Raw genomic sequence first — 61,358 nt, forward strand, 5'->3', positions numbered from 1 at the left:
AAGCAATGGGTTTCAGGATACCAGCTTACCAGCCACCAAAAAAACCCACACACATCTCATCACAGCATCTGGGTTTAAGCGATTATTATCAGCAGATACAATACAATGGAGATGTTAGTAGAAAGCTTTCTCTGATACAAGCTGGCTTAAACAGCAACCTTTCATTATAATTAGGCTTTTTCCCACTTTTGACAAGTTCGCGTGTTGATTAGAACTTCCTGAGTATGTGAAGACTTTAGGTTGGGAATTCTTTTCACTGTCTTGCTCCTAAAATGGTAAAAAAGAATCCATAAAAAACTAGAGTTACGTCCAAATGAGGAAAAAAGGTAAATCTTCATAGGCTAAAATGTTACAATACAGTAAAGTGGGGCAAAAAAATAAGGAACAATTTAAGAAGGTACTATTTCTACTAATAATTTTGAATACTGTTTTGTTGAACATTTCTGTTCCCCCTGTTGCAGCCTGTCCCTACTCCTGCACTACAAAACAGAGGAGATAATAAAACTGGAAAAGAATAGGGAGAGCAACAAAGATGATAAAAGGTACAAAAGTGCTCTTGTGAAGAACAGTTCACTGGAGCAGGAATCTTCATTTTGGAAAAGACGGTTTGCTCAGGTGGCCAAAGTATTTTCATAAAATGATAAGCAGCAATTGTGCTGAATAGGGAACAATTTTTCATCTTTTCTTATAAAATACTAAAACACATGAATACTTGGAGAGCTGTATTGTCACTCACACAAGCGTAAGTGGTGGAACTCCTCGCTGCATGATTTTTGTGGATGTTAAAATTCATGGCTGTTCAAAAAGCAACTTGAATCTTACGGAAAAAAAATTCTTCCTCAGGATAGCCCCAAGATTGCAAATCAGAGTAAAAGAATTTTCTGGGAAAGTATGATTCTAGACTTCCTAAGCTTTTACAATGTTTTCCTAGGTATGTATACCCTGATGGCTATCATCACAAACAGAATGCTCACCTAGTTGAGCCTCTGCTGATCCAATACAGCTGTTCTACAAATCCATCAAGTATCTGTGATGCAAAACACTGGCTTTAAATTCCCCAGGCCTCATCATAGTTATGAGGCACAGGTGCTGCAACACTTTGCAATGTTTAACAAACACATGTCATCTTACAAGGATTTTCTGGGCACTTTTTAATTAAGCTGAATCAAGGGAACATGGCTCAAGCTCCCCCTCAAACTCCCTACTTGAAAATTTCCCCCATTGACCGTGGAAATTCCTTTCAGGACTTGACATAGCTATTTTCACAAAGTGTGTATCTGGGGCAGGGTTTTCTTTGTCCCTATAGTAAGTAAACCACTTAATTTTCATTTAGACTGAGCTCTTAAGTGTGTGCTATGGCATTGTTTTAACTATTTGCATTGGTACAGCTCCTTATTTCTTTCACAAACTTTTTCTTACAAATTCTTAATATGCAGCTACCTTTTTTTCCTCATTCCTCCCTGATCAGCCTAGGTTTTTGGGAGGAATTATGTCTTCCAGATCTTCCCCGAACACATACTGACCAATTCAGCTACATCACTTAATATTAGATTAAGGTGCGTATCCAGAGAGCTTATCTTTTGCTCAGGTGAACTAATACAAAATTTCCATAGACTACACCTTTGCCAAATGTTGCCACAAACCTAATACTCATTTCTTTAAGCATTTTTCCAATGTCTCCTATATAGGTCTAGTGCCCCTCTCTATGCATATTCCTTGATGGTGTTTCTTGTTGTTTGGGTTTTTTTCTTAATTTTGCAGGCTTCTATTTCTTATTGTCTGCAGTCATCTTCTACACCCTCCTTGCAACTATCTGCTCTATATCATTCTCCTTTAGTGTCCCATAAACTGTAGTTTATGACAGGACAAATTATTTTAGTCTCTAATATCTAAAAAAAAAGTATTCAGAAAAATCCTTTTCATGTAAACAATTTGAAGAAAAGCTCTGACCCATTTTACTTTCTCCTTGAGAATCAGAAGTTCCTCAAGACAAAACTGCCTCTAGCACATTGCCATTTTTTTTTCTTCCTCCCAATGGTACATTTTCCCAAATGGACCTTGCTTGTCCCAGTGCACTTCTTGCCCAGAATCATTCCTGTTGGGCATACTACACTAACCCTCTCGAAACTGTCTTGCTTGTAGTGGGTTCTTTTCCTTGAATTTCCTTACCAGAATAGTGTCCCTGCCTTTTTTCCTCTGCAAGTCTTTATTGCCTGGTGCCAGTGAGTGACGCCTGGTAGGTGTTTTCAGGTCTTCTAATAGAATTGTATTTTACAGTCTCTTTAAAAAAAAAAAAAGTAGTGATGAATTTTGGGTGGTCTGTTATAATTGAAACCCTTTAGCCCCTCCCCTTCAGCTGCCTGCTGAATCTGTTTCTAAACAAAAAAGTTTTTAAATCTGTGTAATGTCAGTTGGCAATTCATTCCCTTGCAATTGTGGAGCATTAGTATGCATTTTAGACTTAACTTTTAATTTCAAAACTTAAAGGGCATCCATGACCAGTTACTGGTTTCAGTCTGTGACTTCAGGTAATTCAGTTGTATGCAAAAAACTAATGCTTAATTTTCTTGGGATCTGAGTCACCAACTTGTTTTACTCTTTTATTTAAGCTTAGCTACATATTTAAAGTGAACTTTCTCTAAAGTTTTCTGCTAAATGGCTGAAGTTATCTACTAAATGGCTGAAGTTAAAGGTTAATATGAAGCCTTCAATTTAAACTTCTGTAAAGGGTCCACAAAAATGATCAGGGACTTGTGGGGAGTAATTTATAAAGGAAAATTTAATTCCTTGTTGGGTAAATATGAAGGATTACATTATGTAAGTTAGCCTGAAAAACTGCATTCTTGAGAAAGATAAGTATGTAACACTTTGAAAATGAGATACTATAGACTGACTAATTTTTTTCTGCTACTGGAGAGCAAAAGCAGACTTGCAGACTAATTTAAATGCAATCAGCTGGTGAGAATCTGTGTATTATGGTTCACCACCTGGTTTATTAAAACAAGCAATTTTTTTTAATCTAAAAAAAGCTCAAAAAAATCTCATCCTTATAACTGATATTACTCAGCCAACAAATGTAGTTTTATATTTTATGTTGAAAATCTACCCTAATGTATTTTTTGACTGCTGGAATATGCAATCTTCTCTTGCTATTTAAAATACAGAGAACTGACTCTGTAAGAAGACTTGTATGCTCAGTGAAAGATCCTTTTAAATTTTAAATATTAAAATAAAATCTAGCTTTCCAGAATAACCCAGTCCTGGCCACGTTGCTTCAGAGCCCATCTCCAGATGCACGTTTTCCTCTTCAGTTCTCCCGTTAGCCAGACAATAAGAACTTATGTGAAGAGAGAAACACTTGCTATTGCTGGGGAATGGATAAAGTTCTTACTTCTTGCATCAACAGAATTTTGAAAAGCCTGGTGTTGTCAGTATCTCACTTTTGTTCTTCCATATTTTATTTTGTTGGAAAACAAACCTCATATGGCAAGGGTTACAGAGGGTGATGTGGAAGCAGAAGTTTTGATTTCTGTCCTTACTGGTTTGCTGTGCAAGTCACTTCCTATGTTACAGATATGTGATGCTGTAATATCTTTATGAAATATTTTAATAATTACAGATTTTTTAAAAAGTTATTCCTTATTAAAAACATTGCAAAATAAATGACTAAAAATCACAAGCAGAAAAGCTGAGGATAAATAAGCAGGTAGTAAAACAATGCACCTTCTGAGGAAAATTAATTTCCTCTGAATAGACTGTATGGAGATTTGCTGTGTGTATGCACCTTGTTTGTTTTTTTTTTCCTAATAGAAAACACGTGGACTGACATGAAATAATACTGTGCTGATGCTCTTAAAGAAATTCAATCTGACCCTGGGCTTTTGCCAAGCTCTCTGAGAAAGGTCAACATACTGAAGTCAAACTGCAGCATTTCACCTGCTCTAGAGGTCAAGGGAAGTGTTACATAAAATGACAAACATCTGAGAGAAGAGTCTGAAAACTATTTTCAGCTTTTGATTTCTAGGTATCACCTTCCAAATACTGAGTTTTCCTTAAGAGCATAGTTGCAGGGTTTTCACTGAAGATTTGTAAACATTACTCTTCTGAACAGATATATTTCGTTTGCCCAAGTAAGCCTGTTTGGGGCTCGTGCAAATGAGTATCAAAATCAACAGCAACTTTGCAAAACAACTCAAAAATAAAAGCAGGCACTTCTCCTTGAGCAGGTCTTTATCATATTTGCAACTCAGAAGCCCTTTTGCTGGTAAGATTTCCCAGAAGTTGTTTAAGCACTTTTGTCCATGGAACTAATCTTCCCATAGCCAGTAGTGTCATATTAACATGACTTTGAGCTTCCCAAGACTGAGTAACTACAGAGTTGCTGAAAGCATTCAAGCAATTTGAAAGCTCGTGACTTACTCTGTTACCCAAAGGCAGTTACTAATGTGAAGTTAGCTTTAAATGTTCTCACTAGCAATAAACTACATTCCAAAATGGGTTTATTTTCAATGTCTTAACCTTGTATACTTACTGATGTTAAGGAGGGGTCTGTGACATTTCCTACCCTGTTACAATTCTTTACAAGCAATTACGAAGTTTTGAGAGACGTTTATATGGTTTTAGTGTCCCAGTCACTAAATGATGTAGTTCAGTCATTATCTAAATATAGAACATTTAATCAGATGTAGCAGTTTCTGGCTGTGCGGTGCTGGGAGCCCCTGTTGTCCAGAACCTAAGTATTTATAACTAGGTAAGCTTTCTGTCATCAGAGATCATCTATTTACAGGGCTTAGCACAGTATGTTACACAGCAGAGCTTGAAATGCCACCCAAGTGCGTCACCGGAGGCCTGCTGGGAGGATCTCTCCGGGACGCGGGTGCTCCCCCATATCCGACCAGGCTCCACCCGGCTTGGGCGCTCGGTCCTCCTCCACTCCCCCTCTCCCCTCGGAGAAGCGTGGGCCGGGGCCCTGCCACCGCTTCTCCTGGCCACCGATCGCCATGCGCCGGGACGCTGCGGTGGGGCCGGGCGGCCCGCCCCGCAGCGAGGCTAAGGCTCCCGCAGGCCTCGGGGCGCTTCAGCGAGGTTGAGGCTCGCCGCGGCCCAGGGCAGCCCACCCCCGTCCCGCTCCGGCCCGGCCCGGCCGCCTCAGCGCCGCTGCCCGCGGGCGGAGCGCCATGTCCGCCTCCCCCGAGCTGCGGCGCCGGTGTAGGGGGGAGAGGAGGGGCAGAAGCGCCCGGCCCGGCACTCGCACCGCGCTCTTGGCCCGCGGGGCCGGGGTGCCTCACCCACCGCCGCCGCCACGTCGGGCTGCCCCCCTCCAACAACATGGCCGCCGGCCCGCGTGACGCCGGGGCCGCCGTCACGTGCCGGCCGTCACGTGCCGGTAGGACCGGAAGCGGCGCGGCGCGGCCTCCCCCTGCCCCGGCTGCCGTGGCGGCCCCGCGCGGGGCAGCGGCGGCCATGGGCTGGGTGCGGGCGGCCGGGCAGCGGCTGCGGCTGCGGCAGCGGCTGCGGGGCGCCGAGGTGCTGCGGGAGACCTGCCGGCAGTACCCGCTCTTTTGCTGCCTCCTCCTGGGGCTGGGCGCCGCCACCCTCCTCCTCAACCGGTAATCGGCCCGGCCCGGCCCGGCCCGGCCGGGAGGGGAGAGGTGGGGCGGGGCAGGGCGGGGGCGCCGGGCCGGGCCCGATATGGCACTGGTACCTTGTCATGCGGTAATGTTTATTTCCTGTTTATTTGTAAGGTATCTTCACGTTTTAATGATCTTCTGGTCATTTGTGGCTGGTGTCGTCACCTTCTACTGTTCGTTGGGACCGGATTCCCTCTTGCCCAATATTCTTTTTACAATAAAATATAAACCCAAGGTAAATACATCTGGTAACGTTCTTGTGTTTTCTTTAAATTTGGTAAGAATTTATACTGTGTAGCAATTCCTGTGTAATCCTAGGTACTTTCAGAAATACTACACATCAATACAACTCATATCCACCAACTGATAGATGTTTTGTAGCAAATATACAACAATTAAGACTTTGGATTCGTGATACATTTCTGCATAGTCCCATTGAGTCTACGTATGGCTGTAAAGGCAGTTATTGGGCGTGTTCATGGGGGTTATTTTCTGCTTCACTCATTTGTCAGTTTTGGCATTTGAGTAGCAAGTGGTTAAGAAATTATGTAGTTGTATTCTCTTTCATTGAGGCTTTTTCTTTTCTAAAGATGCTCTTCCTTTGGTAAGCCAGTGCTAAGTCTTCTTTGCTGACTGTAGTCAAACTTCTTTAAGTGGTACTGCATTTCAAAGAAAAAAAACATTCCCAAAGGAAATTGCTGTTTTCTAACTTAAAATGGTTTAATGTAGAATTTCATAAAACTAAAAATATTATAGTTACAAAAGTAAGGCAAGTTTAGCAGAGAAACCAACTGGTCTGTTATTAGACCAACTGTTGTACGGGGAGATGACTGGAGATGTGTAGGGTTATCTATCTCCTCAGACTTCTCGTGGAAGCGATTTTTCTGTTTGGTTCATTTTTTTCTGGTACGATGCCTTGTTATCTTGTTTTCCTGCTGGGAGAACAACTTTGTCTTTATGCTGTTCAGTTCTGTGTAATTGTATACTCTAAAAGGAAATTCGCGAATTTATTAGTGTATTAAGAGAGTCCTCAGTTTGAAGAATGTAAACTTGTCCAAATATCTCCTCTTAGCAATTAGAATTGCCGGAGCTATTTCCCCATGGTCACAGTTGTGCTGTATGTGGCAAGGTCAAATGCAAGAGGCACAGGTAAATGAAATACGTGGCACTGGTAAGCTTAGTATTTCTTACATTTTGCACATAGCAGCAGGAAACTTTCAATTAAATATTGTTACATCAACTTTTCCATGCTCTCCTACAGACCTACTTTGCTTTTGGAAAACTATCAGCCATGGCTGGATCTGAAAGTGCCTTCCAAGGTTGATGCATCACTCTCGGAGGTAACTGCTGCATCATTTCTTTAGTACCTTGAAATTCAGCAAGTTTTTAATTATATACCTCTTAGACCTATTAATTCTGGTTCAGCAGATAGTTCAGATTAACTTCCCGTGTATGTTAACTTGTTGCTGTAAAAGTCAAATCAAAAGAATATATGCTGGGAGGAGAGAGCTGAGATGGCCTGCTTGTTAACACAGATGTGACTGTTCCTCTAGTAGTGTGCCTAGAACATTGAAGAAACATCTGTGTAAACTGGGAAGTATATAGGAAAGAACAGTTATAATTGAACATGTCCGATTCTCGAAAAGTTAAGGATTTTAGCCTGCTTAGTCTGTTGAAGTGGAGGTTAAGAGATGATTTGCTTCAGCTGCAAAATTTTTGTAATGGAGATGATAATGTGATGGTAGCTATTTAAAATCATCAGACAAAGCTGTAACAAAATCTGTCTGAAGAAGAATAGCAAAAATACCTGTCTTCTAGTAAGACTGTAAATCGGTAATTCTGTTTTGTTCTTTGCTCTTTAAAAAGAGCTATCTGAAGAGCAATTTTTCTTTCATTTTTTTTTTCTTAATTGGTAATTGATGAACTATATTGGCAGTTAAATAGATAATCTTTTGTCCTTTTTTTTAAAGCTAGGAAGATACAGAAGCATGTTTCTAGTTTACTCTCCATTTATTTAGAATTCCAACTTTGGAGTTCTGTGGTAGGAGGATGAACAATTGGCATGTCAGAAGTGAGAAGATTCTTGCGTGTCAGCTCTTGCAATTAAAACATGGTGTATGAAGTCAAAGCTGTGTGTGTTTGTGGTATAAGCTAACACTTCAATTCAGCTGTGTGTGATGGTGTCCCGGGCATGGCCCAGAGCAAGAGTAGGAAAAGAATGAAAACTTGAAGGGAGGGATAGACAGTTGAGGAAGGTTTTTAAAAAAACACAGATAACAACTTGTTGACTTCCTTTGGTTTAATGTAATGACTTCCTCTGCAATTTCAGAAACAAACACGTATTGTTTTAAAATTACTTAATTATTAATTTTTTAAAAATAAGTTTGGGCTTAAGTGTATTAAAATAACTATTGCTGAATATCATTTCAGTAGGCTTATTTTTTTAACCTCTTCTTTTAATAATAGAATGTAAAATAGATGCTTCTATGCATGTAATATTTTTAGAATTTTGGGTAGCAAATAGCTCGATAGTTTACCAAAGGATGTGGTAAATGCTGAAGAACTGGAAATTCTCCTGTTTAGCTTAAAAGGGAATTTAATGCTAAAATGTTCTGTGTAGTATGTTATTCGCAAAAGATTCAAATAGATACCATAGTTATCTTCTAAGACTGATCTTTAAACTGTGTTGCTACACACTTGCATTTTGTATTTGATTGCTCTTGCTGTAGTTCTGTTTTTACTAAAGTGTTGTGGGCTCTTCTTTGCTGTTTCTTTTTACTTCAGTGGCATGTCCCTGGCCCTGCTTTATTTAGCAGTGTAGACATGGCTTTTGTACATCTATGCCGTGTTTCTCATTCCTTTCTTTTCTTTAGGTGCTTAACTAGAGGGAAGTGCCAGATCCAAGTCCTGTTCCTTCCTGGGACAGGGAGCCAGGGTAGTCATCTTTGATGGACCCAGACAGGCAGTCTGTTTGAGCCACCATTTTCACCTGTGTAGGATACTATTCGGAATGAGAAATCTCATTGTATTGTTCCCCATTGCAACTCTTCTGTACTGGTTAAAATGGTAGCAGGGGTTCTGCCCACTCCGTATTCCTCTTGATCATCTGCTCTGGGGATGGAACATGTAATGTGTGCCTGAAATTGGATAGCCTGCTTCGAGTCGGAAGGAGAGACTGCTCTTATTTTATTTTGTGGGTTAGTCATACATTAGAGGGAATCTGATACAGTGAGAACGGAATTAAGATTAATGAGATTCCGAAGGAGTATGGAGTGCAGCCGCCTTCTGAAAAGCAGATTCTTCAAATACTTGGAATAATTATGGGATTTTAAATTCTGGTTTAGTTTTTCTAGTTCTTCCTTTTGCAGGTTGAAGAATTTTGGCAGTGTTCTCATTCACAAATGTTTCTAATTTGAATCAGGTGTATAGTCTTTAAGCTTGTGTTTTCAAGTGCTTACAGAATAATTTAATACACACTTAAATCAGAAGAAAACCATGTTTTTCTCACAAGTGTGAATTTTTCTCTCTTGGATTGCGATGACAGTTTGTCTCACCTTGCAAATTCTTAATCTTTTGCAGCCTTGTTTTGGTTATCTAGCTGCTGTACATGGTTTAGATCAATAAGAAAAACCTGTGCTTGGACTTTCCTTCCCCCTTCATTTATGTTTATTATTATAGTTGAACTCTAAACTGCCTCAACCATGCATCTATCGATATTTGATAGTTTGGGCTGTATCCTGCAAAAAAAAAAGTGCAGTGACCTAAGTACAATTTTGTTTCCAGTTTCTAATCCATTGTGCTTTATGTTAGTATCCCAAATATTTTCTTTCTTTTTGAATTAGGATGTGGTCCCTGTTGGTCAGTTTTATGTTGTATATAATTTCGGGTGTTACAGATTGCATAAAAGAATTTGATTCTAGTATTCAGTTAACGAACTCAGCTCTTTCCCTACGATCTCATTTTTGCTATGTGAGGGATGGTTGCAAGTCAAATCTGCGGAAAGCTGCTCAGCTACTCTTGATCAGCATCATGAAAGAAGTGCCTTAGTGGCTGAAGGTGCTGTCCGTTTATCTCACAATTTTTTCTCTAATTCTTAAGTTCTCAGGTTCTTGACTTGATTATGGGACCAGGATTTTATCTCTTCTTTTTTTTTTTCTTTTCTAAAAGTAGGAAATGGACCAATGCATGACAAGAAATCAGTAATTGTCTGAACGTGCTCCTTGCCAGTCCTGAACTCTTGTAGCTACAAGAGTAGCAACACAGTGGCCTGCACTGTGCGATTGGGAATCGCTTGTTCTACCCTCAGGAAGTGGTCTCACCTATCTAGTTGTACAGTCTTTTAAGGCTTTTCAAATTGTCATTGTGGTTTACTTATCAAATCCTTGCTCCTTTCTAATCTAATTCGGCCTGGTAGTTCTGACCTGCTACTGAATCATTCATCACTCAGCTCTACAGTTCCTCCTCCTGACAACTGGCATCTGTTCTATGGCAGTCCACAGAAAGCTTGTCTTGGCAGCAATAAACTGACTAGCTTGCAGTGTTGCAGTGTATGCTAGAAAATAATTTCTTGTTTTTTCTTCAGCTGCTGCTTACATTGCTACATGCTGCATTTGGTTTTACACTTGTAATATCTTTCCAATTCAAAACTGCTCACACATAGTAGAACCAGTCATTTTGCAAAATGCTTGAAAAATAGGTAGGCTTTAAATGAAATGACTCATCGTTTGTATTTAGAACTGGAGAATAATACTTGACAGAAAAGGAAATTGCTTATCATTAGCTGTCATTCTTTGAGATGTCCTATCTACTCTGTTGGCATGTGTGCGTAGTGTGAGCCATTGAGCTTGAATAATATTATTGCTGTTGCTAGAATGGAAGTGGGTACACACGTTCTGCTTTCCTAGTGCTTTACGAAAGTGCAGTGGATGATGTGACAGGTTTTTTTCTGACTTACAGAATCACACTGATACAGTCTGTAGGGCTTATAAGGTTCATGGGAAAACTGTATGGACTGTATGCTTGAACTCCAGTTACTGGCAGTCAATTGCCTATTATTCCTTGAGTGCTTGTATTTTGCAGTATGGATGATTTCGCACTGTAGCTCTCTCTTAGCTTCAGTACAGCACCTTGGCGCAATGGAGCATCATACGTAACTGCCTCTGCCATGCCATGTGTTTAGTAAATGTGCTTTCTGTGCTTTAGTAAATCTGCTTTCTGTGTGTCCAGGATCAAGGCATTTTTATTAAGGCCATATGTAGAACTTGAGTTCTAGTGGAATGTGTCTTGACCTCCGATATCGGGACCAGTGATACGTGGACTCGAAGTATACTTCGAGTTAGTTGTCTGTCTCTGTGCATACTGTCTCTAGGTCTTTGGCTAGTGGGATTATCTGCATGGCATTGTCCTGTGGAAGTATTACTATAAAGCCCTTGCAGTGTGTCTGTGGAAGTGGGAGATAACGAGAGAAACACTGGCAAGTCTGTGAAATGGTTCAAGTGAAAGTCAGGTACTAGGAACATGGGATGAATCTCAAGGAGACCTTATCCAGAGTGGGATCAGTCATCAGGTCTTGCATCTTTCCTTCTTTCCTTGCTGATTTAATAACCACAGTAAGATGATTCTCAGAACCTTGCATGTTTGGCTTAGCTAGCAGTAAGAACGAGATCTCTCACTGTTGGAAACAATTCTAGTGGGTTTAGAAGCCTCTGGACTGTAGGCAAAGAGAGTGTCACCAAGTTATGTTAGCAGCTGATGAACTGAAATTGCAGTGACACATGCCTGATGGACAGGCTTTCAGTTCCAAAGTGGTAGTCACGGATAAGAATCTCTTTCAAGAGCAGTGCATTGTACTCCCTTTGAGTACACTGTCTTGTGCTTGAAGGTTGTCCAAATGCACTTTACAGTCCAAGCGGAAGATGGTCTGCTGTTGTTGGTCTCGATGGACTTTTGCACATAGCAGAAGTGGAGGAAGAAATAAAAGGGATCCTTTAACAGATAGATGCACAGTATAGATTTTTCTGCAGGCCTTTGCTTTTGAAAGGCACTTTTTTGAAAGAGTCTGCAGTTTGATCCCTGAAAGAAGTTTATTTTGTTAGAAACTCTGCATGAGCAAAAATAATGTTGCAATACCTGCAAGACTGAGATTTCTGTGGAGTAAATTGGTGGTTTATATACTGGTAGTGCTATGGAAGGCATCAGGGAAATCCTTTTGAATAGTTTGATCTATTGCTCTTAAGGCCAATGGTCTGTTTTCTGACTGGAGCTGGATGTGATCTCCCTCCTGTTGTCTGAAGATTAACTTCCAAAGAAGATTCTCTGGGATTTCGTGATCTCTTCTGGCCTGGGAAGTAAAGCATCTGTTGTCATCTCCCCCCAGCCTTCCACCCTGCTTTTAATGGAAATATGAGATTTGGGGGCGGGGGGAAGGAGACATTTAGCTTACCCATCCATCATCAACACATGATCATATTACAATTTCAAGATCTGTTACTGCTATAGCACATAGGGGTAGGAGAAAAGACATTGATGACTTTGTATGGTCCACAACACAGACATCTAAAGTTATCCCAAACTGGAAAACATCCCTTCAGAGGGAAGGTGAAGGAAAAAAAATTCTCCTTCATGCTTAAAAATAAAGGGAGGAAAATCACTGAAATAGAACAGTTGCAAAAGGGAGAGTATCTTATAAAATTTGAGTAGGTGATATTCTTAGTAGTGAAGACAGAAAAAGAGTATTCATCAGCTGCTCAAGTTTGAAGAATTGAGAGTAATTAAAAAGATTGTGGTGTGCATTTTACTGAGCATGCTTTTACAATCATGAGTAGAGCAGAGGCATATAGTGCCCTAAAGATAATATAAATTTAGCAAGTCTTGAATTCTTGCAGTGCACGCAGTGTGAGTGCAGCAGCAAATCTTGTAAGAGGAGTAATGCTTATTCTCATAAATGACACTTGTATATTAGCTGTTACATGCAGCTTTCCTTTCGAACAAATTTTACATTTTTATTTGAACACAGTGACTTCTTTTGCAAAACCTTTCCTTCAATAGAATACGGCTCAGCAGCCTCATGTAGCAACGCATGTATTCTCTCTTACTCCCCTGATCAGCATTGATGCTGCCAAGCACAAACTGATCTCTAAAGCAGTGATTCCAACTGAGGGTGGGCTGCAACAGGAGGTTTTGTGGAATATATCTTGGGTTATAGTGAAGGAGGAGAAATCTCAAGAAAATTTCATCCTTCCTTCTCCTTCCTCATGTTGCTTTTTCTTGGCACTGTCTGACTTTTCCCCTTCCCTTCAGAAGTTTTCTTATTGCTAATCATGGTGCAAGGACTGTGACAGTTACTTGAAACTTTTGTGTAGGTGTAAGGAGAGCTGCCAGCGCTGCAGTCTGGCTAGCAGTACACCTTGTGTATATAGTGGTGGCAGCCCGTTGATTGAACACAGACTGTCACCTCCCCTGCCTCCCTTCCTGCTGTGACTTTGAAAGCCAAGCTGAACCAGGGTGTGCCTGTGGCACGGCTGCAACAGCACCGGTTCTTCCTGATTAACCCAGGTTTTCTGGCATGGAAAAGGCAACCATGGGCTTGGCCTGTGAAGAATAGGTTTGATGGAAAGGGTGGAAAAGATTGTCCTACAGAGATCCATGTAGGTGGGATATACAGGGGCTAGGAACAGGAGAGAGAAGGCCATGAGGATACATGTAGGACAAGGTCTTTGGGAAGTGCTCTGGTTGGAGCTTCAGTAGATGGCTGGACCATAAGGCAGGCTTTGTTGAAAGCTGTGGTGCAGGATGTGGAGAAAGGAGAATGGCTTTCCTAGAAGTTGCTTTTTAGGGTTCTTCTTTTGCTTTCTTTGTGACTGATGAGCATAGAGGATCAACTGGCCCACTTGGAGGCTGAAGGAGAGTTGGAAGAGGTGGAGGTTTGGATGAAAAAGTATGGAGGTGTGTGTCAGTGTAGGATGGGTAGCTGTGCCTGTGGAAGACTCCACACTACATCAGAAAAGAACAGGGACTGATCTGAAAAATTAGGGAAGGGCTGTTTGAGGTAAGATTACATTTTTCATAGCATTCGCCTAACAGAGTGGCCACGGCACTGTGCTTCACATTGTCGATAGTACTAGTGACAGCCGTTTCACGTTGATATCTGATGAAACTATCGCTTTGTTGCTACTTGCCCGAAGTACTGATTAGTATGCAAAATGATTGATCTCACAATAGGATCACAACGTACACATTTGTATGTTAAAGTTTTATGATATATGATTTATATTCTATGAATTTTGGAAGGTGTCTGTGTTTTTTAACTCTTCTAACTTGCTCTATTTAGAGCAAACTGTTTATTTTGTAATGTGGTTGTCTTTGTTCTGCACAGGTGCTTGAGTTGGTGCTGGAAAACTTCATTTATCCATGGTACAGGTACGAGCTTTGCCTAAAAGTTACTGGTTTTGAATGTCTTAAATATCTGTCAAAATGTTTAAGAAATAGTCACCTGAAAATAAACATTTCTGTTTCTTTAGTAAAGTATAAAGTATACTTTTAAGTGCTAGAGTTTCATAATTTTATTGTCTCTTAGCAGAGTAGAACAGATTTTTAAATAATTTAGACATGATAAAGGTGGTTCTGAAATTTGTGTTTCATCCTAAAAACACTTCTAGGTTATTCACTTTTATATGTTAATTTTCTAATAACTCCTACTTGGAAGTACATATGGCTTGATTAAAACATGTAAAAACTCAACGCGCCCCCCCCCCCCCCCCCCCAAATTTATTTCCAGATTAGAAGCATACTGATCTGTGATACTGCTTTAAAAAAAAAAATCACTTCACAGTTTTTTAAAAACAATAATTCCACTTCTAATTAATATAGAAAAGGTATTTTGAATACATGTTGTGGCCATCCTCTTGCAGAACATCTGGTGATTTACTGAGTTTTAAGGCTCTGAGCAGTTATGCTGAGCTGAATAGAGTAGTACTGTGTAAATAACTTCAAAATAGTGTATAAAGAAAAGACTATGGCTAATTCTTTTTTTTTTTTTGCCTTGTACCTTTATATATTAATTAGTGCTTCAGAGTACTCTGTAAGAAGACATTAAATATATTTTTAATTGATCATGCTGACATCAACGTGTCAACAACATTTTGCCTTAATTCTGAATTTGACTTTTTCATTGGATGGAAAGGTTCAGTTTTGTGCTAAAAGAAATAAATACTTTTTTCCTTTTACTCTATGCTGGTTTTTTTCTGTCTCCCTGGGATCTAAAATCTTCTGGGTGGACTTCTTTGCATGATTGGTTTTTAATTGTGGCCAATATCTGCATGTCTCACATCTATCTTTGTGTGATGAATACACTGAAGTATAAAACTTAACTGCTTATGCGAACAGCAGAGGGAGCTTTAGCACCATGTATTGTGAACGATCAAGTTGGAAAACTCAAGGGTTTTAACTTTCAAATACAGAAAACTAAAGCATGTTCTGTTGGGCTGTTTGATAAAGTAACAAATGTAAGGGAACTGTATTCTGTATTTCATAATTTGAAATTAGATAGGATTTTTTGGCTGGTGGAAGGTGTCTTCAGTGTCTTAGTTTTGGACTGACAAGGAAACTTGGATTCCACATATTACTTACATCTCTGAACTTAAGACGGTGGAAGTCTGGAATACATTGTATGGTGGGGATAGTAATATTGCATAGTTAGAAGTTCAGTGCAAAATATACTCGTTATGGAGCCACCCAGCCTATATTCTGCTGCATCTTGCCCTCTGGTGAGCTGTATAGATAGATGTTCGTGCACTGTCTTTAGTTTTACAAGGCTGCACCTCTGGATTTTGAACTAGCTCCATAAATTAACAGTGTGCTGATCAGACCTAATAAGCTTTCCGTGAACCTGAAGTACTGGGCGTTCAATGAGCTACAGTGCAGTGGTATCGGAGTAATTCTGCAGGAAACAACTTGGTCCTGAAAGGCTTACTGGTTTCAGCTTAACAGTGGTAATGTCAGATCTGGTCTCATTCCCTCTAGACATTCATGTGGTTCTATGCTTTCCTGTATTTCCAGCAACAGCTGTGCAGAGAGGCCTGAACTGTGTGTCTGCGTGCAGCCATTTGAGGTCTGTCTCATAGAGCATGTTAGCTCTGACTTTTCCTACTTAGGTGTACCTACAGTGTTTGCATAGCTCAGCTCAGCCTGGAGAAAGGACTCTTGCATTTATGAAATGTTTTTTTCTGAGCTAACAAGCTCACTGACTCTGGATAATTCTTCATAGAGCCAAATCAAAAGCCTTTGCATCCAGACTATCCTTATTTAGCAGTGTGGATAACCACCAGCAGGCAATTCAGACTTGTCAGACTAGGTTGGTAAAACAGTTTGCTGCTTTCCCTTGCAGAAAAGTCTGGGCATAATGCCTTATGCTAGCTGCCTCCCTTTCAAGTGAATGGAATTTGTGCAGAAGCTACCTTTTTTTTTTTTTGGTGTCCTGCCAGCTGATGTCTTGCAGCACCTTGCACACTCTGGACTTTAGAGAGGTAACATGACATACCTTACTCAGAAGCCTGGGAAGTGTAACGCTTACCATAAATGTGTGTTGCAAGATAGAATCATAGATTTATTGCTCAGGAAATAAAGTGCTATAAGCAGGGAAAATCTGTGCTTTATGTTTGTTTCATTAATAAACTGGGTAAGAATTTGTAATATTTTGTTAGCAGGTCAAAATTTAGAGGCAAACATCCCCAAACTTGGATCAGTTTTGGGGAATGAAGATTAGTACTAAAAATCCAGTGAACTCTACTGAAATAAGTAGTTACATCTATGTGCATTTTTTGTTTGGTATTTTTCGAAGTATTTATACTGGTTATATTTAAATATTTGTGTTTTAAGATTTTTTTTTCAACTATATGAGAAGAATAGAGCATAGCTGGAAGCAATCCAAGTTTGTAGGGCTACAAAACACTGGTCTGAATCTATTGCTTATGCTGTATGCTGTACAAGAAAACTATATAATATATTGATTATACCAACCTCATTTTAAATAGGAGAGTTTAAAATTTGAATGAGTTACTCTATGCTTACTGAATTTTTTTGGTTGCTACTGCAACTCCAGTTCTCTCAGATTAGAGTATAATCCAGTAATTACCACATTTTTGTAATACATTACTGTGGAAACATTTTTCTTTAATAGTGACTAAAGCCAGTGTTTTCACATATGGAGCTGCTTTTATTTTAAATGCAGGTAATGCAAGAAAAATACAGTATTTTTGTTGAGTTGCAAACCATAGCTTTACAGTTTTATCCGCTTGCAACTTATTTTCTTCATCTTTTTGATAGAAGTTGGCCAAATTTCATAAGAATAATTGACACACAATGGAAAAAAATCACTTTGATATCTGTATATGGGTTTCATTTATTAGTAGATCCCATAAGACTTTCCATGCAATAGCAGCTGGGTGTATCTCTTTTGAGACATTGGACTCAGTAACTGTTTACAGTTAACAGACGGAGCCTTTTTCTTTTAGCAAATCTCTCCGTTGTACTGACAGTTGTGTTTTTAAGTTTTTCCTCAAATACTGGGAAAATGCAGCCAATTTTTAAAATGTTTCCAAGTGAGTTATTTGGACTTTCCACTGTGTCACTAGAGATTTGAGATTTTACAGGTTCTTGATGGCTTTTTTTCACCAGTCTTCAGTCTGCTGTGATTAAAAGAATGTCTCTGCAAACCTATGGCACATTGTGAAAAGTATGTGGCATAAAGTCATGTCCAAGTAGAATTAGCCAAGAGAGTTTTATCCAAGTGTCAATAAAATAACAACAACTTGATCCAAATTACTTCATGTATCTTGTTGTCTGTCAAATACTAGTAATACAGTCATACAATTTGTTTGCCCTAATCCCTTGGCTTCCTTTGACAGTGTGGGTATTTGCTAACCATATTGCTTCCAAAATGTCAGCTGCTGATCTTAAAACAAACCAAGCCTTCCCCTACAGTATTCTTATCTGCGTATGATTAGCTGTTGGAGGATGATTGTATTCCTTATGCCAGGCTGCTTTCTGCTAGCTTAACTGGGGTATGTGCTTACGGTACTCTTACTCCAATCACTTCAGGCCACTGAACTAGGAAACGTTTATATATGTGAAAACTAAGTTAGATTTTACTCAATCAAAATCATGCAGACAGTATATTAGAGCAGGAATTGGTATATAATTACAATTTACTGACATATTTCTTAAGCCACTGTTGTGTGCACAAAACATAGTGGGAATGCTGTGTATTTTATTCCAATCTGCCCACACTTGGTAGCTTTCATTTCAGTTAATACCAGTTGAAGTGTGACCATTGAATGTTCTTATTCCAGCATTTAGTAGTGCCAAATGTATTGGGGTTGGATTAATATAAATGTATTTTATTCTGTTTTCTTACATAACGTGCTTTACAACACTGCAGAAATATTACTGACGATGAATCCTCAGTGGATGAACTGAGAGGCACACTGCGGTTTTTTGCATCTGTATTAGTTCGGAGAATTCACAAGGTAAGGTGACGTAAAGGTATTAATGTTGTTCTTCCATCAGAAATAACTGATATCCATCTATAGTGAGTTCCTTAATTTTTTTATATGGCAATTCCAAAGTCAGTCTTACAGAGACTATAGGCAATTTCCATCTAACTTTCTTCTTTGTGTTGTCTGTTTCCTCCTTCTGGAGCTTATCCCATTCCTGGTTATAAACAATCTTTGAAGATTCATCATTGGAAGTGTTCAACGTCAGGTTGGGCATGGCATTGAGCAACCTGATCTAGTGAAAGATGTCCCTGCCCACAGCAGGGGGGTGGACTAGATGGTCTTTGAAGGTCTCTTGCAACCCAAAGTGTTCTGTGATTCTATGGTTCTTGCAAATGGATTTATTTTTTACACCAGTGCAAGGCATTATTAAAACCTTGGTATGATCAAGTGGAAAAAATTTTGATAATTATAAAAAAGGACTATTAGAAAATGGTTAGCAGTGTACCTGCCTCACAGCTTCTGCTTGCTTGACTTCTTTAAATGCAGACAAAGTCCTCACATTGTCTATAAAGAATAGGCTGTCATTAAGTGAATAGCTTACTATAAGAATTAAAACAGGTATGGTTCTTATATTAATGTAGTTATTAAGAAACATTCTAAAGACTAAAGATTCAAATTTTTTATTCTCTGTGTTTAATATATTAGCACATATACTTTGTTTTCTGGTAAAGTGCTTCAAGCCTGTTTTACAGCAACTGCTTCTAACTTTCTGGCTATTCTAAGCAGTAAGAGTTGCTAACTCTGTTTCCAGGTTTACTCAGTGCTGGCCCCTCTGGAGCAACTACCATAAATGTGTGTCTCTTTTCCCCTCCTTAGTAACAGCAATATTTCCTAGGCTACAAGTTGTACATGTACTCTGTCATGACTGATTAACAGCCTGATTCTGTCCTTGTTACATATCAAATCCAGATGACTTTCTTGTTTACTCAAACTCAAGCATGTTGCTTTTTAAAGTGAACATGGGGGAAGATTAGGAAATGTCTGTATAGCGCAGACATTATATGGAGGTGTGAAAGTGAAGTAAATCTTTCAAAGTGAAAATCTAGAGCAAGGTCTTAAAATCTAATTTGGAGTTGTAATATATGCAGGTGTTAGTTGCGTTGTTCGTAGATCCATTGTTGATTCAGAAAATTATGATGTCTCCTCTATTGATCATGTAATAAGGTATTAATTGTGTTCTCTCAGATCAGCTCTAGCATCCTTAAGTGGAGTATTAATTTACCATATCTGCCTTTGACATTAATGAAGTAAAGGTAATATATTCAGTTCTTTATATCTGGGTAGACAACACGGGCAACAAAAAGTCAAGACGTGTACAAGTATTAAGCACTGTCAGAGGAATTACAAAATAAAGGCCGTCACAGAAACACATTTCTCGTTATAAATGTTTAGATTTATTTGTATCCATCCTATAGAATTATGTCATTTATTTTGTCTGTTTATGTGAAGTGGTACAGATATTGCAAGCAAAAAGGTACTCATAGTAACTTTGTGGTTTGGAACAAAATTGAAACTTTGCATGCTCAGCCATGCAGGGGAGCATGGTGTCTCATGCTATGCTATTTTTTTTCAGCTCATACTCTTTTTTTCTGCTGAACAAGTGTTCTTGTGTGTGCACACACCCACGTATGCATTCAGACAGCCTGAACTAATAGCTGTGGTGCATATACTACTGAGAATGTTGTGTGTAGAAATCAAGAGTAGATATGCAAGTTGCAAATAAAATACCAACAACTTCTCATTTTAGGAATCCTAGTTTAAAGCTTCAGTAGTTAGCTGAAAAGGATTATGACAGAATGGTTTATAGCCCTTCAGCTCTGATACAGTGTCCTTTATAACCTCATTTCAGGAGAAATTCGTCACTGATTGCAAAACAAAATAGTCTTATGCCTTTGCCAAACAGCTGTACTTCGATTTGGATTTATTATTAAATGCTTGAAAGCAATAGCTCTAGCTAACAGACACAATTTTTTTTAAATTCAGGAACTACTATGTGTAAGAAAAAACAGACTTTTTTTTTCCTTTTTTTAGGTTATATCTTTATACTTTTTTTGCCAAAGAATCTTCTACTTTTGAATTAAGACTTAAAATTACAAATTGCTTCAGTGAAAAGAATTTCTGTTTAAGGCTGCCTAGGTGGATTTTTTGAGGTGTAGTTGGTGAACAAAGTAACAAGCACTTCAGGCCACTCAGTTCTTAAGTATATGCTGAAATCTCCCTCTCCCTCTCCCTGAAATTTCTGTCAAAAGTCCATAGTGTTTACTACAGCATCGATAACAGTTTGCTTGCTGTGCTCTTTGGCTTACCTCTGGAGGAATAAACACTCCCCTGTCTCTATGTTCCATAGGAAACTCTTGATTTATTGAAATTACTGTTGAAATGTGAGTCCCAAAGGACAGGGTTCTCCATTCACGAGCAGAAGCTCCTACTTCATTGCTTGTAAATAGGAGTTGACCTTCATTTAGTTAGTTACTTTTAGGCAGTTCTAGTCAATTGTACTAGCTTGTCTGGGCTGGCCAGGTGAGGTTATAGCTGTGCACCTCAAATATTACAGGGGAGTGTGCAGGAATACATGATATTCTCCTTTTAAGAATGAATAAAACTTTTCTCTCAGCTCTGGCCTTTGCAATTACACTGTCTCCTTGTCTGGCAAGAGCAACTTTCATGCTTCTGCTTCATTACTTAAGGTCTTTATTTGACTTAGTATTGAGGAGTGACAAACCCCATTAGGAAAAAAAACATGTTCAGAAGTCTTAAATTTTGGATGTTTGCAACTGCATGTTTCTGCTTCTCTGGGACATCTTTTGCTTTTGTTTAAAATAAAGGGCATGCGAAGTGTAAATCAGTTTCTAGAGAAGTTTCTGTGGAAACTACTGCAGCTGCTAAAGAAGAATCCCGTAAAACTGTATGGGCTGGGGACTGACTGGCTGTGGAGAGAAGCTCTGCTGCAAAGCACCTGGCCCCCAGGTAGACAGTAAGCTGACTATGAGCCAGCAGTGTGCAGTGGCAGCAAAGAAGGCCAACGGTATCCTGGGCTGTACTAACAGGAGCAGAGGCAATCAATCAAGGAAAGTGATTATATGCCTTTACTTGATGCTCTTTAGATGGCATCAAGGATACTGCATCCACTTTTGGGCTCTCCATTACAAAAGAGACATTGATAGAGTGGAGCAAGTTCAACCAAGGGGCCACCAAGATGTTTGGGGCTGGAGCACTTGACCTGTGAGCAGAAGCATGTGATACTGTTGCTGCACTCAGTCATCTTGATTCAGTAACTCAAGTTCTCCTTTGGTTCTGCTCTCACCTGAGCTGGGACACGTTTTTCTGCATATACGTAGAGAGGAAGGTTTCGCTTTGCTTTTAGTCCTTGTAGATATGATTGTGAGGGTTAAGGTATACAAGTACTAGAAGCAGAGTGTAGTTAACTTGCTTTTGTTGGTGGTCAAATCTTCATGTAGAACTAGGTGTCATATACTGTGACTTGGAAATTAAGCTGTATTACTATAGTTACTGCAATGGAAGAATCATAATGGGAACAAGTTGATAATAAATGTGTTAGCAGTATTGTTCATGGCATTTAGTTCTACGTGGTGTTGTATGCTTTGCCCCGAAGAATGAGCATACTGTCAGTTCACCTAGAGAATTCATGGGTTGTTTCTTAAGGGTTCATTTTATGTTTAGAACGGGGACATATAAGCAAATTAATACGTTTGATAGTTGTCTAATAAAATTGGGGAAAAAAACTAGAACAATTCTGGTTTTATTTTAAAATTATTCTTTAGGTGGATATTCCAACTGTTGTAACAAAGAAGATGCTCAAGGCAGCAATGAAACACATCGAAGTGATAGCCAAGGCCAGGCAGAAAGGTAAAGACTTAATACGTTGTCACTTTCAAAGGGCAAGTATAAATGTTTCGTTTTGCATGTTTGTTAGTATATTTGCTAAATCTTTTCATCCTCACTGCCTTCTCTTAAAAAAAAAAATGATCCTTTTGTATTTTTCTTCTTGCAAAGAAGGTTGCAAAGACAAATAGAGAAAAAGTTACAGTACAAATAATCTCTCAGTTTTGATTTTCATTTCCTCACATTGAAAATACTAAATTTCTTTCTCTGTATGGTAAACAGGAATGTGTTTTTTGTTTATTCAGAGCAATCAAGATCATTTAGCAATGCTTCTTGAAGGTTTTCCTCTGTATTCCAGACAAGCAATTAGAAATTAAAGGATTTGCATGTCTGTGCACTGTACTGTAACTGTAACTCTTACAGCTAGGTTGATTTCACATCTGCACACTAACATGAGCAGTTACTGGAGTTGTTCAAAATGTTGAAGAGTTAGGTTTGTTTATAAGCCATGGAGAGACTTTGAGCAGTAGCATATTTAATTATTATCCAAAGAAGAATACCTTCACAAGCCTAATGTAAAAATTATATTAAAACTGCACATTGAAGGAATATTTGGAAAATAGAACACTTGCTGTTGGAAAATAGTTATCTTTTTTTTTTCCCCACTGGCTGTGTTCCACAATGCTGTATCTATTGAATGTGGTTTCATTCAACTTTTAAGCATAGATGTTTACTTTCACTGGAGTCGTGAACTTCCCTCCCTTCCCTCAAAACATCTGCTTAATATCCATAAGTATATGCCATTGGTCCTGTAGTGGGTAATGAATAACAATAATGAGACATAATGTGATCACATTAGATGTTTTTCATGGCACAACAATAATTTCAAGATACTAGATTATCTTGCAGTGGTGTTTATGCCTAATTTCGTATTTCCTTTGATTTCTACTAAGGAGTTGGAAACACTTTTCTTTAGCAGCAAAGATCTGTATTTTAAATGCATGGCATTGAAAATATAGCCATTTTCTTCAGTGTTTTAAAGGAAAAGACTCATTCCCTGAGGGCAGATGTGTGAAATAGAAGGTGAAAATGACTTTTAGTAGTGCTTTCTAGTAAAAGTTGCTAAACCAGCCACGGTAATATATGATTCAGAGGCAGCTTTCAGGCTTTGCTTTGGTTGCTAGTTGAGCCTAGACTTTTCTCTTTATTTTCTAAATCCTTTTTCAGATGATTGCTTTAGGGGGCATTTCCTTTTTTCCTACTCTTCTTACTCTTACGTCTCTTAGTAATTCCTCAGTATTTGCACAGACACTTCCATGATTCATTACCTGTCCTTGCCAGAGAGTGCATGCCTCCTCTCTGCTTTTAGTGACACCGAGTAGGCAGATTTATCAGACAATATACATTCCTTCATCCCCTGTATAAGCTGATACCCCTCGTGGTTCTTGGTTGTGAAGGACAAGCTAGTAGGCCTCTGTACTAAATTCAATATGCTGGAAACAAGCTTTAACCTCCTAGGTTACAGGTACGTATTAGGTACCTGACCTGTGCCTGGTGTGGTTCTTGGCATGAGGCTGTGCCAGATTGGTAGTGCAGCTGGGTATGATTTATTACAGCTCAGTTGTTGCCTTTGAAGTGATTTGAAGGAATATAACATTGTTGCATCTAATTAATATGTATAGTTTTAATCTGATAAAGCAGGTGTTCTTTCAACTTCATACAGCGGCTTATAAGAGGCAGCACTCTTGCAGGTCCCTATGCTGCATTTGGTTTGATTTACGCTGTGTTTAAAATATGTTCCTTCACATTCGTTTCTAAATGTTCTAAGCAGGAAACAGATATAACAGGATTGAATAAAAGTTTAACTTTACGTTGATTTCAAATTCTGTAGGCAAGTCGATAGGTAGAAGCCCAATAAATGGGAGACTGTGAAGGAGGTCAAGAAAAAAGCAAGTAGAGGCAGACTTTGGGCAATGCAGTTTTTTAGAAAAATCAAGATGTTAGTTCTTCAATTATTATAAATGAGAAGACATTCTGGAAACCATGCAAACTGCAATTGTTTGGTGAAGGAATTCTTGTTTCAAGGTGAGGTTTTATTTTTACGTAGCCAGGATTCAAAGTCTAAGCCAAGGTTCTTTTGTAAAGTTTCAACATTGTATCCCTTTGGCAGTTGTATATGTGCTAAAAGTATTAACTTTTTAGCTCAAATGAAAAGCTATTGCCTCTTAATTCACAATAAGAAAAAGCTGAAACAACTCATAATGCTGTTTTTTACTTGCAGTAAAAAATGCAGAATTTCTACAGCAAGCTGCTTTAGAAGAATATGGACCAGAACTCCATGTTGCTTTGAGAAGCCGAAGAGATGAACTTCACTACTTAAGAAAACTTACTGAACTTCTTTTTCCTTATATTTTGCCCCCAAAGTCAACAGAGTGCAGGTATAGAAATTATTGAGAATTGTGTTCTTTGAAGTATCTGCATACTATGTACTACAATAATTTTGGGGAATGAAAGAATGAACTCCAAAGTCATGTTCCTCATCCTTCCTTCTTATCCCTTTGTTTATGAGTTTTTTGATTGGTCTTAAACATATTCTAGTACGCTTAAGGTGTTATTAAATACTAAAATATTTCCCAGTAAAATACAATGGCATTGGAAACTTCACTTAGAAAATTATGTAATTTAGTATTAGTTCTGATTTTTTTTCTTTCTTTTTTTTTTTTCTTTTCAGATCTCTGGCTCTTCTGATAAGAGAGATTCTGCCTGGTTCCGTTTTCCTTCCCTCAATGGATTTCTTAGCTGATCCTGTAAGACTTCGGAGCACAGGAATAATCTTAATTTATTCAGTATTACTGTTTTCCTACTAAGTGTGTTGTGGTAAAGCAAATGATGCGCAACGACTGACTTACTGTGCATTATGACTGGGTAAAAGAAAAAGAAATCTTGTGGCCAGTGTTTTTGTTTGTTCATTATAACTGCTTTGAGTGCTTAACTGACTGAACTGACTAAAATACAGTATTGGCATGATCTCTTAAGAATGTATTTGTAATGAAGCACTACAATTCCTGTTAAATGGGAGACTGCTGTGTTAGTATAAGCATCTTCAAATTGCTCTATCTATGTTTAAACAAGGGCTCAGTTACTTGAACTCTAGCTGTATGTATCTTTATAGCAGTGTAAGTAAACCAGCCTTTTTTGCAGCTGTATTGAAATAAATTCTTTTGTCCTTAATTCTGCATATAAGAGGGCATTTATTTCTAAAGATGGAACACTGCCATCTTTGATTTTTATTTATGCATGTATTTTAATAGGCAAAATTGCAATACTTATGAAGGTTCATATCACCTAGCTGCAAGCAGAAAGTACTGTAGCTGTGGAAGTATTAGTAGTTCATTAGATCTGCACTAACAGTAAAAATACTTCGTAGAGCTTTCCTCCACTGGGTAGGGAATGTTTCTGTACAGGTCTCTCCAGAAATTCCCTGACTTGTAAATACTTGAAGAGACTGTTGAAGGTTAATTCTCAAATACTGTTCCCAGGCTTTGGGGTTTTTTAAGTATTAATATATTCACAGGTTTAAACTTGGGCATAACATAGCAGTGAAATGATTTTCATCTGATTTGTTGAGTTTCTTTAATAGTAATTTTGTATTGTGTTTTCCTGTAGGATACTGTCAACCATTTGCTGCTGATCTTCATTGATGATAGTCCAGTGAGTACTGACGAAGTTAAAACAGTAGTAATTTGTTCACCCATTAAGGAAGCTTTCTTACTCAATTGTCTCTTGTCATTTTTTTCTACAGCCTGAGAAAGCAACTGAACCTAGTTCTTCATTGGTTCCATTCCTTCAGAAATTTGCAGAGCCAAGAAACAAAAAACCATCTGTAAGCAACAGCAACATTTATTTCCTTCTCTGTTTTGAATAAGTGTTTTACTTTACCTGTTGTTTTTGTTCTTTACCTGTTGTTTCTGTTTGTGCATTATCTATATATTCACTGAAAGTTTGAAAATTGGCTGACTGCATTTTTAACCTACTAAGGTCCTGAAACTGGAGCTAAAGGAGATCAGAGATCAGCAAGACCTTTTATTTCGGTTTATGAACTTCCTGAAACAGGAAGGGGCAGTCCATGTGCTGCAGTTCTGCCTGACTGTAGGTAAGATTGCATATGTATGCTGAGGTATATTTGATGATCTTTAAAAGCTTTAGGTATTTGCATGTTGAAGTGGATATTCAGTCTCAGAACTAGGCAGCATTGTTAAGCAAGAGATTACTTTTCAGGATCTGTGTTCGCTTACTTTAATGTCTGATTCTTGAATGCTAATCTTGGCAATGTTAATGTCAGTGTGGACTGTAGGTCTTAATTGTATTTCTGTTTATTGATAAAGGTTGGACACTTTAAAATAGAATATTCTTGTAAGAAGAAATTTCTGGCCACTGATACAAAGTACAGCTGCCTTTTTTTAATACGTGGTTACTAAAGTATTACTAATATGAGCTGTTCATCATGAAAAGCTTCTCATGTTCTTTTAGCTTTAAAATTCTGATTTCTGTAAAGAACAGAAACATAATAGGAACATTAAAGATGTTGAAACCTTCTATTCAGTAACCTGTACCTTGGTTATGAAGCGTGCATTTGGTTTTACCATTACACAAGTATTGTTTGAAAAGCCTTTTCTTTTCCAATAAGGTTTTCTTGAAGTTTCTGTAAGTTAGAGTGGTTTCTTTCAAGTTTTTTGGTCAGCTAGTAGTTAATTACTGGCTTACCAAAATAATGGGTTTTTTTTGGTTTTAGTAAACAAGTATTTCCATGTTGCGTAGGAAATAAAGGGTGCGTCTTCATGTCCCAAGTCCATACATACATCAGGAAGATGTGAAATTAAATTAGACAGACTTTATATCATAAAATACTGCAGAATTCATTAATCATTACATAAGAGAAATATAAATAAACTATGAGCACATAAGAAGCTGCATGCACAGAATCCTTCTGAACAGGTTGTCTTTTTGTCGGAAAAACGCCTCTCCTCACCAAAAAACACCAAAGTGATTACCTTTTCAGTCCTGGTGGTACCTGCAGGGTGTTCTAGGCTGACCGTTCTAGAGCTCTCTAGAGCTGCTTCCTCTAGTGGGAAGGTTACTCAAACTGTGGCAATTGCCCATGATCAATCTTTTTTCTGGGTAAACCTCAGCATTTTCTTCCTTCTAAGCTTCTCTTGCATTCTTATAGCTGGCAAGTCTGTATATTAGCTTACAAAACAAAAAATGAGATTTAGGTCTCTCGAGTTATGCTGTCCCAAACTGTCTACTGTATGTGGTTCTGCACTTGGTAGAAATACTTTGGATAAGAAGCACTTACTTAGGAAAATAAACCCCAAAAAAACCCAGAAGGGTGTTGGTGGACTTTCTCTGAAGAAGTTTGGTTTTGTCTATTAATTGAAAAATGAATCAAAGGCTACTTTATTTTCCCTTCTGTCTGGCAAGTATCATACTATTAACAAGATGGGCCAATAAATCAAGTTGGATTGCACAATAATTGTGCTGAATAGAATTTTTATTTTGTCAGGGGAAGTTCATTCTCAAGTTAGTCTGATAATAGAGATGATATTGAAAATACTATGATGGGTTAGGTCTTAGAAATGAAACAGCAGCAGAATAGGCAGATGACTGCTGTAAAGTGCTGTTGGGGCTCTGTGTGTCTAGGATGAACTGGAAGTCATGCTAAAAGAAAACTGCAGTTTACAATTTGGTAATTTAGGAAGAAAAAATTCCTTCTTCTGATTCATTCTTCTGCCAGGAACAACTTCATGGAAGGAATAATCAGTGTTAATTGCAATATATTTTTTGTAATGATTTTATGAACAAATCTGAATTATAGTTAATAAAAAGGCAGCTACCTTATTACCTGAGATTTTGAGATGTCTTCTGTTTCTATTAATTTTAAAGTTTTACAGATTACTATATCTGCTGGAAAATGAGTTGATGTTATAGGTTGTTTCAAGATGCTGTTTGTTAGCCAAGTGGATCAACAAATGCATTTTCTTTCCTTTACTTCTCAGAGGAATTCAATGACCGAATTTTGCGACCAGAACTATCAGATGCTGAAAAGATGTCTCTTCATGAGGAAGTACAGAAAATTTACAAAACTTACTGTTTGGATGAAAGCATTGACAAAATTAGATTTGATCCTTTTATTGTGGAAGAGATTCAAAGAAGTAAGTTTGAATTTGAAAGGAGTAATTTACACTGGAATTTAAACAGCATTCTGTAATAAAGTGAAGACTAATTCATCTAAATATGATCAATCTTTACTTTTGTCATAGTTTTAAAAATTGTTACCCCCATGCTACATTGTGCTTAATCCTTGTTTTGTCAGTTTATTTCCATTTTTCGAAAGATTTACAGTAGCTTGCAAAGCAATCACAAACTCTGACCAGAAAAACCCAAACTTTATATGCCCATATATATATATATTTATATTTACAAATTTTTTTATAGTTGCTGAAGGTCCATACATGGATGTTGTGAAACTTCAAACTATGAGGTGTCTTTTTGAAGCTTATGAGCATGTACTTTCTCTACTTGAGAACGTTTTTACTCCTATGTTCTGTCACAGTGATGAGGTAAGTGTGAAAGATTTGAACAGTAGTCTTAAAGCAAGATTGTATTTTTTTAGGATACCCTATTTACAACAGTCATGTGCATATGGAACTGAAAAATATGTCCCCATTTTCCACTTTAGTTAGCATGCCAGAGCTGGGACCAATCTCAGTAAGAGAATTGAATTTATTCTAGTTCAACACAACATCAACAGAACAAAAAAACCCCTCTTCACTTTTTGATGTATCAATTTGTGCAGATCACTGCTATTACAAAATCCTCTCCACCTCTTCTTCTATGATTGCAAATTTGGTGCAAAAGTAATCTGCATGATAGACATATAACACTTTTAAGAATCTCTTTATTTACTTTTTTAAATACAATGGTACTTAAAGAAAGATACAAAAGTTGTATTTAGATACCTTCAGCGTTATGCATTCCAGCAGCTAAAAGCTGGGTGTCTGTTTTCAGAAAGGTTGTTCAAAGCAATTTTCTAGACATTTGAGATTGTTCTATGATTGGGTTCTGAACGCAAGTTTTTAAAAAAAAAAAAAAAAATAAAATCCTCACACTGGGCTGACAGCTGACTAAAGCCTTCTGATAGGAAACACTTTAAACACAGGGGTGAGTCTGAATTCTTGTCCCTTTTAGAGTTTGTGTGTGTAAATCGGGTTGCATGTTAAGCTTCTCGCATTTATTTGAGGCAGAATATATTGACTTGTCCTGGGAATGGGTACTTACCTTATTTGGTGTTATTCTTATTTAGTTTATTTCTCAAAAATGGTAGTGACAGTCATCTTTCCCATAATAGCTATAATGCTTCAAATGCTTGATTTTTAACAAGGAGGACACATGGATTTTGGTGCTTAATTTTAGTTTTATTTCTGTTTCGGTTTTCATTTTTTAATCCCAAGACTGCATAAAGTAAAATAAGTAGTCCTGGGAGCATGTATTGCAAATTTGGTCTGTCCTTTTCCAGATGAGTGGAACTGCTACATTATGGGCAGCTTGCCTTTTACTTCTGTTCTTGTTTCCTGAATCCTGCAGTGTCATTGCATAGTAGCCCTTACTTCAGTTAACCCAGTATTTTCTTTGATACCTTATTTTCTGTTGTAGTACTTCAGACACCTTTTAAGAGGAGCAGAGTCACCAACACGCAATTCAAAGTTTAACAGGTAGGTATGGCAGAATCTTTAAGTGTTGTTCTTTGTTTTTTAGTTAAAAGCATCAAAATAATAAACCACAGGAATTTTGCTACTGCCTGATACTAATTTAACTAAATTTTTAGCTCTACTTTTTTTTTTTTAAATGGACAAATTACATACTGAAGGAGCAAGCAATATTATACAAGATGTCTCTTCACTTTGAAGTGTCTTACATTAAAGAATTTAAAATGTGACGTAGACCTCAACATTTGAGAAGGGGGAAGGGAGAAGTAAATGTACAGTGAGAATAAGATAATGTGGAAATAAAGTGATGATTTAGTTGACTGTATATATGCATACCATTTTGTAGGTGCAAAGCTGGGTCGTCTTGGATTTCAGGTCTCACAGGGATAGGTACAGTGTACACTGCGTCTACCCAACCTGGTCATGCAATGGGAATCTCCTCTTGTTACAACAAGGAGGATTTGCCATTTCTCCTAGGTCAAATGTGTTTTCTGTACCCCAGCTCTCCCCATTCATTGCAGAAATGTAGCATCAGAAGCCTTGTTTCTGGGTTTGGGCTGTATACTTCCAGACCACCTTCAGGCTCCTTAGGGCCTGTGGAGAAGATGATCATCTCCTGTGATATGGATGGGTGATCTTCCACTGTGGGAATGGGTTGAGTATGCTTGAAAAGTCTCATTATTTCTTGTCTTTCATTTTATGCTGGATGGCTCAGTCATAGAGTAGCCCAACTGAATTGCTCTTACAGTCTAGCCAAAAGAAGGAAAACTTCAGTGAGACAGTCTTTAATTTGGATAGGCTTTCTTTCTTGGTATGAAATAAGATCCATGGTACTGTAGAAAATGCTAGTATTTATCATCTTAGATTACTCTTCTAGAGGAGTAACAACAATTTATTTAACTTCTGCTTTCATTAGAGATACACCTAGCAGCAGCCCTCTTGATTTGCAGCCTACTATAATGTGTATTATTGTGGGTTCCCTTTCTCCTTGCTAACGTTCTTCAAAAACTATACGATCATTCTCTTTAATAGATCTCCATTGGTGACATCTATTATGTAATCTTTATAATTCTTGTAGATCCAGAACTCAAGCTTTGGTGTAGTGCTTTCTCAGATTGGTGCTAATAAGCTTCTGTTTCTTAGCAAAGGGGCATGGAAGGCAGCTAGACGAAACTGCATTTTTCCCCTACGTGATACTTCACTAGGAATGGTAACCTTAAAACACACTCCAGCTTCAGTCAAAGATGGCTACAGGGTTTTATCCAGACCTCTAAATCTGCCTTCTGGTGTCTTTCCCAAAATTATTCATGTCAAGGGTTCAAAATGTCCTGTCATACACTTCTTAAATCTAGTTAAAGTATGAGAACATTTAGGTCACCTCCTTGGTGCTTTGCTTTCCAAAACAGAAAGGGTGAAATTACAGGCAGTCTCTACCTGGAGTTTTGAAATACATGTCTGACTACAAAATAAGCAAGTTTTTTTGGGGGACTGTTGCAACATATTCCCCTGAAGTTCAGACAGCATCCATAGCATTACTGAAAATGCCCTGAGTATATGTGCTGTTTTATGATACGAGATACTGTATGTTCCTGAAGTGGTGCCTCAGTGATTATTTCCATGAAACAGAGGCCCTATCTGAGGTCTTATCTGCAAGTGGTTTGCTTGTTGCTTTGGAGTTTCCCTCTGTAGAATCTGGTGCAGTCAGTGACTGCCAAGGAAAAAAAAATAACTCAGAAAAAAGTTACTTGAGGAATTATTCCAGATATTACCCATATGCACATACCTTATCCTGCCTTCTCTTTCCTATTATAGCATTAGTTCCAGTTGAGAGAAATTATAGGCAAAGGGATGAGTTTTGTTTTCCATATCTTTGATGCTTTGCTAGGGGTACTGTGTGTGTATTGCATAGATACTGCTGGTTAAAAAGTCAGATCAAGTAGTAGATACGAAATCCCAGTGGAATGTACATGTGGGTAATGTGTTGAAAGATTTCACTTATTGTAAGACAAGAAAATTATAGAGCAGTTTCTAGAAAATACAAGTGGGAAAGTAGGAAGAAGTGACTATCAGCATGTAACTTCTGCTTTGAATCACTTCTTTGAACAGTACAAAATAATCATAGCTCTTTGTGTATGGATAGGACAAAAAATGTGCTATGAAAACTGCTGAGGTAATAGATGAGAAGTCCCAAGTATTTCTGGAGTGTAAAGAAGTCACATTGAGGATATTCTGATAACTTGATAACTAGCTGTGGTTGTCAACAGTTTAACTCCATGATAACTGGTATTTTCCACCTCTTTAATGTGTGTGTCCTGTGAAAACTGATGTTTTAAGTTCCAATTGTGACAACTTAATTTTGGGTGTGTGGAAGAGAGGACAAGAATTCCCTCTCCCTCTCTTATTTATGTATTTATAATACATTACTACGTTACTTAAAGGTATTCTGTGTTGGACGTCTAACAAAAAAAGAAAAGCCATTATGTGATACGAACTCCCGCATTTCTGGATGGCTGTGTGTCTGCCTTGATTTTCTACGCACCATGACCACCTAAAGAAATAGACGCATCCTGATTTCTCATCATTGGGATAGCAATAAAATTAAAACATTTTTCAAGTAAAACACCAAGTAGAAAAGATATTAACAATTTTGGGGAGTGGTTAGGAGTAAAACCTCCAGAATTAAGTCTGTAAACAGTTGGGTGCAAGGTAATTGTTTGTCGCCATCAGAACCAACTTGGTAGGTTATGTTTCCAGTTTCACACTTACAATGACTAAAGACAGTGTAAGATGCCTTAGAATCAGTTCCCCTTGTAAAACAGTATCTCAACAGTGAACATTTTAATACCCTATCAGTTTGTGCAGAATTCAGTAGCTCCTGTGAATTAAAATCATGTGTGAGGTGACTGTGTTTATGGTTAATCCATTTAAACATCTCTGTTGGAATTTTCGAGTTGATGGCTGAGGCATTGGTTTCATATACCAGGTCATGTAGAATGTCAAAAATACATGACAGTTCTTAAAATCTGTGAAATAGTAATAATACAAAAAAGATATTTTAATAGCAGTTTTTACTATATCTAATAAGGGGGGGTAGAGGGTGGTGTTATTACATAAAATAAGTCCACAGCCTTTTCTTTGTGTTGCCCAAATGAACTGGATTCCTACATGACTTCTGAACGTAGGTTACAGAAAAAGTTAGCTGCCTGTTTGGCACTACAGATAACTTTAAGAATGAAAGTCGTTCTCTACAAATTGGTAGCAGCTTATGCTGAATATCAGTGAAGACCTGAAAGTTTCAATAACTGAGGCTTTAAATTCAAAGGTCAAGATTGTGGTGATGAAATGTGCAGGTACTGTTTGTGTTTCACTTTCTTAGGATTTTAGGTCAGGAACTCCTAGTTGTAGCACATTTTTTATTAATCTGTAGTGATGGTCGAAGCCTATTCAGTTTTGTTGGGATAGGTCTGTCAAATTTGGGTGGTTTTTTTTTTTTCTTAACATTATTTTCTCCTGGGCTCTGAGGTAATTTATGTGCCTGTTGTTGCAGAAGTAGCCTGAGTTTGGATGACTTCCGGTAAGTCTATCTAACACTCGATAAATGTTGTGTGTTAGTTACGCTGCATCTATCATGACTGCATCATACAGCCTTTATAACAGCAATTAACTGTCCATTTTATTTGTAAAAATGTGAATGTTTTCTCTGGACTAAACTGCATTTCTCCCCACAGTAAGCTTTACTGCTCATGTCCTCTTTACAAGTGTTTAGAAATTGCTTAATTACTAATTTCACAAGTTTGCAATATATTAATATTGCTTGCTGTTAACGATTTGTCTGTTGTTATTAGTTTTGAACTATATTTGCGTAACTTGAAGCCTTTTTTTTGGCCTGTGACTGCTAGTTGCTACAAAATTTCCTTTACTCCATGTCACATTTCCAGATCCTGTTTGAGGTTTTATCCACTTAACTGCTTGTTTTATCTTGCACAGCTGTGTCCAGCATGATCATTGCCTAATGTTGCATGCAGATACAACCATTTTATTAATATTAACAAGCAGTCAAAAACAGCAATTCCCCAAATTAGTTCTCTCTGCAGCTTTTCTTGTGACTGTTACAGGTTTGATTACAACATACGCTATTTTTTTATAATTTGCTCTAGGTACTCTGTGGTCACTCATTAATGCCTTAACAGCTGTTCAATGGTTTGTTTTCTCATTATTCGTGCCTCTTTAAATACATGCTATCCAAACTCAGAAAACAATTTTTTCTTTATGGGCTTTTCCTTAGAATTTGTCAGAGCATCAGTATTTCATATATTACTCATACCATTCTTGAGTCTTGAGGGAACGTTACCAACTTCATTTTACGGGTTAGAAAACAAGGTATATAGGCACTTTTTATCTTTTATGTGCCAGTTCAGTGTATTGAGTTATAACTTGCTAGAGTATTGAGCAATAAGAAATAATTAAGATGTAAGTGCAGTTCATTGATGTTTTTTCTTTTTTTTTTTTTTTTTTTTAAGTGCAGCTCTGTGAGCTCAGCATTTCTCCTAATTGGGTATAGGGGTTTTGTACTCTTGACTTCACATGCATGTAAATATCTAGCTTGACTGATACATACAACTTGTCTGGTACTTCTTGACCCGCAGAGGTTCACAGCAGCATTATTCAGCTGCATAACCCTGGCTGATCACTTGCGAAGATCTGTTTAGTGTACTGAATGAGGCAGGGATCCTGTGGGAAAATTATTTTGCAACCATCCACAATTAAAGAATGCCACAGTGCACGGTGGCACTAATGAAATCTTTGGTCTGCAATTCCCAGCTATAGAGAGAACAACAATTGTAATTTTATAATGTTAGGTATGTGTGACTTCTGCAGTGTTTTAAAAAAAAAAAAGTATTCCAACCTCTTGTCATCACATCATTCTTCAGGAACGTTGGAACCTGTAGACTCTCCACTCAGGGCCCCGCCAAAAAAGCAACTATAGAATGGCGGTCTAATAATGCTGTTATGTGGATTAGCACTAGAGGGAGTGGGATACTTTTCCCAATGAGTTTTGTATACATATTTGTTGACAATAGCAGAGTTGACAGGTCTTGAAAGACTTCACCTCTATTCTAAACTGGCCACCTCCTCTCCTCTTTCTTCACTCGTGCCTTGAACCTGACCATATCCTAGTCACATCTCTTTCCTTCCACCTAGCCTCAAGTTTCTTCTATTTCTGCTCAGCCAGTGAATCTATTAGATTTTCATCCTGATAACCTGGTTTCTTGTATATTTTTTTCTTGTTCAGTTTCTTCAGAATTTTTTATCATCCTGTTGTCTGTCCATCTCTGCTAACATCCCCAGATTTTTTGCATGCTTATCTAATCTGGTTTGCGCTCTGCATGCTTGCTCAAGGATTTTTGCTAAACCAGTCCTATTATGTTCTCTCCATACGTTGCCTGCCAGGTGTCTGTGTACCCCCTCTTATTCACCAGTTTGTGTTCTGAATTTGTGTCTCTTCCTGTGAAGAGAATCCCATCCGAGTTTGTTACTTTAAACCTGTTCCAGTTTAGTGACTGCTCTGTACTCATTAGGCATGATCTTTGAGCTCAGCATTAGGGCAGGAAGGGGTGGTTGCTAGGTTGAGTCCTGGCCCCACACAGCTCAGTACTGCAGTTACAGGCAAAGCTGTATTTTGCCTTCAGCTGGAGCATGATCAGTGCGGGAAAGAACTGATCTGAGCCTGGAGTGCTCTTACCAAATCTTTGAGATTGTGCAAATTAATGGTTTTGCTCAAAATCTTGAGAACTGCACAAGTTTTCACGGGAATGATGAAAACTTTTTCAAGAGGCAAGCTGGAGGTCTGAAGTATTAACCTTTTAGAAAAGCTGTCTAGTTTTGTCTGAATGAGGTTTGTATTTTGTTAGCCCAGTTTAAGTTCTTGAACAAGATTCAGGTAGGTCCCCAATGTGAAAAAGTTCAGTTCAGCACAAAAACATGTAGAAGTTGTTGTTTAAAATTGAGTAAAATTGTTCAAACATGGATTTAGACTACAAACAGCTAAGCAACCTTATCTTTGGTTAGCAGAGATAAGTAAGATAGATGGTGCCTGTCTGCTTTGGGGCTGATAGTATGAGATAGAAAAAGCAAAAGATTTGGAAAAACAGTGGATTATTTACGCAATTTTAGTCATGTACTCAGTCTGGTTAAAATTATAAACAGGAAGATGATTAGTAACATGCACATGCACGTTTTGAGTCAGCAGTTGATGTTGTCAGCATGGTTTTATGGGCGATAAAGATGCTTTACCTGCTGGTCTCTGCTGTTCTGTTGGTACTGCTGTTCAGCAGTTAATAATTTTTTGTTTTAAAGGAAAAAGAAATACCTAGGATATTTTTGGTCCTCTAAAGTACTAATTGTGCTTTTAATCCCAGTAATCTAAAAAGTTCTTTTGAATCTTTGTTTCTGCATTTCACTGTATTGATTTTTAACTCGCCTATCAACTGTATTTGTTGAATCAACATAAGTAACTTCAAGCTGCTTCCATATTCAACAGAAACGTTTTTCTTTCCAGAATTACTAGCATTTCTACATAAGAAATAATCTTTGGTGTCAGGTCTTTTGTAAGGGCATAATAATGCTATGAAATCTGTTCTCTCAGTAAGGAGTGCACTTCCTGCCCAATTACCTTTTTCCATACCTTGTTGCTTTTTGGATGCTTTGTTGTAAGTAGCAAGACTTTAAAAAGTCTTCATCTTTCAGTCAGACTGGCTCTTCAAGCCAAGATTCTTCAGTTGCATCTGTTTCAGTCTTGCTTCTTGCATATTGCCTTTGTCTGTCCCTAATGCCTAAAAGTCAAGATCTACCTTGAATCATACATGCTTGTAAAATTCTGGGATGTTTACGTAAAAAAACACATTTAACTACACTATTTACAGTACTTAGCATGAGTGGATAAATATTTAAATATGAGTACATGGAAAAGGACAGAGTTAGTGACCTTCTTAGTGTGCGTGCCTGTAGCAATATGACAGTTTCTGCTGTCAAAACAAAATTGTTTTGCATAGTTAATTGTTTATTCTATGTCCTGCATTACTTGGGATACTGTTTAAGAGTGTTAATGTTTGCTCACGGTTAAGCATATGGGAGTCCCATATCTCTTAAAAGTGTAATCAAGAAATTTTGCTGATTGATCAGATAACAAATTTGCCATAAATTAATTTCAATTTAAGTGGAATTGTAAATATATTGGCTATTTGTTTATAGAGTTGTTTCTTTTATCTGCAAATGATGTGCAAGAGCCTACTGAGCTGCTGTGTAATAATAATATGCCTTGTGTTGTGAACTCTGGCTTCTGTAATCCTAGGACCACACAGAAGAGAGGAGAATCATTTGGAATCAGCAGAATAGGCAACAAAATAAAAGGTGTATTCAAGAGTTCTGCGATGGAAGGCGCTATGTTGCCTAACTATAATTTAAATGAAGGAGAAGATGACTTTGTGAGTAAAAGCTATAAATGTGTCTTTAAGTCTTTGTTGTTGTTTTGGTTTTTTCTTTACTTATTTGAAAATGTTACGTTTCTGTCTTTTCTGCTGTCTTATTTCACTGCAGGGTCTCGGTGTGCTGGCTTCTGATTAAGTTGCCTTGTTTTCCCTGTATTCATTCACAAGACAAGGCCACATCCCCAGTTAGTGTGCCTCTGAGCTTATTGCTTTAGTACAGAGAAGTAGTAAAAGTAGTGGTAACATTTTTGTAAGCAGTGAATATTTCTCTAAAAGCTTACCATGCCATTTTATAATTCTGGATAATAGGGTATGCATAGGACTGCATGCATGGCTTTTCATCTGAAGCTTGCCACAAGACCTTAAAACCATAGATAAAGTAGTGGAGAAATTGCTGTCAGGTTGGTCTGTGATGCAGCGTTTTCTCTGAAGATCATGAGCCAATAGTCCTTTCTCATTTCTCTTGGGTGTCTCCCTCAACTAATGTTTTTCTTTCATGCTAAACAGCAATGAATAGAGCCAGTGGTAGAATTATTGCATGGGACATCGGTATCTGAAGCACAGTTGGGGGACAAATGGAAAATTTTAAAAACGGGAGGGGAGGGAATTGGTCAGAAGCTATTGGTAGTCATGGATTTTTTTACAGTGTGTCTGCCAGTTCAGCCTTTTGTACTTGTTCCTAACAAACAAAACGTTTAAGCATTTATCACCTTGATAAACTGCTAGCTTATTTTCCACAGCCCAAAGATAAAAGTGTAAATATGAGTTTATATTATTCACCTTCTTCAGAATTGCTTTCAGAAGAGGGTGGGAAGGACTCAGCATCTTAGAACTCTAGATAGGTTTGTTTTTTTCTTTAAGAGGCAAAAAAAAAGGCAATTTTCTGTATAGGCCAAATCTTCATATAAGTCATGCCTTTAAGGGGGCAGAACTGTTGCAATTAATTTCTTGGACAGTTAAGTTCCTGTTGCTGTAACTTCTCTATTTTTGAGGCAAGATTCTAATGAAAATGGGTTGATTTTGCAGCATTGCTGTTGTAGATTCTGCTAGCTAAAGGGCATGGAAGTATAATTCCCCTGTAGTAGAGAAAGTATAATTGAAGCAGTGGAGCTCAGAGAAGGAACATGTTTTTGTGCCAGAGCACAAGAAGTGACTTGTGAGAAGCTGCTGAATTCAGCGAGAGAGACAGACAATATAGCATCTAATCCTTACTAAGGAAGGTTTTCAAATGGATGGAATAGTTTTAGATTAGGCAAGAATGGAAAGTTTTAAGTGCAGCATTGTCTCAAACCCCTTCATTTAAATAAAGGGAGGATACTACATTTTTACTAAAACCACGTTTTGCAAAGTTTGGGAAATGCCTAAGTCCCTTCACTTGGTAAGTATGGATGGGAAGAAGAAATGGGAAAAGAAAACACTAAAGTGTTGTAAGGTTACTGTGTGTCCAAACAGCTGGAGAGCCGTGACTTCACTTCATGGGTGAGTACTGAATATTCAAAATTCAACACTAATAATGTCACAGTAAGTGCTGAGGTGTAGTTTCCTAGCAGGCATTACAGGGTCAGAGGAAGAGCTCTCTGGGACAAAAAAAAAAGTGATCTGGGAAATGACAGTATAATTGTATGGTGGTGGCAGTGCCGTGTACAGACTTAGCAACTTTTTGATTAAGTTACGTATGGAGGATATGGGAGTTATTTCCTCCTACACAGATCCTGGTTAGGTATTTAAGTAATTGGTGTTAATGTAAGCTTTGTGGATTCAAGGTAAATATAAGGTAAAGAATGGCAGTGAAATGGAGTTCTGTGCATTGTGACAGAAACTGAACAATGTCTTTCTTTTTTTCTTTTTTTTTTAACTTTCACAAAGTCATGTTGGTTACAGTTAAGGCCTGTAGGAAACGTCAGTGTAATCTAAGGAAATCACCCAGGGATAGAAATAGGTGTTAGTAGCTTTCTGTGGCTCTGGACAGCAGCTTTGTAAGCTACTAACATGATAATAGTAATTCCATGAAACCACACTCAGTCTTTGTCAGCTAAATTTTAAATATAGCAAAAGATATTCTGCATATTAAAGCACAGGTATTGTTCCCAAGGCAGCTGGAAGACCTGTAGACTTTAATTTGTGGCTTTGTTGGATAAAACAAATGGAAAGCGACTGAGGCAACCTGTAACTATTACGGGGTGATCTGTTTAGAAAGAGGATTAAAAGCCCCAGAAATTCATGCTTCCTGGCTTACAGTTAATGTAGGTGGTGTGGTTGTCATAGTGGAAAGGCTTGCAGATTTACATAGGATTATTACCAAAACCAGGCTAGAAGTCAGATGAGGGGTCTGGTAAAAAGAGGTTATGAGCATGTGAAACTTTGCTGATGATCCAATACGACCTCAGAAGGGCTGAGTGAAGAGGTTATGTCCCCTTCATGAACAGTTCAGGAAATGACTAACCCGTACCTGCTCTAAGCTTTGTGCTAACTCTGTGGTGTATGAAACTAAATAAATGGTAGAAGATGAGAGCTGCAAGCAGTGGTAAATTAAAAAAAGAAAGAATCAGAAAATGTAGGCAAGAGTTGAGTTTTGATCAAGTCCATGTCTATGCATTTAGTTTAGTCAAAAACTACAGAATCAAATAAGCCTGAGTGTTTCTAGAATGATCTTGCATTTTTGCAAGGAGGTTCCAGTGGGGATTGTATATTTATTGCTAATGCAAATATACATGATTAGGCAGGATAGATTATAAAGTGTTAATTTTGGCAGCTGATCACTCAGCCCTCACAGGGTAAGGGAGTGAGTGCAGATTGCATGCAGTCCATGCTGGCCCATCTGCAGAAACTCAGCAGTTGTTGACTTGGAGTTGCTATGCTGAAACATTGTTCTGCTGTTCCTATCCAGTGGTGACAACCGCATAAAGACTGAGGGAGAGGGAAATGAGGGTAAGACCTCATACAGAAGACTTTAAAGTTGTAAAGCTACCTGACAACCCTGTTGCTGTGGTTCAGAGAGCATCTGTCCTATTTATTCCATTCTTTGGTGTAAGTTCGTCCTGCAGTTTGTGAGCCCTAACTGTTCATTCCAGGCTGGGGTTATTTTTGTTTGCTTTGTGAAAGAGCACAGGCTGTGATTTAGCTCTCAAATTGTGAACCACCTTAGCTGAGCCTGGTCTCTGTGCAGTGGCAACTGAGACTGCTCTTTGCCTGTCAGAGTTTCTCTTTTCATGGTTTATTCAAACCAGGTAAATTAAAAGGTATTTTGAAGAGAAGAGATTCAGTCAGTGGATCTAGAGAGATCCCTTCTGGAATACAGTGGTCCACACTGTAAACGGTTTGAGGATCATTTCAGTACTATGCAACGGCAAAACAATCTGAACAAAGACAGCTCATGTGTGTTGAACCATTTATGTTTCAGCTGCAGTTGAGTCATGATCATGTGAATATTGTAGCATAGGCACAGCCAAAATTGTTTCAGGGATGTTTTATTGCCTTAATGTGTTAATTAGATTATCTCAATACAAGCAAAACTTGTTAAGCCACCTAGGCTTGGCCTTTGAGGGGAATTTGGCTTTAAATTATGAAGGTAAGGGAAAGCGGCATTTGTGCTTTCCAGTTTGCTGTAGTTTCACATGTTGTGAATTCATATGTTAAAATCTCCTTTTTCAACTTTAACAAGTGGCAGTACTCTCAAGTGTCTGTGTGAGACTTAGTAAAATAATGTACTTTTGAATTGTTGCTTAACTCTAACCTATCTCAACATAATTAATAGTTCTGTAAATTGTGGTGGGAAGAGCAAAGTGCTGACCACTGCTGCGGTGGGCACAGGCTGGAGGCAGGATGATGGGCTTGAGAGTTGCTCCTCATCAGGCAGCGCCTGCCTCCCTACAGAGTTGCGATGTTTTAGAAGTCCTTGCAGGCTGACAGCAGGTTAAATTTGATTCAAACAATTTCAGTTTTATAAGGAAACAGGACTACTCATTTTTCATCGGTTTGCCTGCGCTTGTGAAAATACAAGAATGTTTTTCCCCAGTGCATCTCCAGCAAGGGCTAATCTCCCCACAGGTTCTCCATTCTGCTTTGCTTTGTCACCTATTTGAGTCTAAGGCCAGCCCTACCCTTCCTTCTCACAGGCGCTGTCTCCTCATTTGCAAAAGTAATTTTCATTCCTTCGGTTCATTTTTTTATTATTCTTTTTTTCTGTGTGGTGAAGATGAGAATCGGGTTAAGCATTCTTTGGAGAAATAAATACCTTTCCAAGAGTAGCTATTGAAGCCTGGATTTTTCAGTTTAGATATTTAAGGTAATCTTTCTGTTGTTTATGGTCCTAAAAGATTTGTAGCACTTCCTTTGTCATTGCTGGGGACCTGAGAATTCAGTGTGCTCTGTGATTTGCGTGGTTCATTACCTGTGGGCAGCTCAGCCTGTCTGTGATGAGCAGTGTCCGGAGCGTAAAGTGAATGTCGGTGGGGTGTTGGGACTGTGGTTCAAGTTTGAAAGGATTTCTTCAGCGTTCACGTGTCACCGCTTCTAAGGTCTGCTTGCATATGGAAAAATCAGTGCTATGTTTTATGGCGTGGAGTCTGAGTTTATGAACTCCATGCACTGGAGCGGCCCTATGCCCAGCCAGGAAGGATTAGGTCCATGCTGCTCCCTGGTCGTCTGTTTCTGGGAGTGTGAAGCTGAAACTGGAGCTGATGGGGAATGCAGTAACGCTTATGACTGCTTTGCTTAAAATAGCTCTGGGCTGTGGGAATAATTCAATCCCAGTTGTGGCTGTGTTGCACCTTGCAAAGCAAGTCAGGTTCATGTGTCCACAATACACTCAGCTGCACTTGGGTATGGGGGTGGGAGACCTGCCGTCTTGGTGCACTGTTGGCTTCTGTCTCTTGTTGTGTTTAGGTAGCTTCTTGGCCTGACCTAGTAAGCTCACATCTTCAATTTGGGTCCTAGTATGCTGGAAAATGCAGTGCAGCTAAATCTGCTGGACCCAAGCTGGTTCCTGTAGGATTCAGTCTGTGTCTAAGGCATTCTTTCAGCTGTCTCCTTTAGTACTTCTATTCCCCCTCCCACTTTTGTTTTTTCCCTGAAGTATCTGGTATGGAACTTGATAGTGCTATAAAAACTTTCAGATGTCACTAAAAGTTGCTAACTTCAAATTAATTTGCAGTGGATCTAAAAACAGAACTTAATCTACATGAAATGTCCATTAATGCAGTGGGTTTTTTGTTCTTTTATTACTTAGTGACACATACTTAAAGCCTCGATTTATGTTTCGTTATCTTATATAAGTTTTGAAAAGGTAGACTGCATCTATAAAAATAGAACTGTAGATCTTCATGTTTGAATCTTTACAGATTGAAGAAGGCGTTATGGTGATGGAAGATGATTCTCCCGAGGAGGCTGTTAGTACCCCAAATACACCCCGCAACCTTGCTGCATGGAAAATTAGTATCCCATATGTAGATTTTTTTGATGATCCCTCCTTGGAAAGAAAAGACAGAAAGGAGAGAATTCCTGTATTCTGCATTGATGTAGAGAGAAATGATAGAAGGGCAGGTATGCAGTGTTGTGGATAAATAAAATGTCATGTAAAAATGAATTCAAAATAGTCTAGTGTGCTGTACTCTCATGGCTGTTGCAGTGTATTTTGCACACATGTTCTTCTGATTTTGAAATAATGGCTTGAAAATTCTGAGGAAATGTGTTTGAGAGCTAAATGATCACATTTAGTGTTTGCAAGTTGAGAACTGACTCCTCAGCACAAATCAGTTCCATTTAGACTTCATGCCAAAGTTTGAGATTTTCTCTTTCCAAAAATATTGATCCTACAATTCATATTAATAAACACTTGGTATGTTTTTCTTTCACCCACTCTGAAGTTTGGAATAACGAACAATAAATAACTTAAACATAAACCTTAAAATATAGTTCTTAGGAAATGAAAATGTTTTGGTTATTAGGAACCATCCTGGCTTGCAGGTAGTTTATCAGTATCTAGATAGCAATACATCCATACTGAGTGGGGAGAATAGCATCATCCTGGGGCTGCACAGATTTGTGTTAGTGAAACTAATACTTCCACAATAAGCACGAAGTGTTTAAGAGTTATTTAGTGATATCTTCCAGGAGGAAGAATGATCAGGATTCAAGCTGATGGTGCAGAAGACTGTATTCAACAAGTAGTATTTCTGTACATCGTTTGGTTAAAAGTTTGAAAATAGATATAACATAGTAAGCCCTGATCAATTTTGAAGTTATGCACAATTATCTCCATTGTTTAGATTTTAGGGATCCCCTAAATGAGATGATAATTACCATGTCTGTCTATGAGGTATGCACTTTAATTTAACACTTAAATTACCTGGCTGGGATTTTTTTGTTACAGCAATATGGGGGAACTAATATCATTGAGGCTTTTCCTATAATAATCCAACATACGTTTGCTGTTGCTTAATTCATCTCTCAAGTGGCATAAAACCTGGCTTATTTTTAATGTTGGTTTGGGTTTTTTTCCCCCTAGTTGGGCATGAACCTGAACACTGGTCTGTCTACAGGAGGTATCTTGAATTTTATGTGCTTGAGTCGAAGCTAACGGAATTTCACGGTATGTTCTCCATCATCTGGAAAGCCACTTTCCCACTGCTGTGATTATCATTCAGTACTGAGCTGAAATTTAAAATAATGAAACGAATGTTCGCTGCGTTACAAGAATAATTTAATCTCCTTGATATCTTTATTAGGTACGTTTCCTGATGCTCAGCTTCCCTCAAAGAGAATCATTGGCCCCAAGAACTACGAGTTCTTAAAATCCAAGAGAGAGGAGTTTCAGGAATATCTGCAGGTATCAAACAAACTTTGGGAGCAAAGAATATTCTAAAACTAATAATATAAAATTGATAAAAGAATATCTGGTATTTTTTGTTTGTTTGTTTGCAAGTAACTTGGGTTATAGAAAGTATTGAATGGGCAAATAAAATTAGTTAAAGTTTCATGTGACTGAAAACGGAAATCTTTTGCAAATGACAATATCTGTGGTATTATAATGCTCTTTGAATATCTCTTTTTGCTATAGAGAAACTGATTTTTAAAGATTACTTTTAAAGTACTTATACTTATTTTTTCCTTCTGTCTCAAAGAAACTTCTGCAACATCCAGAACTAAGTAACAGCCAGCTTTTAGCTGACTTCCTTTCCCCTAATGGAGGAGAGACTCAGTTTCTTGATAAAATGTTGCCTGACGTGAATCTTGGTATGTAATATGCTAGTTGTTTATGCTGACAAATAGTAATACTGTAGATACTGTGATTGAATGGTAGTAGTAATGAATAGATAACTCTTGTGTAAGGATATGGAGGTGGGAAATGAGAACTCTGCTCCTTCACAGCCCTTAAAATTATAGCTCAGCAAGCAAGATCTGCTGATACTTTTTCCTTGAAGGAAAAGGACATTTTGAGACTATGGAAAAAAGTGTTTAAATGGTTGCTTTCGAATCTTTATGTCAGCAAGCAAGGTGATAAGGTTTCTCTAACAAATCTCATAATTCAGGAAGACTTACGGTATTGTCCCGCGTCAAATCTGCAGAAGTCAGTCATTGTTTACAGGTGTGATGGTATAAATGATTTCTTAATATAAACTACCTTTGGGTGTTAGTTGATTAAAATCTGTTTATTTTAATCTGAAAACAGTAATATTTAATATTTCTAGTATTAGCTAGCATTAAGATCTCTTTTAACATGAGCTACTTAATAGAATTTGCGGCAGTGGTGTGTGTGATATAGGCAGGCTAAATGGAAATTGAGAAGAAATTCTCGATATCTAATGTAACATTTGCTAATAAATCTAAAAAGTAGACTGCAGTGTGACTTTACAGTTTGGCTGCAATGTAGCTGTCTCAGGATAGTGGGTCTGAGCTGGTAAGGTCAACCTCATGGCCTTTCTGTCTTTGTGTATTGTAGTATTTATGGTTCTGACACCAGCAAGGTCCAGGAAAGCCATGTCTGAACTGTTCCACTGAATTTCTGCTTCTCCCGGTCGTGGTGTGAACCTGCTGGGTTGGGCGTTCTCTTAGTGTTCTTAGTGTGCTTACCAAGTTGTTAAATGAGATTTTGGTGGTCATCCTCCAGTTAATTTCATTTCAGTAGGGCTTTTTGTGAGAATGAGCGATTTTATTATTATCATTTGATCCTTGTACATACTTTCCGATGTAAGTTCCAAATTTAATGACACATAGATAAGAAAAATGATACTGTAAATGTAGTGCTTAAAATAAAACTAATCCAAAACACTTTCATTTTTCAGCATTCAGAGTTATTATGCTGTATCCTGATAGCCTTAACAGTACTGAAAAGCTGATTTTTAAGACCACAGCTATAGCCTGTCCAATTTGTAATACTTCACTCACCAGTATTTTCAAGACTGGATCCTTCCAGAATCTCTCCAGATTAGCTTATCTGTTCAGGGAAAGAGGAGACTCTCAGTTTTTATGATTTCTTTTGTCATAAATGTTTATGAAGGACGAAGAACTTAGATACAGAAAATTGTGCCTATGCTGGCATCATATAGTATTGCTGTTATGGTGCTATAGCTATTCATGTTTGAGCTTCTAGAAAAATTCCAAAGGCAAATCTAGAGTACTTTTGCTTTTTTTTTTACCCCAAAAATATTCAGATAATCATCTGTGTATTTTTCAAATTTTAAGTATCTTTTCTTGAAAAGTACTAAGCATTAAGTTATAAGCTAGATATGTGGAAGACCTTCTTTTTATAGCTTTTTGTGCCAAATTAAAAAAAAAATATACAGATTTTAAAAACTATTGTATCTTTAAATACTAGACAATGAGTACATAAAATGTAGCAGAGCAAAATGTCTTTAAGATCAGGCAATGATAACAGAAAGTTTTTGTTTGTTTGTTTCACATTATAGGTAAAATTATAAAATCTGTTCCAGGAAAGCTGATGAAAGAGGTGAGTAAGTCTTCCAGGTTGCCAACCTTTTAACTCCAGTGACTAATTTTATGTGCTACTAACTTACAGGCTAGTCAAAAATTTGTTTGGAAACTCAGGTTTTTGTGTTTTGTTTTTTGGTTGTTTTTTTTTCTATAATTATGCAAGTGACAGGTCACTCATATCTTATTTCAGAAAGGTCAGCATTTGGAGCCATTCATCATGAATTTTATCAACTCCTGTGAATCTCCCAAGCCTAAACCAAGTAGGCCTGAACTTACCATTTTGAGTCCCACTTCTGAAAACAACAAGAAGGTACAGTAAGTCATCTTCCTTCCCCACTTTACAGGAGTGGGAAAAATTGACCATAATCTGAAAATGCAAAGAATAAACAGAAAAAAAGATAAATATAAGAGCTTACCTATTTTGTGTTGTCTTTTCACAAAAGAAAGAGGTAGTAGTGCAGAGAGATTTGTCGTCTTCTGTCTTGTAAATATCTTAGCCTGAATGACTTTTGAGGGTTGGTTATTCGTTGTTTTGGGGTTTTTTTGGTTTTGTTTTTTTAAATTCTTACTGCATTTGGAGATGAGGATACAGAGTAGAGAGCCTGGGAAGTACAGAGAGAAGAAGAGGGAAAGCAAAAGTGTAAAATGGAGAATGTTTTAAAACCATAAGACAGCTTCCTTTTTGAAGTGAGATGAGCCTGAGTGTTTGACAAACATATGGTTTGTCAAAGTGCTACAAGCCAGACCTGTCAAGGTGCTGATACCTGTTTATGTGCTTTTAAAACATTAGTATACAGTTTATTGATGTCTGGCGTACATAATAGGTTAACAATATAACTTAACTCTAGATTCTCCAACATTGCTACAGCTAAAACCCAACGCTTCCAATTTTAACCTTTTATTTGACTTCAGGGAAAGGTAGTTCCTTTCTTAATCTTCCTGTATTTGTGGCTAAAGACTGGTAAAACTTACTTGAAAGACTTCAGTTAGCTTCAGGGCCTTTAAAAAAGACACTGGTCTTTATATTTCTGGGTTAGATTGCTTTAGAGTGTTAATGTAGTTTTTTGAATTTACAGAGGAATATTGTTCCTGGACTAGGATTTCAGAGACCCAAGCTCAGTGTTACAGAGTTGATGTGATTTGGGACAAAATATTTAATGTCCATACACTGCCATGTGAGAAGTTCTAAAAGGAAACTCAATACTATATGGTTTTCTGCTATCTCGTTAGCTTTGGGAGAGGTTCTAAAAGGAAACTCAGTACTATATGGTTTTCTGCTATCTAGTTAGCTTTGGGAAGAGGAGTTGAAACTGAACTGTGTAAACTGGGACACTTCATTTTGCAAAGTGATAAATTTGAGATGTATGATAGCGTAAAGAATAATGCATACCATGAGAGGACAGGGGATAAAGGTTGGGGTTTTTTTTCCTGTCTCTTCTAGTGCAAAAACTAAGAGGCATTAAATGAAGGTGGTAGGAGCCAGGTTCAAAACAAAAAGTGGTAGCTCTTGCAATGGTTAGTAGGTTTGTGGAACTCCTTGCCAAAAGATGTTGTGAATACTAGAAGTTTAAACAACTATAAGGCGAGACTGGACAAATTCACAAAAAGGAAATATATTCAGGGTGAATACCTGTAGAGAAACTGCATCCAGCTCTTGAACTTTTTTTAGTTGAAAACAATTGTAGGCTGGAAGAGTGGTGGTGAAAAGTACTGTCTATGCTTGTTCTCTTCTTGCAAGAGCTAGAAGCCCAGGATCCATTTATGGTTCTTGTTGGTGATGGGCTGTTGAAAAAATGGACCTTTTGATTTCCTTCACTATGGATATTTTTATAACGTTATGACACGGAATTTGCAGCTACAAACCTTTTATACTGATTAAGTACAATGGCAGTTAAATCTATTAATTTGTTTAGATTTCATCTTCTAAACCTGAAGTCTGAATTACTACAGCCAATACTGCAGTGTTAGCTTCCATGTGCACACACACAAAATTAGTATCCTTCATTTCGAGTCCTTTCTTACCTGGGACACTAATTCCAAGGTTAAGATATTTTGCTATTGCTGTCTATTCAGAGGGGTATAAATATATCAGCAGTTTGAAAAATAAAATGTAGAGTTTTTGACTTTTGCTAGAAACAAATACTTCATAAAACAAATGCATAAATACTTCAGATGTTTTCTATAAAACAGCTGACAGCACATTACAGCGTAGTATGAACAGTCAGTTAATTTTTTATTGTGATCTGTCAAGAACTACTGAAATTAGTAGTTTTAATACATTTAACTTACTTAAATAAAATATTTGAGCAACAAGCTTTGCACTCTGAAGCATTCCTATGAAGGCAGAGTCCTTCCTGTAGTATTCTTTTTAACCATGGTGATCCCAGGAAAGCAAAGAGCTGGCTGCACTTTGGCTTTTATTTTGGAATACTGACGTTTCCTTAAACAAAATGCAGATCTTTACTGTCTTCTGTTTTTCTAATGTCATTTTCAGAAATAGTATTGTGGGAGAAACTTCCTTATCAGCGCTAACTAACTGTCCATGTATGCACTCCACTGGAGACATGAGTTTGTAGAGTCTGAGTCAGATTTGTTGCTAGTACTGCTGATTACCCTGTAGCAGGAGCTTTTGTCATGAGATAAGAGTTTCTGCGCAGAGAGCAAAAAAGATGAGGCTAGCCCCAGCTCTCCAGTCCTTCTCACCATCTATTGTGAGAGAGAGTTCGCTGTTTTTCTAAGCAACTTTACTCTAGTTATTCATAAAAGAGCTAACTAATAGGTTCTACATGTGTTTTAGATTTTCTTTTTTCTTTCCCAAAAGAAATCTGTTTTGGGGAGCCATTTGCTGTAAATGAATGGAAAGTTTCAGCTCCTGCAGATCTATGATTATTATTTAGTGATGGGCACTCAAGACACTTTGTCTTGGGGGATGCTGCAAGACAGTGCTATGAGCAGATACTCAGTAACTGTTTGTGCTCAAATTATATTATCAATTTTGACCAACAGAGGCATGTATTCATAAGGAATTAATGTGCTGACTGCTTTCTCACTAATTTCTGATCTGTCAGTTTAGCCAGAGCACACATACTTACTCACATGATCGCTGTGTTCTGGTCTCTGCTGAGTCTTCCCAGGCACATTGTCAAATTCAGCCTCCTTGCTGATTTGTTGGGGTGCTTGTGCCTTCTTTGGAAGACAGTTTACTTTTTCTCAAGTTAGTTCACATTTGGGAAAAAGTTTTGTGCCACATGTCAGGACACTGTGCCATTTGCATCTTGTCACTTCTTGTTTGTAAGCCACACTGGTTTCATCTGCCAGAGCATTTTAGTTTGGATCAGTGGTGCTTTTTGGAAGCAAATTTCCGATCATCTCTGCTTATTGTATTTTCTCTCATACTAGAGAGCTGTCTTGAAACTCATTAACTGAACTTATTTCAGAAGAAACTAAGCTGGAAAATACTGTCTAGGAATGCAGGCACCAAGGGTGTTCAGTCCAAAGGCCAGACCAAAGGTAGACTGAGGTAACACCCCTCTCCAGCCTCCCAGATACATCTGGCATATGTATGAACAACTTCAGTTGTTCAGCTCTGCAGTTTCACTTCTGTTGTGCCATATGAATTCTTCATGACGTTATAAGCATGGTGCTGTGGCCTGGCACCCTTGCCCAAGAGAAGCTGGTGATGGAGATGGATGCAAAACGTTTGTACCAGGATTGTGTGAGCTGTATGGAGTCAATGAGGAGATCTGGCAGGCAGCCGAAAAGAGGCCGAACGTGGATCAGACTGCAGCACTCCTCTCTGAGTGCCCATCTGTGAGAAGAGCATGTTATCTCATAGCAAAGAAGCTCTTCACACAGAATATTTTGGTAAATGCTAGACTCGATTTCCAGCTGCTGCTTGTATTGCCACAGTGTTCCTTGTCTGACAGTGATATGTTTATTCTAGTATCAACATGTTGGAATCCGCTGAAGAGTACAGTACACGTTCCCTGGTGCTTGAGCTGCCAACTTTACTGCCATGAATAGAGTATACCCAGGCTACTCTTTCATCAACAGGCTGAATAAGAAATGCTTCAAAATCTGTGAGGGCAGGTGAAAGCTTGAGTTCAATCAGAAATGTGCCTACTTCTCTGAGAGATCTTCTGCATGCTGCTTCCTTTTGAATATTCCTGCTGTGTGTATATGTGTGTTTTAAGTATTGGTGGAAAGACTTCTAGTTACAAATGCATAATGAATGTGGGTAGTCAGCCTTAGTACAGCCAGTAGCAATTGGATTTTATCCTGTATCAGATCCACTAGATTGAAAGAGTTACAAACCTTCCTGGTTAAAACAAACAAGCAAACAAAAATAAACCCTGTAAAGGCACCAACAGGATTCCTGGCTTTCCTAGCTATGTTTCTATCCTGAAGGTCTATAAGCAGCTCAGCTGTCTTCCGAACGTACTTTTATCAGACTTTCTAGAATAGGTCAGGATTACTCAGCTGATGCAGGCTTTGCAAAATATGCCTACAAAGACATTGTTCTGCTGGCTTGTGATGACCTGCCAACAGCAGTAAAAACTGCTTCTGGAACACCAACAGTATAATGCATATTTATGCATAGTGACTTGGAGGAAGACACAGTTGCTTTTCCATACGCTAACTGATGTGGTTCAGACACTACATACATTCATTCATTCTTAGCATTTTGGTATAGTCATCTGTAATTTGCAAATGAGCAGGAAAACAGTGGGGAGGTTCATGCCTCTGGCTGTGGATATTGTTCATAATCATGGTATTGCTTCTGTAAACTTCACACCTATGCTGGAATGTATGGGCGTATATTTGTGTATGCGCTCAGTAACCATTGAGTAACCGTGTTTTTTCTATTAGGCGTTTTATGTAAGCATTCATACTTCGCTAGCTTTTCCCATCGAGGTACAATAGATAGCCTATTGTACAAGGGATTACTTTGGTCTTTTTCTTAATACAGGCCTTTTATCTTTCATTCCCTTCAAGAGCTTGGCTTCTGTTACTAACCAGTAGCAATCCATGGAATTTCCTCGTAGAAAACCTTTTAAAAATATTTCATGTTTTTAACCACAGTTACTGTGATTAATCTTAATCTTAAAGATAAGAATAATGATAACATTGGAGTTTGTCTTGCTTGACTTTTTTTAGTCTAAATACAACAGTGAACATTATATCACATCTCAAATATTAACGTGCACAGAAACATTTAAAAACAAAATCCTGTGCTTATCTGAATTGTGAATATAATCTCAACTTTTGTATTAGATATCCAGTTGTATGTTTCTCACTTGGCTTTCCTCTGAACCAAAATTCTGGAAAGTACAAAACACCTAAGTAGAGATGTAATGCCCCTTCGTCTTACGGCTGCCGCATCCTTCAGATCCATCCTTCATCCATTACTAATGACTGTAGAATACACACTTGCACTGGAGTAGTGCAAAGTATGTACTTTATAAAAACTGCTCATTGGCTCAGTAATTTTGGCATGCATTGATCTGCTGTTGCTTTCTGAAATGCCATGCGCAAGAGTCTAAGCTGTCAAAGCTTGGCAATGATCAAGGAACCATTATATTTAAGGTACAAGCCAGATTATCCGTGTGCAGAGGTATGTACAACATTCAAAAGATACTGCTTTGGTTTGGAGTGAAAGTTGAAATAGCTTTTGTAAGTCAAAAAGCTTTGCCCTAAGATGGCCTTCACATTTGATTCTTTTTTATAGATCACCTACCAGACTGCTGTTAATGATTTAGCTTGGCCTGTACACACTCCTCTGAAACTTTATCTACGTTGTACAATGGGCTGCTTTGAGTTGGCTCAGTATCTATCGCCTCTGTCAGGTCGTGGGATGTGTCTAAAAAATAAATGAGGCTCTTGTTTAAGTTACAATAATTCAACTAAGATTTTCCCTTTGTCTTAGTTGCAGTATTGAGGAGGATATAGACTTCAGTTTTTACAGGGTTTTTTAAACAACATACCAGGGACACCTTCATACAGTAGGCATGAATAATTATGTGTTCTTTTTAGGTTTGTTACTTTCCTGGATACCAGTCATCCACCAGTGCATTAAGCATGTTTGCTCTTTCATGTAATTTATGTAATAACTTGGTGTTGTTTAATTTGAGTGAACTTTGTGAAGATAATGTCAGCAGTTCAGCACTTAACAAAAGAGAGTGCCTAAAGAAGTACAAGTCTAAACCTGAGACTTGCCAGATTTCCTGATGTAGTTTTTCCTAAGAGTGCAGAGCATTCTGTTTAGAGACTTGCATGATCCAGAGCCTGTTGTGATTTGGATGTTTTATGGCTTTATTTATTTCAGGGAGACTTGCTCTACAGAAAGTAAACCACATATAAGCAAGTTACTTCCCATTCCTTAAAACTATTTTCAATTTGGGAGTGATACAGAAAAATCTGTGTCAGTAGCAGTCATCTCAACCTAGGCAACACTATAATTACATTGCATTTGCTTCTAGTTCTGGGATTTTTTTTTTTTTTTTTATTTAGAAGCTTGGCATAAACTTTTGAACTTTCTTCTCATAATACTAAATATTTTCTATAAATTCTTTTTTATCTTTGGATCAACAGTTTTGGGGATAAAATAATTTGAAATAAACTGTTAATGGTGATTGCTAGGTATTGTCAAATGTGGAGAGCCTCAGGATTCAGAGAACTCCTCCTTTCCAGCTGCTGGAGCCCACAGACTTGCAGGGGGGAAGGAGTACTGCCGAGGTGGTATGGGACTCCTTACGGGATGCAGGGAGGAGACTCTTGGGATTTTACAAGTATTATAATGATATCTTTTGGGGAAGAACCAAAGGCAAGGAAATGGCGGGATCGTGGTGGTTGGGGGGAACATGGGAAAATAGAAGGATAAAGGAATAAAATGAGAAATGGGATAAATGGAAAGAAACCCAAACTTCGGTAACTTACAAAGATTCATGAAGTTTTTGCTGTAAATAATCAAGCTGGCAGGGGAAAAAGGGATTTCTCTGTGTAGAAAGTTGGATATTTTGTCCAGAAACCATTGTATTTTTTTCAGAATGGAAGCCAACAGGAAATTTTAGGAATACTTGGATGTCATAGGGTTCCCCTGTGATTTAAGGCTGACAAACTCCATATCCTTTATGCCCCTCATTGACAGAATAGGGTGCATCAAAGGAATCAAAGCTTGTGATAAAAGTCTAGATACATAAAGGTATCAGGAGCAAAAGGGCTCATGAATTAATGTGTCACTTGCCCCTGCTGCTTTGTTCTGAATCCAGGTATTTCGGTTATTGGGTATTCTGGCAACATGTGACATGCTCTTTATACACCCCCACCCCCCTTGGAAAATGAAGAGTTTAAAAAAAAAAAAAAAACAAACCCCAAACTGATTAGTTCTTTGAAAGCTCTGGGAAAAAGCAAGCAAAACCAAAAAAACCCCAAAGAACTGATGGCTATCCTTTTGCCTTTGAATGCAGTGTTTTCAGTCTTACGTTTCTATTTTTAGCTTTTCAATGATTTATTCAAGAATAACGCAAACCGGTCTGAGAATACAGAAAGACGACAAAATCAGAACTACTTCATGGAAATGATGACTGTAGAAGGAGTCTATGACTACTTAATGTATGTTGGTAAGAAGTGATTTCTCTTAATTATTCTTACACTTCATACCAAATATGAAGTTCTGGTTCTTTGGTAAGAAATAAAATTCTGTTGCAGTAATCGTATATAATTCAGCACTTGCAAGCTTAACAATATACAACTTAGGAACACAGCCATTCTTTAAAAGACTTTATTGCTGTGCTAAAATATTGTAATTTATCATTTATTATTGCTCAACTGTTTTCTTATATCTCCTTCTTTCTGCATCACAGAATATGAGCTTAGGGGAGTAGGTCCCTTCCCTTTTCTCATATGTGCCTAGGCTGCTTGTACACTCTGGGAACTAATTAATAAAAATAGTTAAAGGAAGTATTTGGTAAGCAGTCTGGAGAATAGTGATTTTTTTTTTTTAGCATTGCACTAAGAAAACTAAGAAAATAATATTTGCTTGTTTGCAATCTTTTCTTTCCTTTTTTTTTTTCTTTTGAATAAGTGACTCCTTTATCATTGTTATTAGGAGAACATTATAAATGTGTGTTACTGTAACTTTGCAGGTAGGGTAGTTTTCCGCATTCCTGACTGGCTGCATCATCTCCTGATGGGAGGAAGAATTCTCTTCAAAAATACATTGGAACTGTACACTGACTATTACTTGCATTATAAGTTAGAACAGCTATTTCAGGAGCACCGGTTGGTTTCTCTGATAACACTGCTAAGAGGTTAGTAGAAGTTGCATCTTTGATGTGAAAATACTGCTTTAGTTTGATATTTGAAATCCCTTCTTTTAAGTTTCCAGGTACTAAACTTTGCAATGCTTGACTAAAGCTAACGGAGTTTTAAAAATCAAGTTGGCCTATAAAAAAGTTTCCAAAAGCTCATTGCGGAAAGATGCTGAGTCAGCAGTGTTGTCTGTCAGTGGGGATTACAGAAAAAAGTGTTACGAATAGTAATTTGCTAAGGTGTGCAAAGAACAAGAAAAATAGAATAAAGGCAGTTTAGTACATCAGAGCGCAAATATTTCATGTATTCTTTAAATTATTTTTCACTTGTGCACTACATCACAGTCCTTTATTGTTATTTTTTTTTGTTCCCTTTGTTGTGGTGGGCTTTTGAGAGGGCTTGAGTGTTCTTGACCTTCAAATAAGGGAAGGGGAGAGAGGTTAAAAAAAATTTTAAAAATTACCTCATAACTGTAGGGAAGTGTTATCTGACTATAGTCTGATCTAAACAACACATCTGGCCAAAGCTCTGGAATCAAGACAGCTTTGTCCTTATCAAGCCAAAAAGAGAGCTTGTGAAAGACAAAAAAGGAAAGGAGTAAGTCTTTCAGAACCTAAAACCAAAACTGAGTGCCTAATATTTCTGATGAACAGCAATTCTTGTTTTCTCATTCATAGGTAAATACGAATTTTTTGACAGTTCCAGACAGTGTTTTAGCACAAGGTTTAAATATGGCTTATAGTTTTGAAAGTATAAGGGAAATGGTAAGTAAGGAGATCATAACAAACCTGAAGTAAAATTGATCCAAACCTAGAAGATAATGCTTTAAAAAATTTGAAAATAATGGAAACGAATTGGCAAAAGATTGTTGTCCTCCACACAGGTGGGCTATTCTGGATTCGATCAGGCTAATGTAAGCAAAAGACTATTATCTGGCAAGGCTAGAATTCCCTTATAGTCAAGATCATATGGAAAAGAAGCTCAACTTCGAAGCCATAATCCAAAACACGTTTTATATGTCAGTGATGCCTTGCTGCCTCAAGACTTTTTTTTTGATGTGTCTTTGCTGCAGATGCCGTGTTCTGTGAGAATACAGAACCTCGCTCTCTCCAGGATAAACAGAAGCGAGCAAAGCAGACTTTTGAAGAAATGATGAGATACCTTCCAGGTTCTGTATTTCATGACTCTCTATATGAGTATGGTTAATTGTTCAAGCAGATACATAACCCAAGTACAGTCACATTAGCTTTCCAAATCAAGTAATACTTGCTGCTGAGATTTGAGTTGACTAGAATACCAGGTGTAAAAACACAGGAGCTCAGTTTCATCACTTAAGTGGTGCTGACTAAGGTTGTAGCATAGTGATTAATAAAGAAATGATGGAAATAAAGGTTTTACAAATGTACTTAATACCATAATTTCTTCATCTTTATAATGTTCCTATGGTTTGTATTTTATCCAGATGAAAATTGGGTTAAAAAAGGCACACCATGAAGCCAAAAGACAAATTTGAGCTCTCCTTACACTGTATAAACTAGGGAAGAGGGGCCCATTTGCTAGGTTATTCAGAAAGTAATTAAAAAATTTCAGCTTGTGGTTTATTAAACAATGCATTAGGAAAATACATCGATATTATAAAAAAGTGTAATAATTGGTTAGGTGTGCAGCCCTGAAGGAAGGGGAGGATAAAAGGAGGAACCAAAGGAAGTGTTTTTCCATTTACCGCTTTAGACAGATGAAATTTGAACTCTTTCTTTAATTTAAACTTTTTTTTTTTAAATTACTGGAGTTCTATAACTATCATATAGCTGTTTTTCAGTGCTTCCTAATGACTTGTGTGTTTGTTGTTGGTATCTGGTCTAGATTTAATAGGCAAGTGCATTGGAGAAGAAGCTAAATACGAAGGCATCAGACTTCTGTTTGATGGAATGCAGCAACCAGTGCTCAACAAACAGGTAACTTGCAACACGTGAGAAACTTGCCTTTTGGCGCAAGATTACCTGAAGCAAATGTATGGCTGTAGCAGAGGAGTGAGCTCTAATTCAGAGTTAAAAATAAAAAGCAGTAGTGTTGCCTTGGAATGTTCTTAATTTTTTTTATTTTCCTTTAGTTAACTTATGTTCTGCTGGACATTGGGATTCAAGAACTCTTTCCAGAGCTGAGTAAGGTATGTGCTAACTCCATTCAAGAGCTGCAGAAGTCTTCAAGCAGATGTTTGTTGCATGAGCCTTGTGTCCGAGAACTGCGGAGTGCCAGCAGTGATTTGTTTTGCATGATAAACAGAAACAAATGATAGGTGTCAGAACAAGCTGGGGCACCTTCCATTGTTTTCACTGAAATGAGGCCAGCTTAGCAAGTCTAACCTACTCTGTGCATCAGCTCTGTAGCTGGCCTTCTCACATCAGTGTTCAAACAGTTAAAAGCAAACAAAAGCCCTGATGTAGCCCTGCTTTTTTACTCTGCTGAACTGTTTTAGTATCTCAGCAGCCAATAATATATATGTATATATAGGAACATTGCTTTTTCTTCAGTTGATGCTGAAAAAAACTAAAGGCTTTGTGTGTTAAGCATTTAAATAGTCTTTAAAGCACTGGCCAGGCCCAGAGGGTGGTGATCAGTGGAATGAAGTCTAGTTGGAGGCCAGTAACTAGGGAGGTATCCCAGGGATCAGTTCTGGGTCCTGTCCTGTTTAACACCTTCATTAATGATCTGGATGATGTGGCAGAGTGCAAGGCTGCTGCTGCCACAAAACTGGAAGAAGTGGCTGATACATCAGAGGGTTGTGCTGTCATCCAGAGGGATCTCGACAAGCTGGAGAAATGGGCTGACAGGAACCTCGTGAAATTCAACAAAGGGAACTGCAAAGTCCTGCACCTGGGGAGGAGCAACCCCAGGCATATAGGAGGAACAACCCCCAGGTATATAGGGGGCTGCCCACCTTGAAAACAGCTTGGCAGAAAAGGACCTGGGGGTCCTTGTGGGCACCAAGTTGACCATGAGCCACCAATGTGCCCTTGCTGCAAAGAAGGCGAATGGTGTCCTGGGCTGCATTAGGAGGAGTGTAGCCAGCAGGTCGAGGGAGGTGATGCTACGCCTCTACTCAGCATGGGTGAGGCCACACCTGGAGTGCTGTGTCCAGGTCTGTGCTCCTCAGTACAAGAGAGACATGGGCATACTGGAGAGAGTCCAGTGAATGGCCATGAAGATGATGAAGGAACTGGAGCATATCTCCTATGGGAAGAGGCTGAGAGCACTGGGGTGTTCAGCCTAGAAAAGAGACAGTTCAGAGGATTTTATTAATGTGTATGAACATCTGAAGGGAGGGTGCAAAGAGGACAGAGCCAGGCTCTTTTCAGTGATGCCCAGTGACAGGACCAGAGGCAATGGGCACAAATTGAAACACAGAAGGTTCCCTCTGAACATCAGGAAATGCTTTTTCACTGTGAGGGTGACCGAGCACTGGCACAAGTTGCCCAGGGAGGTTGTGGAGTCTCCATCCTTGGACATACTGAGAGGCCATCTGGGTATGGTCCTGGGCAACCAGCTGTAGGTGGCCCTGCTTGATCAAGGGGGTTGGACCAGATGACCTCCAGAGGCACCTTCCAACCCCAATCATGTTGTGATTCCATAACAGTGTGTATATTTAACGGGGTAAAGTATTTTTTTCTTTGAAAAGGAATCAAGAAAATATTACTAAATTTAAATCAAGGTTATGGTTTGTACAACTTCTTAATCCATTCTTTTGTTTTGTGTAACTGAGACTGCCTGACTACTCTGCAGTGTTTCAGAAAACCACCTGCTGAGGAGGGACCTCTAATGCTACCTTTGGTCCTAGTGAAACAGCAGAGTTGAGGCCTGAGCTCCCCCTGTGGCTCAAGCTGATGGGAGCAGAGTGAGGGAATTCACTGGCCTAGATTACAGTAGAGGAAAGGAAGAGAAAATACTCCAACCAGGAACTTCAGCCATTTTCCTATTTTGGATGTACCAAGAGAAATACAGGGCAAAGTACTGCTTCTGTGATGTCTGACAGTGGGACCTGGCCGTGGCTGTGCCTGGATTGTGATGGACTGAGTGAGGCAGCTGAGGAGGGATTGCTATGAGGAGGGAAATGCAAGGTGGAGAGGTTGTGGGTGAAGGGCAGTGGTTTTCATCTGGAGCCCTAAATGAATAAAAAAAACATTTCCCTCAAATCACTGCAAACTGACTGTGAAACCATTTGGAAAAAGAATTGTTTCCTCCAAACAATGGGCAAGTATAATTAAAGTAATGACTGGTTCATACTTAGTTACCAGTTACTTGGGGGGGGGTGGCGAGGCGGAAAATCACTCCAGTGACTCTTCTCTCTGTTCAACAGAGACTGGTCCTTTTTGAGTTGCTTGATACCAAAATGTGTTTCTAGTTACAGTGAAGAAGAGAAAAATATTTCAGGTTGGCATCATTAAAAGGGAAAACTGCATCCTGGAAATTGTGCTTTGAGTACCGCCCCTTCAGCAGGGGAAACAGCGATGGGAGAAATGGAAAAATTTTCGTTAGTGGGCATGTCAGTCTGCTTCCCCCTCTTGAGGTCTAATATCTGGAAGTTAAATCCTGCTACACGTACCAATGCAGATATATACTGGATCACTTCAGATATGCTGTGTTTAATGGCAGCATGCATAAGTGAACAAGTTCTTAAGGATAAGAGCTGAAAAACACCTAATAAATGAGTTTTGCTTTTGATACGATATACAGCCAGTCCCTTGGAAGTCTGTCAGACAGGATACAAGGAGAAGTGACAGCTGAGAGAGGAGAAGCATTTCAAGCAGAGGAAGGAAAGAAACCCAGCTGAAAAAATACCATGCCAGTGCTGTTTCCAGAGCAGAAAATCACTGTGTTAAGAAAATTGTACTTAGCAGTTAGGAACGGGGGAGGTGAGAACTTCCAGAGAAAGAAGAGAATACCTATTTCAAGAAATAGTATTAAAAACCTGAAAACAGTAGCCTTCCTTTCTCTTAACTCTGTTTTCAAGTGGATGTTTTCAAATACCATTAATGATTGCAGCTCAGTTCAATCATTTATATGTAAATACGCATTTTCATATTTAAATAATTTCTTTTCTCCATTACTGTTTGACAGGGTCCGAAGGAAGCTAGCTCTGTGTCATGTTGGATGTGAAGGCAGGGACCTTGCCGGACACCCAGTAGAAACACCCACTGTGCACTATTGTAATGGACATGTGACATTTTAACCTTGCATTGTATATTTTATTGTAAATAACGTAAAATTTAAGTTCTAAAAAATCTCTTTATGCAATAAAGACATCAAAATTTAATACCAGTTACAAGTAAATAATACATTTGTACTTCTTATTTAAAATTTGTTTTATTTTTTACCAGTAAAAGTCACTTTCCCAAAAATCTCTCCATGTGAAATTACAGGATGACATAAAATAAGACAGCTGGGAGACAAGCCAATGTATGCTTAGCTAAAAGAGCAATTACTATTGCCTTCCTTAAAGGATACGTAGAAAAATTGTCTGGAGGAAGTTGTAGAATGCCCCCATGAAGTTACTTTTAACTGTCTTAACAAATCTTACTAATTTTTTTTTAAAACATAATTACATGGTTGAATCTATTGTGTACAAATAATCTCAGAACTATCTTTGGCCTTTATGCTTTCCGTGAGCATAGAAAATCATGTGTGTAATTCAGTTTATTTATTATCCGATCTTCAAATCTAAAGCACTCTTAAATAATAATGGGTGTGAAAAGCGGTTTTGACTTTTACCTTAGCCTTCCTTTTCTGTGATTTCTTACCTGGGTTTGTCGGGTGTTTTCTGGCATCCTCTTTAGAGGCTTAGAAAAGAGGATGTGAGTCTGTTCATAACATTTTCTAAAAATTTATTAGTATAAAAATGTGTGGAAGATTTCCTGTAAATCTTAATTTATTGGCCCAGCCTTTATAAAAGAGACTTTGAAAAGGACTTTCGTGCCTGGATTTTTAACAACTTTTACTCACAGAACAATACAGAGTTATTTTAATATGCATTCCTCAGTTTTTCTTTTCAGACAACACCCATTTTCTCCCTTTACAAACAAATCTAATGCAGTATTTGTGTTCTTTGTCAATATAATTTGTATTATCTGTCTGTATTACTTTTGCATAGTTTTTCTTTCTGTTTTGACAAAAGAAGTGTTACTTCTTTCTGGGTATGCCAAAGGAGTTGTTACAACTCTTTAAAAATTGGCGTGCAGGTACAGCTCGGTCCATAAGTGCACTCTCTGTTACTGGCTTTATGCTGATTTGGGGAAGACCATTCTGTAAATTAATAACTTCAGGGGCTGGTATTGACAAATCATCAATGCCATGTTATAACTAGTAGTGTGTCAAGGTCAGTTTTTGTTTGTCTCCCTGTTCTAACACAGCTTACCTAATGCAGCTGTGTAGTCCAGATCTTTTTATGCGCAATCCTTGAATTTCTGTGGAATCTAAAGAGGTCTTGAAATTTAAGCATACTGAATGTTTATCTTAATGCACCTTTTCCTTGAAATCTGTAAGGTGCAGTGAATTTCAGAGGCAAGTAGTCTGAAAAAGTGTAGTGCACTTTCCAGAAAAACAAAGCAGGTTTATTTAAAACACTAAGAATCAGTTTAATACAGCGATAAACAACATAGAAACACGTTGATGTCAAAATTCCAAACGTGAACTATCGTAGAAAAATAATCATCGTTTGTACTCATTTACAAGCAATCAGTTCTTGATAAAGTGTCAGAAATTCAGACTTAGCATTTAATCTGATTTCTGATTTTATACTCAGCCTATATCTTCCCTCTGTGTATTTTTTTAAACTCTGCCTTC

The 61,358-nt window shown here is 38.1% G+C and overlaps 1 protein-coding gene across 2 annotated transcripts; it reads left to right on the forward strand.

Moving 5' to 3' along the window:
- Positions 1–5,499: 5,499 nt before the first annotated feature.
- SNX14 (sorting nexin 14) lies at positions 5,500–60,594 on the forward strand. 2 transcript variants are annotated; one of them, XM_059835880.1, is made up of 29 exons: positions 5,500–5,609; positions 5,745–5,865; positions 6,703–6,779; positions 6,892–6,970; positions 14,005–14,048; positions 18,067–18,154; positions 21,967–22,051; positions 24,309–24,465; positions 24,759–24,834; positions 25,694–25,738; positions 25,830–25,910; positions 26,066–26,180; positions 28,084–28,239; positions 28,523–28,647; positions 29,741–29,799; positions 33,341–33,367; positions 37,145–37,277; positions 42,620–42,821; positions 43,786–43,869; positions 44,006–44,106; positions 44,402–44,513; positions 46,187–46,227; positions 46,402–46,521; positions 53,707–53,830; positions 54,356–54,520; positions 55,594–55,689; positions 56,385–56,476; positions 56,632–56,688; positions 59,637–60,594. In XM_059835880.1, exons 2-29 carry the CDS (start codon positions 5,761–5,763, stop codon positions 59,673–59,675), a joined length of 2,685 nt encoding a protein of 894 aa, XP_059691863.1. In that variant the 5' UTR covers positions 5,500–5,609; positions 5,745–5,760; the 3' UTR covers positions 59,676–60,594. The 2 variants fall into 2 exon arrangements, with proteins under 2 accessions (XP_059691863.1, XP_059691864.1); XM_059835881.1 differs by lacking the exon at positions 33,341–33,367.
- Positions 60,595–61,358: the final 764 nt, after the last annotated feature.

The sequence above is a fragment of the Gavia stellata genome, chromosome 2, assembly GCF_030936135.1.
Source record: "Gavia stellata isolate bGavSte3 chromosome 2, bGavSte3.hap2, whole genome shotgun sequence".
NCBI lineage: Eukaryota > Metazoa > Chordata > Aves > Gaviiformes > Gaviidae > Gavia > Gavia stellata.

What these genes read in the sequence shown, in the direction of transcription:
- SNX14 (XM_059835880.1), top strand. Translation starts at nt 5,761, where the DNA reads ATGATCTTCTGGTCATTTGTGGCTGGTGTCGTCACCTTCTACTGTTCG. An exon ending in GTTGCCTGACGTGAATCTTG is followed by an intron (nt 44,514 to 46,186) that starts GTATGTAATATG and finishes TTCACATTATAG; the next exon opens with GTAAAATTATAAAATCTGTT. An exon ending in CTTCTGAAAACAACAAGAAG is followed by an intron (nt 46,522 to 53,706) that starts GTACAGTAAGTC and finishes TTCTATTTTTAG; the next exon opens with CTTTTCAATGATTTATTCAA.